The following is a 72,089-nucleotide window of genomic DNA, read 5'->3' as shown; positions in this document are numbered from 1 at the left end:
AGGTGGGCAGGGGTGGGGTGGGGTGAGTGGTAGCGTGGGGGTAGGGTGGGGTGGAAGGTGGAGGGTGGGGTATAATGGGGAAATGAAATACGTAACCACGGAAAAACCACCAAATCCATGGTTACAAAAATTGGGACTTTTCATAGTTATATAACCATGGGATGAACCACGGATTTACAACACCATACCATATAATTTTAAGAACAATGAAAACAAACATGATTTCATACAAAACCATACATTAATGAACCACGGGAAACCACCATCCAAACAGGGGGTTAGAGTCTTACAGGGTGAGCACGAGGACGTCTACCGCCTTGGAGATTCTTCCTTTATTTTATGCCTTGCTTGATATTCCAAGACATATTCAGACTATTGATGTGTTATTGATATTTCCAAACTCGTAGATTCTAGTAGTTGCTCTTGTATGACTAGACAGATTTCTGGGGTGGTTGTGATGTATTCCGCATATTCTATCTATTATTATGTCAGACTTACGACTAACGTATTTCTATCGCTTATTACTTATTATGTCATATATTTGGGATCGTTGGGATAAGGGTTCGCCTACCGAGGTGGGAAAGGTAGGTGCTCGCACGACACAGCTAAATTGGGTCATGACAAGTTGGTATCAGAGCCCTAGGTTACTCGGTCTATAATACAAGAGCGTGTCTAGTAGAGTCTTATGGATTGGTACGATGAGCTCCGTACTTATCTACGAGAGGCTATAGGACATTTAAGAAATTTCACTTCTTTCCTTCTTTCATGCTACTTTATTCTAATTGATATCTGGAACAATCAAATTGGTATCTGACTCTTATCTTTTCTCTCACAGATGGTGAGGACTCGAGCTACGATAGCCCGAGACCAGGGGCCAGAGCCCGAAGTTACAGTTAGGACCAGAGGGCGCGATAGAGCTAGAGGCCACGAGGCTACCCCAGCCAAGGCAGGGCTCCTGCGGTAGGGCAGCGATGTCAAATATCTCCGCCTCCAGAGCCTGAGGATTAGCAGGTTCGAGACCAGGCCGCCGAGGATGATGTGGCCACAGCACGGGTACAGCCTGAGATCACTTCAGAGCAGACTATGCAGGATACTATGGCTCGTGTTCTGCTCCATCTAGGTGCCCAGTAGGCTGCCGCTGGTGTTATTACTCCGGGCAGAGGTTCGCAGACTAGAGTTGGGGCGCAGACCCCTCTACAGAGACCTACTCGAGTAGCATACCCCGCCGTAGCTATGGCTCCCCGAATTGATGCAGTGCCAGCCCCGGGGGATGAATTTAGACCCGTGGTGGGCCCTGTTATGACCTCGACTGATCAGGATCTAGTTGGGAGGTTTAGGAAGTTGGAGCCGCCGAGATTCTCGGGTACTTCTAGAGAGAACGCGTATAAATTCATCTTGGATATGCATGAGTTGTTGCATAGAATGGGGATCATAGAGTCCCATAGAGTTGACTATGTGTCCTACTAGTTTCGCGGGGATGCGAAAACTTGGTGGAGGTATTTTGTTGCTTACAGACCTAAGGATTCTCCTCCCCTGACTTGGACACAATTCTATCGGGCCTTCCTTGAGAAGTATGTGCCTCGGGTTTTGAAAGAGGCGCGCAAGGATAAGTTCGTCTACCTGCACCAGATGGGCTGTCTGTTGATTCCTAGGTGACTCGCTATCTGTATCTGGCCCGTTATTCAGCTCCCTTGATCCCTACTGAGCTTGACAGGATTAGGCGCTTTGTTTGTGGGCTCGTCGGTTCTCTTCAGATTCCTTGCCTTCAGCTTGAGGCTATGGGGGCTTCCTTCTAGTCCAGTATGCTTCTTTAGTCGAGGCCGCTAAGGTCCATGCAGTTGGAGGGGTTAGTAAGAAGAGGCAACGACAGTCTGGGCATTATGGTGGTTCTAGCTTGAAGGGTGCCGGTCAGTATTCTAGGCTGTATCAGCCTTATTTCGGCCGCCCTGTGTATTCAGCTTTGCAGGCTTCCTCCAGTGAGCCACCCAGGCAGAGAGCTCCTGAGAACTCATTTTCTCGACCAATGGAAAGGGTTGTTCCAACCGGGTCCTCAGCTTTAGTCTATTAGTCTCCGCATTCCGGGGGCTGTTTTGTATGTGGAGAGTTTGGTCATATCGCTGGGGGGTGTCCCCAATCTAGGCAGGGTCATCAGCCCCAGAGGACTCTGGCATCGTCAGGTAGTCATGGGGGTGCTTCTCAGAAGAGCGGTGCTCAATCAGGTCGCGGTGATTCTCAAGTTTCTAGAGGTGGATCCTAGGTGGTTAGAGGTGAGTCTCAGATTCGAGAGGGGGATCTCAGTCTGGATGTGGTGGGGCCCAGTGTTACTCATTTTCGGGTAGACCCGAGGCAGAGGCCTCAGATGCTGTTATTTCAGGTACCATTTCTATTTGACATAGAGCAGCATCTGTGTTATGTGATCCTGGATCCACTTATTCTTATGTGTTTTCATATCATGCCGTTGATTGGGATTTGCCTTGTGATTCTAAATTTTCGTAAGGCCCTCCTCCCCTCCGGCGGAAACGTTCCCTTTGTCACTATAGACTGAACTCGCTGTGAACCTTTTCGATTATTAGTAGCTGTGCCTGTTCATATGTCTACTCTGGTTGGAGATTCTGTTATGGTTGATCAAGTTTATCGATCATGTTTGGTTACTTTTATAGGGTATGACACTTGGGTAGATTTGATGATTCTTGATATGGTGGATTTTGATATTATCTTGGGTATGACCTGGCTTTCTCCTTATCATGCGATATTGTACTATCATGCTAAGATAGTCACTTTAGCTATGCCGGGCATTCCTAGACTTGAGTGGAGAGATACTTCGAGCCTCGCTCCGAAGAAGATCATTTCCTTTCTTTAGGCGAAGAAATTAGTCAACGAGGGGTGTTTAGCTTATCTGGCTCATGTGCGTGATACTACTGTTGCCTCTCCACCCCTTAAGTCCACTCCTATTTTGAGCGAATTCGTGGAGGTATCCTCGTCTGATCTGTCGGGTATGCCACCCGATCGCGATATTGACTTCTGTATTGACTTGGATCCCGGCGCTCACCCTATTTCTATTCCGCCATATTGGATAGCACCGGTCGAGTTGAGAGAGCTTAAGAAGCAGTTACAGGATTTATTGAGCAAGGGGTTCATTAGACCGAGTGTCTCCCCTTGGGGTGTTCATGTGTTGTTTGTAAGAAGAAAGATGGATCTATGAGGATGTATATTGACTATCGCCATTTGAACAAGGTTACTACTAGGAACAAGTGCCATATGCTTCGTATTGATAATTTATTTAACCAGCTTCAGGGTGCTTCAGTGTTTTCGAAGATTGGCTTGCGTTCAGGCTATGATTGGCTTGCGTTCAGGCTATCGCCAGTTGAGGATCAAGGTGGAGAATATTCCAAAGATATCCTTTCGGACTAGATATGGACATTATGAGTTTCTGGTGATGTCATTTGGGCATATCAAGGCCCGGCTGCATTCATGACTCTGATGGATGGCATTTTTAGGCCATTCTTTGATTCCTTTGTGATTGTGTTTATTGATGATATCTTGGTGTATTCCAAGAGTAGAGAGGAGCATGAGAGCTATCTTCGCACTGTACTTGGGTTGTTAAAGAAGAATAGCTTGTTTGCTAAGTTTTCCAAGTGTGAGTTTTGGTTGGAGTCTATGGCATTCTTGGGCCATGTTGTGTCTAATGATGGGATCATGGTTTATCCACAGAAGATTGAGGTTGTGAGGGGTTGGGCGAGGCCCACTTTTGTGATCGAGATCCGTAGTTTTGTGGGTTTGGCCAGTTACTACTGTCGATTTGTGAAGGGTTTTGCCTCTATTGCTTCGTCTTTGACCAGATTGACTCAGAATGATGTTCCCTTTCAATGGTTCAATGATTGCGAGGAGAGCTTTCAAAAGCTCAAGACTCTTTTGACTTCAGCCCCAATTCTAGCACTACCCGTGAAGGGTAAGGATTTCACGGTCTATAGTGATGCATCCCGTATGGGTTTGGGTGTCATATTGATGCAGGAGGGTAGAGTCATAGCCTATGCTTCTCGTCAGTTGAAGATCCCTGAGAAGAATTACCCTACCCATGATTTGGATTTTTTGGCCATGGTTTTTGCTTTGAAGATTTGGAGGCATTACTTTACGGTGTCCAATGTGAGGTTTTCACCGATCATCGTAGCCTTCAGCATGTGTTTACCCAAAGAGATCTTAATTCCAGGTAGCGCCGATGGATGAAGATCCTGAAGGACTATGACATCACTATTCTTTATCATCCAGGGAAAGCCAATGTTGTTGCTGATTCCTTGATTCACAAGGCAGTGAGTATGGGGAGTTTATCTAGTTTGATTGTTTTTTACCGTCCGTTGGCCATAGAGGTTCAGACTCTGGCCAACAGTTTCGTTCGTCTTGATATTTCAGCCCCAGGTACAGTTTTGGCTTGTGTAAAGGCGAGATCATCCTTATTAGATCAGACCAGGACTCATCAGTTTGAGGATGCTCAGTTGAGAAGGATTCGAGATAGGGTTCTGAGGGGTGAATCCAAGGAGGCCATGATTGATTCAGAGCGTACTTTGATGATTAAGGGGCGCGTGTGCGTTCCTCGTGTTGGTGATTTGATTTTGTTGATCTTGACTGAGGCCTATAGCTCTCGATATTCAATTCATCTGGGGGCGACTAAGATGTATTGTGTGTGAGGCAACACTATTGGTGTCGTCAGATGAAGAGAGATATAGCCTATTTCGTGGCTAAGTATGATAATTGTCAGCAAGTTAAGTATCAGCACTAGCGACCTGATGGTGTACTTCAGAGGATGCCCATTCCCGAGTGGAAGTACGAGAGGATTGCCATGGATTTCGTTATGGGTCTTCCGAAGGCCCTGGGCAAGTTTGATTCGATTTGCATGATAGTTGATCAGTTGATTAAGTCCGCTCATTTCATTCCAGTTCAGATTTCTTATACCGCAGAGAAGTTAGCCAAGTTGTACATTAGGGATATTATGAGATTGCATGGGGTTCCCATTTCTAGCATATCTGATTGGGGTACAATCTTCACGTCTCATTTCTGGAGAGCTTTCCAAGAGGAGTTGGGTACTCGATTAGATCTTAGTACCGCTTTCCACCCTCGGATCAATGGGCAGTCCGAGCGGGCCATTCAGGTGCTCGATGATATATTGAGAGCTTGCGTTATTGATTTTTGGTGGATATTGGGATCAGCACTTGCTGTTGGCAGAGTTTGCGTACAACAACAGTTATCACTCACGTATCGACATGGCGCCATTTGAGGCTTTGTATGGTAGGAGATGTAGATCTCTGGTTGGCTGGTTTGATGCATTTGAGGTTCGACTTTGGGGTACGGATCTGTTGAGAGAGTCTTTTGAGAGAGTCAGAGTCATTCAGGCCAAGCTTTTGGCAGCTCAGAGCCGACAGAAGATGTATGCGGACCGAAAGGTCCAAAATTTAGAGTTCGTTGTTAGTGACCAGGATCTGTTAAAGATCTCACCCATGAAGGGTGATATGAGGTTTGGGGAGAGATGCAAGCTGAGTCCGAGGTATATTGGGCCATATGAGATTCTTGACCGTGTGGGCGATGTTGCTTATGAGTTGGCCTTGCCAGTAGGCTTGCTAGGGGTTCATCCAGTTTTCCACGTGTTTATGCTGAAGAAGTACCATGTCGACGGTATTTATATTGTTCGTTGGGACTCTATATTGCTTGATGAGAATCTGACCTATGAGGAGGAGCCTATTGCGATTTTGGATAGGCAGGTTCTAAAGTTGAGGTCGAAGGAGATTGCTTTTGTGAAGGTGCAATGAAAGCATCGTCCTATTGAGGAGGACACTTGGGAGACTAAGTTCGATATGCATAGTCGATATCCTCAGTTGTTTGCTGATTCAGGTACTTCTCCGTTCTTTTTACCTTGATCGCTCAAGGACGAGCGATGGTTTAATTGGTATCTGATGTAATGACCCGCTTGGTCGTTATAGTCTTTTCGGCACTTTCTGATCTTTTCCCGAGCTTGTTAGCTCAATTTTGACCCAAAAGGACCATTGACACACTTCCCAAGGTGTTCGGGGTTGATTAGGATGACTTTTTGGAAAATTTTGGCTTTAAGAGAAAAAGAATTGACTCAAAGTTGACTTTTAGGTCAACGGATCTTTTTCAAAAATCCGTCGATTCTGAGAGGTCCGGATGGTCATTTAGAACTTATGTGCGTATTTGGTTCAGTTTCCAATGCACTCGGGTGCATTTTGGGACTTGGGTTGGAAAGTTGGAATTGAGATATCGGGGGTTGACTCGGTCAATGAGACTTCCGTTGGGAATTTCAAGCCACGAGTGCATTTGTAGCGTGTTTTTATGTATGTCTGCATATCCGGTATATGAGCAGATGGCCTCGGAAAATAGTAGGAAATTAGGGTTGAGTTATGAAAACTTGGGGACTTTTCTGGGATCAGGTGCCCGCTTTTGCGGCACCAGCACCGCGTCAGCGGTACCGCTATTTCGGTCGCCCTGCCGTTGAAGTGGCCAATGCCATTTGGGCATGACCGTTGTAGCAGTCATGCGACCGCTGAAGCGGCCTGATGGTCGCGGAAGCAGGTTTCGGGCAGTTAATTCATTAAATGAAGTGTTAAATGCTCTAAGTCCCTCATTTATTACTATTCTGAAATCGGAGCTATTGGGAGAAATTCTAGGATATTCTTGAAGGAAATTCTTGGTGGTAAGTTCTTCTAATCCCTTTACTATTCCATTGTCCTTAATCAGCTTAGAATTTATTTATCTTGATAGTTCATTAAGTGTTTGAACATTAAAAGAGGGTTCCATGAGTTCTTCTTCTAGGCTTCTAAATCATGATTGGTTGGTTGGGTTATTAGCTTCTTTAAGCATTGAATTGATGATTAGAACCCTTTATTTCATAATTTCTTCCTAATTAGAGGCTAATTTATGGAATTGGAAGTTAGGGTTTATACCCAAATTTGGGAATTTTGCCTAGAATTCGAATTTGAGTAAATTGTTGATTCTTCTAGCTTGATATTGATGGGAATTGATCACCTAGAGCTTTAATTTCATCTTGGAACCTTTAGATTCCTAATTTCACCCTTCTAGTTCATAAAATCCATTCCATAGGTTGGGAATTCATGTCTTGAATAGAAGTAGGGTTCGTTTGATGTTCTTCTTGATTCTAATTTCTTGATTCGAATGTGGCTAGACTTTTTTTTATCTCGAGGCTCAAAGGAAAGGGAAGTCTAAGGATTGATTGTTGGTGATATTATTGTTCAGCCTTCCAGGTAGGTTACGGTTTACCCTATGGTGAGGCTTCGTTTAGCGAAGCATATATTTAAACGATATTATCGGAGAAAGCATGTAAACCTTCGAGTATGAAGTTGGGTTGGATATTTTCTTAGGTTGGGCCTTGTTGTGTGATTAGGGTTAGCCACCCCGTTGTGTTGTGACTTATCTTGTTCTATTGTTGTTGGCTTGATGCCACGTGGAGATGGTAGATATTGGAGACTATTAATATATCTTGACCATGATATTGTAGTATCTTACTTGTTGACGTTTGATACGAGGATAATATTCTATTATGGATTATTATGTAGCCTTTTCATGATATTAGTGGTGTGCCCATGCGTGGTACTTGTGATATTGATTTGATTATTGACATTGAACTCATACATTGCACACATTCTCATCTTTCATGATATACTATTGATACATTGATGATACTTGAGGAAATAATGTTACGAGCTGGGCTCAGTTGAATGAGAGTGATGTGAGGACCGATGTCCGGTGTTTATCCTGGAATCGAGGTATGAGTGTAGTGATTGCTGAGTTTGTTGCCGGAATCATGAGGTAGTGATTGCCGAGGTTGTTGCCGGAACCGTGAGGTACATGGACTTCGCGGGTCCCCTATGGGTTCTGCTACCGAGATGTGATCTTCCATCATTGGAGTACATATGTACACTGCATATGCATTGCATACACATTTCATAAATTATTGCATTGCATTGTTCTATGGCTTCTATTGTGATATACGGATTCTGACGGAGTATTTTGAGACTGTACACATTTGGGTTTAGATGCTAAACATAAGTGATGACGTGTACTTGGATTCTGGCTTGTGTTTGACTTATACCTTGTTGGTTTACCTGTTAATCTTACTTTATTTACTTGATATGTGTTAGCTAAACTTATTCGGCCTATGATACCTACTAGTACTTGTTGTTTGTACTGACCTGCACTTTCTGCATTTCTTTATGAATGCAGAGTTTCAGGTAGGATTGACCTGTGCTTCTCATGGCTGATAGTGGTGCGAGAGTTGCTGCTTAGTATCATGGGGGATGGAATTAAAAGGGACTTTTGAGTTATTTATTTAAGGATTTGGGACACAAGTTTTAAAAAATTGGGTAAAAGGGACTCTATTATAATTAGGTATTAATGTGTTATGCTCATTTAAAAAAATATTTTTATACACCCCAAAGTTTTTCTATTTCTAAAAAAAGCCCAACATATAAAAGGGTTTTTTGGCCAAAGGCCAACAAAAAATTCTGTTTATTCATGTCATACTAGCGTAGACAATTAATGAACCAGGCCCACATTCATCTTCATCTTCATCTTCATCTTCTTCCACATCTTCTTCTTCTTTTTCAATCTAAGCACATTTCGGTCTTTCAAACGCCTTGCTCTCTTCAAACTAGGGTTAGATTTATGTTTTCATTGAACAAAAATTAAATCTGCATTTGTCTTCTTCTTCATCACTAAACTAGAGATTTTTGAATTTGTGTTGCTTCTCTGTTCTTGATAGTAATTTTTTAATACATTGTTTGGACATTTGCTTCAAAGGGGATAAATAGTTCATCTCAGTGATTTAAGGTAATAATTTAACGTTCTTCATCGTTTTCTAAATTAAACATTCTGTTGTTCTTCTGGATTGTTAATAAACAACTGCATGGTGTTTACACAAAGACCGGCATTGCACATGGTGTTTACATAAACATCATATATTTTTAAAAATATCCATGTAGTGTTTACACTAAAAAACTGCACATCCTAATGTATTTAAATATTCATATGTAGTTTAAACAACCGCATGGTATTTATACTAAGAGTTGTCACTACACATGCAGGCTCCATGTAAACAACCACACTTTGTTTAAACAACCATATGTTGTTTACACTACGAACCTGCATATAAATTCTATATGTATAAATACCGTACTGACTATAATATTGTCACAAATTCTAATATGTATCTTCGTAATATCCGTAGGTGTTGTGACAATTAATGGGGGACAAAATACTATTAGCAGTTGATCTACATGGTGAATGGATAGAGACCGATGAGCGTTATAGCTGGAAGTCAAAGGGTGGTCTTACAGTATCGATACTAGTGAGGAGGGATGTTACGTATGTTGAGTTTGTTGATATTGTCATTACTAGGTGTAAGTTATGTTGTGCGCCGAAGGATCCCTCAATCACTTACATTCTTAGCATTGTTGCAACGGAAAAAGCACATTTTTCTTAAATAAAGGATGATGATGATTTCTTCACTTATTAGCTGGTAAATATGGTTGAAATTAGGCCGATAGAAGTTCCAGAATCTGGAGAAGCAGTTGCAGTGTTCCCTGGACTTGCTAGCGATGTGGTAGGGCAAGAAGAAGCTAGAAATTTTTCTGGATTTGATTACAATACAGCCGGGGTAGAAGCTACTTCAGAGTTTCTAGAATTTGATTACAATACCGCAAGGGTAGAAGGGGCAGAAGAAGATATAGATTCTCTTATTAATCCGAGCAATACACAGGGGGTTGAGGGCTCAACGCAATGTAGCCACAATCGTGAAGACGGCACAAGATTTTTCTCGGGTCTAACTTTCAAGAAGAAGCAAGAATTGAAAATCCCGTTGAAGCTTGCTACCGTAAAGAATAATTTTAGTTTTGAGCATGTAAAGAACACACACGCACACACAAAAAAAAATCTACAATGTCAAATGTGTAGATAAGAAGTGCCAGTGGCGACTGCGAGCTATAAAGTTTGAGGGTACCGATAGGTTTCGTATTACCACATACCATAATATGCACACATGTGGAGTGCAACATCTTACAAGCCATCATCGACACACAACCGCTGAAGTCGTTGCTAAATAGATTGAGAATAAGTTTATCGAGGGGACCAGTCTATCTACAAGAGAAACTAAGGAAACAATTCGTGTAGAATTGGGATGCAAGATTAGTTAGTGGAAGTGTCTGGTAGGTAGTTATATTGCAAAATCTTTGACAAGAGGAACACCAGGACACGGATATGAAGTTATAGATAAGTACTGTCATATGATTCATGTTACAAATGAAGGAAGCAAGACAGATTTGAAGGTTGATTCTCGTGACAGGTTCTTGTATTTTTTTGTATGCTATGGAGCATGGATAAACGGATTAATTTGCTTAAACAAGAAAAGTCCTAGATGTTGATGGAACACATTTGTTTTGAAAGTATGGCGGAGTGTTGTTGTCTGTTGTGGCGCTGGATACAGAAAATCACATATTCCCCGTGGCATTTTGAGTAGTAAATTCGGAGTATGATGCCTCGTATCAGTACTTTTTGAACAATTGCTCGAGATCGTCCCCAACACTAATGAGTTGTGTATAATTTCTGATAGACGTCCATCTATAAAGAAAGCAATTTCAAAGATTTATATTGAAGCTCATTATGGAGCTTACATGAGGCACCTTGGTGAAAGCATCCATAAAACTTTTCACTGTGGAGATTGGATGCACCATTTTTATGATGCAGCGAAAGCATATCGGAGGGACGAGTTTAATGATCATTTTCAACAAATCAAAGATTTGGATATGAGCGTCGCCAAATATCTTGAGGATAATGGTTTTCATAGATGGAGTAGAGCACACTACCCTGGCAACAGATACGTTATAAACCCCTGTGGTTACTTAAACAAATTATATTTGCTTACACTAAACAACAGTATGTTGTTCAAGCGCTTCCTGATTGTTTACAGTGCAGATTCTTAGTTAATATGTATATATTCTTGATGTTCTAGGTATGATGTAATGACCACTAACATTGTTAAGTCAATTAACTCAATGTTCTTGGAGGAAAGAGAATTCCCGATTACTACTCTATTCAATTCTATAAATAGAAGGTTTTCTCAAAAGTTTCATGAGAGGCGTATGGTGTTGGCCAACACATCAACCATATGTGTCCCTTCTATTGAAATAAAAATAAGAGAAAGTGTAACGATCGGCAATACACTATTGGCCCATCAAATAAGCTTCCACACTCTTAGCATCATTGCTAACAGTGCAGTGGCTAAGGTTGATCTAAACAATAGAACATGTTCTTATAGAGAGTTTGACTTGGACAAAATATCTTGTCCACATGCTATTGCAGCGATAAGAACCCAGTTCGGGGATGATTATGGATTAAGAGTTTATGATTTTGTTTCTCCATATTATTCAATATGGTCATACAAACATGCATATAAAAAATCAATTCATCTAGTGCTATCTGAAGAATTTGGGAGCTTCCTCCAGAGCCTTTAGAGAGTAAAATACCTTGTTTGTATGTGGTGCGCAAGCCGGGAAGAAAGAAAAGAAAGCGGGCACCTTCAGTCTTGGAGCGGGGTTCAAAGAAGAAGAAAAATAAATGCTCCGTATGCAAAAGAGTTGGTCACAAAAGAACTACGTGCAATCTCACAGAGAGAAAAATGAAGGAACAAGCAGTAGTGTAGCTTCAATTCATACTTGTAACTGAATCAATCTGTTTTATACTTGCAACTGAATCAATTTATTATATTAGTTATTTTTGCTATTGGTCTTTACATGTGGATATTGTTGTTTACAGTATAAAGTTCTTTCCTTAAAAAGTAGGTTAACAATTCGTGGTTGCTTAAACAAACACTGGTTGCTTATAATAAACAACAAGAAGTTGTTCAAGCAATTCATGATTGCTTATACAATAACCTCATATCTCGTAAAAAGTAGGTAAACAACTAGTGGTTGCTTAAACAAACACTGGTTGCTTATAATAAACAACAAGAAGTTGTTCAAGCAACTCCTGATTGCTTATACAATAACATCATATCCCGTAAAAAGTAGGTAAACAACTAGTGGTTGCTTAAACAAACACTGGTTGCTTATAATAAACAACAAGAAGTTGTTCAAGCAACTCTTGATTACTTATACAATAACATCATATCTCGTAAAAAGTAGGTAAACAACTAGTGGTTGCTTAAACAAACACTGGTTGCTTATAATAAACAACAAGAAGATGTTCAAGCAACTCCTGATTACTTATAATAAACAACAAGAAGTTGTTTAAACAACTCCTTCTCCATTTTAGAAATTTCAGTTTCAATTGTCTTTGTTTCTCCACATAGGTAAGATATTCGTAAGAGCACTTCACATTTGAAAGAAAATCACCGAAAGATCCTCTACCAACACCTCCGTCACTATACTGACCACCAAAATACTACCAGCAATTCTGTCACCATAATTTATTAAAGGGCTCCACTGGTTCCTTTCGTCACCCGCACCTCTTGGAGAGCTTCTTTCCGCACCCCCGCCCCTTGGTGATCTCCTTTCTCAGCCTCGCTCCTTATTGGGATCCTGTCCTCACCACCAACCTCTCTAGCTCCAACTTCACCTGTTGTGATAGTTGTCACCCCAACCAATTCTACTTTTAACATATCAATTTTTCTGTCGGCTTTCTCACTGGAAAATGGCTCAAGGTCCTTCATGTATTTTTCACTCTTTTCTGCATTTGTAGGAATCAGGAAAGGGTGCACTACCTGCATAGAAAGAACAAAAAAAAAAGTCAATATTATGATATTCTTTTATAAACAGCCTCATGTTTATTAAACAACTGAATGTTGTTTAGTTCAAACAATCTCAAGTTGTTTAAGCAAGTCTCAGGTTGTTTAACGTGTTTTTGAGCCTTACCTTTTCATCAGTTGTACTGAATGGATCTGTAGATTTTTTTAGGGCTCCATACGACATCCACCTGATCATACGCGGCAATGTCCTCTCAGAGGGGGGGGGGGGGGGGGGGGGGGGGGAATTCTTAGCATTTCATTGAAGTTTCGAAATAGCTTCAAAGGCCCAAGCCTGAATTGAGTAATAATCAATTACAATCAATATAAATATTAAAAGTAAAATAATATAAAAAAAATATTTATTTAGTTACTAAGAACGCCCACGGGAAGCCGTAGAGGTTGTATTCAAATTCTATTGGCTTCGCAAGATACTCAACAGTCAAAAGATAGCTTTTCAGACCCCATGGATATTCGTTGAAGATAGAGGGATTGCAAGCTAGCTTGATCATGTCGGCATCAACACCACTTGATACATCTTTTGCACATAAGATGCAGTGATAGAACCAAACCAATGCAAGTGAAAACTTATAGTTTTTTGGTGTTTTAGGTGATTTGATCTTTTCAAGGAGGAAGTTAGCATTAACGTTTTTTCCTTTCTTGGAAACAAATTTTCACAGTGGTTCACCATTCTTTAGCAGATTAGCCAATGCTTCTCCAGAAGGAAAAGGGTGGCACCGTAGTCCGGTCATCAAGGAATATTCCCTCAAGCCAAAATAAACAGGCATATTTTCATGTTCAAACCACAATTTCATCTTTTTCTCACAAATGACACGTCAAAGTAAAACACCATGAAATATCAGCGACCCGAAATTCACTCGCTGCATTGGAATATCAAGGAAATGCCCAAAACAACTTTTTTTGAACCTATCTGAAATACCATGTTCTACCAGAACTCCTCTGAATTCAACAAAAAAATTTCCTCCTAGAAGTGACTTTACAAAAATCTTTCCCGAAAAATCATTGTGCACGGAATAATGTGTCTTGAAGCGAACTTTGTAAGATCAATGGACTTGATGCATTTGGGTACCTCAGTATTAGAATCATCAGCAAACTGTACATGATTATAAAATTGATTAATTAAAACAAAGTATAAAAAATCCACAAACATCTGTTATTTGTTACCATAAACAAGTAGTCGTTGCTTAAATAACAACTGTTTGTTTGCAATAAACAATTAGTAGGTGTTTAATCATCCATTTGTTGTTTGAACTTGTGGTAGTTTCATAAAAAATACTAAACGGATGCTAAAACACCTACTCTTTGTTTTCAGTAATGATAATTTAAAAAAACACTCACATTTGATCTTGAAGGGGCAATACTCTCATCATGTAATACTTTTTTTCTTTGTTTGAAAAGTACATCATGATTTTTTTCTTCTTTACTTTCTTCTCCACTTTCATTTTCTTCTTGCTAATCCGTTGATTCCTCATCTTCTGCATTTTCTTTTCCACTTTCATTTTCTTCTTCCTGATCCGTTGATTTCTCATATTCTGCATTTTCTTTTCCACTTTCATTGTCTTCTTCCTGATCTATCGATTCCTCATCTTCTGCGCTTTCTTCTTCTCTAACTGAACCACGAGCTGATGAGGTCATTTATTCTGTTACTTAAGCTTGTGGAAACATATCTGTTTCTCTAGCCAGAGAAGACTCCTCTTCCGTTGGCCTAACCTTTTTTCTAGGTCTTCTTTTATAAACTCTTTGATTTTTATTTTCCATTTTATCTACATACATAAAGCATCGTAAGATTGTCAACAATAGAACAAATGAATAAACTTCTCGAAGTTATAAAATAAACCCAAGTTATTTAAACAATATGTGATTGTTTACACATAGAACCTGTGTAGGTTCAGATTTCATATATAAATAACCATAGATGCTATTGAACTAACATACAATTGAAATATGTTCAACATATCTACAATATGCTTCTACATCTATGTTCATCAGATAAGAATTATCTTTTCAAACCCTTTTTTTTTTAACTAAAGTCAATCTTTATCCACTCTTTATTAAAGACAGATGTACTAGTTTATGGCTAATTGATGTGTTACATCACAGGAGGAATATAATCCCTAGGTAAAGTATATAAAGCAGCCAAACTTAGCTAGATAAGAAGTTTTCCCCCCAAATTGCCAAGGATAGTATAGTATTTTATGAACTTTATTCTACGGGTGTGATACTGGAGCATGTGCAAACAAATGAAAATTACAACTGTCAAGTAATCCTCGACAGTTTGGTAAATGACGTTATCAAGACCTACTTTTGAAATGTTGAACTGCATGAGTGTAGCAATAAGCAAAAGCTTGTACTAGAATACTGGTCAATCTGGATTCAGGAATTCGGCCTCATTAAAGTGACAGAATATCAGGTACATATGGAGCAAGTATACACCAAGTTTTCTTATCCTAGTAGTTGGGCTCACTGAGTACGAAGGCTCGCTGAGAAGGTGGATTTACTGAGATTAAACTTCCACAAGGTTGCGACATTTAATTTCTTGTTCAACATGAAATCATATAATATTAAACATAGGAGAAATTCTGAAACAATAGTAGCCACAAAATAAAATATTTCTTGCAAGCAGAGAGAAATATATAACACCAATTTGAAAAAGAAAAGAATTTGATCACATAACTGCATTGTAACAATTGTGCCATTCAAAGTACATCCTAAAAGATGGTTTCATATAAGCTTCTTCAAAATTGAAAAAGAAAAGAATTTGATCACATAACTGCATTGTAACAATTGTGCCATTCAAAATACATCCTAAAAGACTGTTTCATCTGACCCAAAAATTATCTTCAAAGGTGAACCCAATCTTTTTTTTTCCCTTCTATTTGGCTCAGATTAAGAGTATAGAAATATAAGTATTAGATTACTAGATACAACAATTCATTATTTCATAGCAATAATTCAAGAATCTCACTATTCCACAAAACCAACAGAATCTCAATAAATCACTTTGTGAGTCAACCCAAGAATCAGTCCTTGTCCTTGTTAATAACAATAAAATCCACAGGCAAAAATACCTTTTTTTTAGCAACACCCCCAACAATGGTTCCATAAAAGGAAACACTACAATATAAAATGAAATAGAAATTTTACCACATTTTGCTATTACTCCCACTACACTACACAAAAAAATTTATATCTTTGAAATTTCAATAACAAATAAGTGAATGATCTCACAACTTTTTGGTTATTCCTAGTAGCACGATACTTTCAAATTCTCACTATGCTCACAACTGATATCTAGACTCAACCACGATTGTCAACTTCAAATATTTTTATCAGGCAAACATAGGAAAAAAAACCCCATGTCCCAAATGAGCATAAGAACAACAGAAATAAGAATAAAAAAATGGGTACCTGAAAAAGCTCGAATTTGCAGAGAAAGAGCGTTCTTGAAGGAGAAATTAGTAGAAAAAAGTGGGTTAAAGAGGAAAAAGGGGAGATAATATAGAGAGAAGAGAAGTGAGAGGAGACGTTTGAAAAATGGGAAAACGGGGAGGGATTTGGTTGGGTTTATTACAAGTTTTTGATGTTTTAATTTTTTACCCTAAGTTGTTAAATATTCTAATTAAGCCCCATTTAAACTTAATCAAACTTATGAAATAAAAGAAATGAGAAAATAAAAATGAAATCCGGTATCCTTCATCCCACTCTCAGATGTCTCTTTTAGCTCATTTTCCCTAGAGTCTTACAAGGTGAGCACAGGGACGTCCGCTGCCTTGGAGATTCTTCCTTTCTTTTATGTCTTACTTGATATTCCGAGACATATTCAGACTATTGATGTATTAGTGATATTTCCAGACTCGTAGATTCTAGTAGTTGCTCTTGTATGAATACACAGATTTCTGGGGTGGTTGTGACGTATTCCGTATATCCTATCTATTATTATGTCAGACTTACGTATTTCTATCTGTTCCGCTTATTTACTTATTATTTCATGTATTTGAGATCGTTGGGATAAGAGTTCGCCTACCGAGGTGAAAAAGGTAGGTGCCCGCACGACACAGCTAAATTGGGTCGTGACACTGGCCCCATCCAAATGACACAAGACAGAATAAGTACTCTTAAGTTACACTATAGCCAGGAGGAAATATCAGAAATATTCTTACAGTTCACAACAATTTCAGTATGTACCTGTGATGAGAAAAGCACCATCGACAGAGAATACAAAGTTCCATAGCCAGTGTTCATGTCCTGGATAATACACATTGCATGTGATGAAGAATTTGAAAGAAGCTGATCGGAAAAGGGGGAAAGAGAAGTAAAAAAGATAAATGGCAATTAGTGTTTGCTACCTATAAGAGTTTTCTCCGAGGTAAAGCTATCCATATTCTGTATCTTGACAGTATGGTCACAAGATGAAGCGGCCAAATACTACTTAAAAGGTACAATTTTGAATGGTACTAAGAATTGTTAAAGCTAGTTAAAAATTGAAAGGATCCCAAGCACAATAGGAAGCAAAATAGTACTAACTGGAACCATTCAGCAACTGATAGATAAGAAACTACAAACTTAGAAGCAAAAGACGAGGAATTCATGAAAATCTCACCTGTGAGGTTCGCATAATTCAAGCGAAAGAAGACATCTTTATGTAACTTATGAGAAGCTCAAAGTTGGTCATTTTCTGTATTTTACGTGAAGTCAGTTTGAGTAATGTTCAGTCACAGCTGTACCAAACACTTGAAGCAACAATAAAATTCAAGACACTTTCCGTAACATTCAGTCACATCTGTAGCAAAACACGTTGAGCAACAATCCAAAGCTCATGGCACGTGAGAATGTATGAAAGATGTTTGACTATGTGTTCAATCGGACTCCACATCCTATTCCAGAGGAGGAAAGACAGTTACAGACGGGACAAATAAATAAGACTGCGTAGTGAAAGTTTCTACATCTATTATATTTAATAGAATAGAAAACTACAAACATGAAATTCTCTTATGTTGACTTCTTTTTCTTTCTTCCCTTAAAGATAAGAATTGTAGAATAGTTCACTGATTACCTCGGTGCCGCATAATAAACGCTAAAATACATGTTCCACAATTGTTTGCAGCAATAATTAAGCTTCCATCCCACACTTTAGTCAAGTGCTTTGTTATGCAAATTGTGTAGCTTTGAGAATTCTCCTCAATCATCAATTCAATTCCTTATATTCCATAATCCAGACACTGACAAGATATAATGAAATAGTAAAAGCTATACTACCTACCAACTCACAGCTACATGAATTTGCTCACAAGTCCCGCACACGGATATTGCTATGTGTGTGCGAGAAAATAAATTTGCTAGTCATGACTATCATGATGGTAGGGGGACCCACTTTCGTATGTTTGATGGGTACGGAGACGCGTGAAACTTCATACTATGCTTTATACTTTCTCAGTCACAAGGGGATTAAGCGATCACTTGGAAAAATTTACCATGTTACTCACAACCGGAAGCTTGAGAGTTGTGACCCTTATCAGGCACCAATTTTTCGTGTTATTTTCATCTCACCAAAAATAGAAGTTAGAAGTAAGTGTCAAATATCACTAATAAATAGAAAAGAAAAACAAAACTCAGCTCACGCTTACAATTTCACAAAAAGCAGCCGCAAATGCCTTTTGATGTCATAAGATTGTTAGAAATCTTAGATCTTTTTTTCTTTGTTTATCTCACATTGTTAATTGTTTCTATATAGAGGAAATAAAACATTATTAAAGCAAATAAAATCTAGATAAGTATAGTATTTTTTACGTGAATCTAAATTACCTTATGTTTGGGGTTACTCCACGTACCACAAAGTCTATTCCAACTATCTGAAGTCAATTCTCGCACCTCAGTTTTATGTGCTTCTTCCTCAAACTATAGACACTCGCGAAAAGTTTTTAACATTTAATGCCATTCTCTACTTATGTTCTTTAATATATCTTTATAGCTATCCTTCACATAATCCTCATGTAGCTATTCTAAATATCTTGTAAAGTTAAAAAAAAAAAAAGTTACGGAAGAAAATATTCAAATTAACTAAAATCATTTTAAATATTAAACTTGTTACACCTCGGCAATTTCATGTCGTTGCGTCGTGAATAGATTAACGTAAGCTTAAGGTGAACATGGAGCCCTCGCGATTACAAAAGTGTATTTGGCAACCTTAGAGGATGCACAACAAGATTTCTAAGTTATGTGACTTGATGGAACTAGGTTCGTCAAGGGAAGCGAAGTATAAGTTGTGTTTGGGGAAGATTTCATGGTTATCGAACTAACGAATATTTAGTAAGGTCTTGAGGACGAGTTACAATGTTCGTTAGATTATTAAGGAAGTGTTAAACAAGTACCAAAAAGGTTCCATAAGGATTCGAGATCAAACGAAACGACGAGGACAAAATCTGGAAAAATTGTGGATTATACCGTCATATATACGGACCGTATACCTGACCGTAGAACCCTTCCAGTGAAGGGTAAGTTTCTGGAAGAAACATACGGTCCAATATACGGACCGTATAAATTATACTGTCCGTATAGTGGACCGTATATTTCGGGTCGGGTCCGAATTTTATTTTCATATATGTATGATGCCTCTTTTGTTTTCTCATTTCTCATCTCTCCAACACCCCTTAAACCTCTAGAACTTTCTCCATATCACACTAACACATAGTCAAGAGAGAAATCAAGGATCAAACATCAAAAGTTGGTAGAATCAAGGGTGTGAATGCATCCTAAGGGTTGATAGAAGTTGAGAATTTCCTTGGTATTGAAGTAGAGTTCTTCTCAACTGGAGTATTCTCATCCAAAGATCATCTCTACATAACCAAAGGTGAGTTTTACGATTATTTCATGTTAAGGATGTTGAGGAAGTATTATGTGAATGATAAGCATGATGTTGTATTATAGTTGTGGTTATGGAGGATCTTAGGGGTGAATTTGGAAATTGAATAACATCTAGCCAAGGGAATCTATATGTTATGATATTATGGACGTTGCTATGATGTTTGGGAGCTGTTTTATTGTTTGAGGAAAGGTTGTTGAAACAAACAAAATGCTGCCCAATTTTCGTTAGCCCTATTCGCTTTAGTTCAAGCTTAAGTATACCTTCAACAATCTAACCTTCGTGCGAACCCCTTTGAATGTAGAATTCTAAGCCGGAAGGAGAGCTCTTAGTCGACATCGTTAAGAAGATACAAGGTATGTAAGGCTATCCCCTTTTCTTCAAAGGCATGACTCTTGTTTCATAATTTCTTCCCTATACTTCCATGACCTTCTTACATCCCTAAAGATGAAGTTTGAAGAACTTTGAGAACTTCTTACGAGATATGTTCCATAACGATAAAGATGACTTCATGATGCAGATATCTATGCTTGTGGGTTCATTGTTACCATTTTTCCTTGTTGCCTCACCTCAACATACTAGTTCCTTCAAGGTGAGACATAACGGTGAGGATGACGCCATAATGTAATCGGAGGTTCACGACCCTACGTCACTCCGATAAAGTGCACTTTTGTTTGGTCTCTAATGCATGCTACGTATATTATATATGTATATGATATGTATATGTATATAGGGGACATGAGGAAAAGGTGAGGCGTTATAGACGCATAGCCACCTGATCAGCTAGTATCTTATGATATCATCCCGGACGCGGGATATATGGGAAATGGATCAGGCCGTTCGTTCTGCGACAATATATTGATATATGATGATATATGGATCGGGCTGCACGTTCCGCAGCAATATATGATAGGATGATATTTTTACGAGCATGCATGCATGACTCCGCCTTAAGAGGCAAGCAGTCACCGGTTATTTTCTCATCTTTATTTTATCTTCCTGTTCCCTTGTTATTTTATGATGCATGCCTTACATACTCAGTGCATTGTTCGTACTGACGCCTTTTTCCTTTGGACGCTGTGTTCATGCCCACAGGTAGACAGGGAGATGACCCAGCTTCCTAGGAGCCATACCAGCTTGCACAGGAGCACTTCCATATTCCAGAGGTGCAGTTCTAATATATTATTTTGTGTACATACTTGGATATAGCGGGGTCCTGTCCCGTCCTCATGACTTCAGTGTCTTAGCTAGAGGCTCGTAGATACTCATGTGTGGGTAGTAGCTATTATGTGACCCTCATTGTATATTTTGTATATCATTCTTTTATTGCCATGAGGGCTTATCTATATATATGGACGTGTTTTGATGAACATTTTATGATCAGATAATGATAAGCATCATCATGGGGACTATATGTGTTCCGAGTGGGTAGGATAATGGTATGAAGAATGGTGCTCGGTGGTCAGCTCCGGGTACCCGTCATGGCCTCCTAGACGGGTCGTGACAAAACTTTAAAAACTACAAGCTACAAAATACGGAAATAAAAGTTAATAACATCATCACATTATATCTAAGTTGTGTTGCATCTTTTCTCCTCTATTGTTAGTTCTTTTCACTCATTTGGAAGAGAAAATAAAAAATCTACCAATAATTCTAAGCTCATTTGACATTATTTCTAAAGGAACGGGCTCACTAGACTCCATTTACCAACTAGAATATCAATAACTATCTTTCCCGTTGTTCTCTTTATGCTTTCAAGGCTTTTTTGTCTGGTTTTTCATTGGGTAAAAATAAATAAATCTATACACACTTATATAAAGTTATTCTGGATTGCTATCTAATATAGATATATATACACATAAATACACATTTATGTACATATTTGATAATCCTGAACTAGAGGACAGAGGTGGGGATAAGAAGTTGTTCGGGCTTGCCAAGGAGAGAGAGAGGAAGGCACGCGATCTAGATCAAGTGAAGTGCATCACGGACGAGGATGGAAAAGTGTTGGTAGAGAAAGCTCACATTAGACGGAGATGGAAGTCATACTTTCATAAACTCTTGAACGAAGAAGGGGACAGAGATATTGTGTTGGGAGATTTGGAGTACTCTGATAGGCATCGTGACTTTGGATATTGTAGGAGTATAAAGGTTGAGGAGGTTAAGGAAGCTGTTCGTAGAATGCGCAGGGGAAGAGCGACCGGAACTGATGAGATTCCTAGGGAATTTTAGAAGAGTGCAGGCAGGGTAGGCTTGGAGTGGCTGACTGAGTTGTGTAATGTCATTTTCAAGACGGCGAAGATGCCTGAAGAATGGAGGTGGAGTACAATGATTCCCTTGTACAAGAACAAGGGAGATATTCAAAGCTGCAACAACTATCGAGGTATCAAGCTGCTAAGTCACACTATGAAAGTGTGGGAGAGGGTGGTGGAGATAAGGGTAAGGAAAGGTGTGTCTATTTCAGAGAATCAGTTCGGATTCATGCTGGGGCGCTCGACTATAGAAGCCATCTATATTGTGAGGATATTGGTGGAGCAGTATAGGGAGCGGGAGAGGGACTTGCACATGGTATTCATCAACCTAGAAAAGGCTTACGACAAAGTGCCAAGAGAGATTCTATGGAGATGCTTAGAGGCTAAAGGTGTACCAGTGGTGTACATTACAGCGATAAAACACATGTATGACGGAGCCAATACCAAGGTAAGGACAGAGGAGACTCGGAGCACTTCCCTGTTCTGATGGGGTTACATCAGGGATCAGCTCTTAGCCTGTTTTTATTTGCCTTGGTGATGGATGGACTGACGCGACAAATAAAAGGTGAGGTGCCTTGGTGTATGTTGTTCAAGGATGACGTAGTCTTGATTGATGAGACTCGCAGCGGAGTTAACGCTAAGCTGGAGGGTTGGTGACAGACGTTGGAGTCTAAAGGATTTAAGTTGAGTAGGACCAAGACAGAGTACTTGGAGTGCAGGTTCAGTGGCGTATCACATGAGGCTGACGAGAAAGTGAGGCTTGGTACCCAGTCCATCCAAAAGAAAGGAAGTTTCAAGTACCTTAGGTCTATTTTACAGGGAGATGGGGATATCGACGATGATGTTGCACATTGTATTTGGTGCAGGGTGGATGAAATGGAGGATCACTTCCGGAGTGCTGTGTGACAAGAAAGTTCCACCAAAACTTAAAGGCAAGTTCTACAAAGTGGTGATTAGACAGGCTTTATTGTACGGGACGGAGTGTTGGTCAGTCAAGAACTCTCACGTTCAGAAGATGAAAGTCGTGAAAATGCGAATACTACGGTGGATGTGTGGGCACACTAGGAGGGATAGGATTAGGAATGAAGATATCCGGGACAAGGTGGGAGTGGCATCGGTGGAGGATAAGATGCGGAAAGCGAGGCTGAGATGGTTTGGGCATGTGAAGAGGAGAGACATAGATGCCCCAGTGCGGAGGTGTGAGAGGTTGGCTATGGACGGTTTCAGAAGAGGTAGAGGTAGGTCAAAGAAGTATTAGGGAGAGGTGCTTAGACAGGATATGGAGCAGTTTCAGCTTATTGAGGACATGATCTTAGACAGAAGGTTGTGGAGGACCCAGATTAGGATAGAAGGCTAGGAGGTAGTCTCGCTTTTTCTCTCGTCCTAGTAGTTGTAGTTATGCTTATTCATGTATTGTCATTTTATCTCTGCTTATATTTGTTGGGTCTTGCACTTCGATTATCTTATTTATCTATGGTAGCTACTGCTTCTTTCTTTCCAGACTGCTTTATCATGACTTTCTCGCTTTAATTCTCGTTTTCATATTGTTTTGATATGTTTTTCCCTATCTGACCTTTTGTCTTGTTTTCTCTTGAGCTGAGGGCCTTCGGAAACAACCTCCTTACCTTTTAAGGTGGGGGTAAGGTCTGCGTACACTCTACCCTCCCCAGACCCCACATTGTGGGATTCTACTGGGTATGTTGTTGTTGTATTTGATAATCCAAAAATCCTCAACGGCCTGTAGGCGCACCGTTAAAACCTGGTGGATAATGGGCCTATGTCTCTATATTCTCCACTTAATATTAAGATTTTGTCTACGATAGAGCTTGAACAGTGCTTGAACTCGTGATGTGTGCCTAAGCTACCCTTAACACTAGACTAGAGCCCTAGGTGCAACAGTGGCTTTTATATGTAACCTAAAAATAATTTTTAATTTATTTATACTTAAAAAGTCTTTATGAAAAGTTCAATATAAATGTGAATTAAATTTAAGATACTTAGAAAATATTACATTTATAACTTTTTAAAGAATGAGATGTCAATTTGGTGTTGGTGCAGGAATAACTTATTAACTTGAATAATTGATCTGTATGGATAGTGTGTCTAAAGTCACGTCCTTCCAATGCAAGAGTTTATAGAAATCTAAAGGAACCCAAAGGAGACCATCTTAATTTTTTTCATCAAACTTGAGACCCAAATGAGTAGTAAAAGTACTTAAACTAAAAAGAAACGGGACCTCATGTCTTCCCTAGCTTGAGCTTTTTTTTTGGTTGCAAATAACCCTATCAATTAAGACCAAATCAAAATTAAAGATAAAAGTTAACCAAATCTATTCATATTTGGACAATAAAAATTTAGAGAGACAAGTGTTCTATGTTGTGGTACTTCGAGGTGGAAAATCGATAATGGAAAGGATTAAAAGATTTCTCATGATGTATTGCGGTCTATTAACTTAAAGTCGAGACTTCAAACGGTATTTATGTTTAGAGAAGCAAGTGTGGGCATGAGGTGACATAAAGAAAAGCATCTTGCTGAGGTAAATGTGTTAAAACATCCTATTAATTTTGAAGATCGGAAAGAATTTGACAAGAATCGTCAGTAATTTGCACAAGAACCTCGCAAAATTAGATTGAGGCGTAGCAATTAGGGGTGGGCGTTCGGTTCTTCGGTTCGGTTTTTTCAAAGTTCGATTCGGATCTTCGGTTTTCGATTATTCAATAGTGTGTACCGAATACCGACCCGAATTAGTTCGGTTCGGTTTTTAAATTCGGTTTTCGATGTGGGCTGATTAATGGCTATTTTTCTGCTTCTAAAATGAGCTTCCTTTTTTTTAATTCAAAATGTGCTATTTTATGTTTTTTCTTTAAAAATTGGGCCACAAGTTTAAAATTGCAGCTGCGTCAGTGCAAACCAATTATTTGCCAAAAGTTATATCATCATTCATCACAGCCTCAATTTTTCACAAAGTTAAAAACACAGCTTTGTTTAAAACCATTTTTCACAACTGGCAGTAGAAAAGAGTTCAAAACAAGAGAACCAGAATAGTTGATTTATGTGCACAAGTTAAACCTACTCGTTGTGCAGCCCTGCATTTCGTAACACACAAGTTGATGATTGCAACCAACCAGTAGCACACTAGCAGTAAGAAATCAACAATGAGCAGCAGAAGGGGTGGCTTGGATTGGAAAGTTTTGAAAATAGCAAAAAAAGGGAAACTACAGGGATTAGGATCTAGGGATGGGCTTGGATCGGAAATTGTTGGGCCTGAGTATAATGTGGTATCTTTTTGTAAAAGTTCGGTTAAACCGAAGAACCGAAAAACCGGGACCCCGTAACCGAAAACCGAACCGAATACCGAAGTTCTAGAAAAAATAAAATTGAAACCGAAGCGAAAAACTGAAACCGAAGAACCGAATTAGTTTGGTTCGGTTCGGTTTTCGGTTCTTCAGCATTTATGCCCAGCCCTACTAGCAACGGATGGTTTTAATCCATTTGGAAACACAAGTACATCTTATAGTATGTCCCCTGTCATTTTAGCTTCCTTGTATCTTCTTCCTTAGAAATGTTCTAAGGGCCCATTTTGATGATATCATTGCTTTTTCTAGTCCTCAAGTACCTGGAGATAAGGATATTTATTTGCATTTTTGGTCGATGAACTGAATGAGTTACGGAGTGATGACGTAGAGACATTTGATGCATTAACTAGAAAGCACTTCAAGATGCATGTTTTATGGACCACAGATGACTTTCCAGCCTATGATAGGTGCTTAAATCCTTTACAATACAGTTACAGGTAGTAAGGAATTAGTGGAATAAGTAAAAAAAATTGAAACCAAAAGAGCTTCCAGAAAATGATATATTACAACGATTAGATTTTCTCAAAACTAATAGATCCGAAGAACACCCACATAAATAAACACCATTCTAAAGAATCGAATTAAGTGAAGAAAATATCTTATTTAAGTAACATACTGGAAGAGTTTGAAGTTGGCGGCATAATTTAGATGTCATGCACATAGAAAAAAAATATTTATAAGAATGCTTTGGGGATAATTTTGAATATTAATGAGAAACTAAGGACACATATAAAGCAGGAAAAGATCTTTAAGGATATGGACATAAGAAATGAACTACAGCTGCAACAAATCGTTTTAGATATACGATGTCACTTGCTTGTTACAATGTGTTATAAAGAAAATTGTGCATTTTAAAATCTGTTAAATTTCCTAATGTTTATACTTCAAAATCTCATGAATGATGATGATAAGGCAACTTGACTAAAATGTAATGACTATCATTTCTTCTTACAAATTTCTAACTATCAATAGACAACATTGGTTGTAACAGGACATGACAGCCATGACTTTTTAGTCCAGTTATGTACAATCAATTACACTTATACATGGCAAGATTTTGAAGCATAACCATTAGGAAATTTGAAAAACTGTAAAAATACATAATTTGTTTCCTTTTTTAACATATCATAACAAACAAATGACATCATATAACTGGAACCATTTGTTGCAACCGTAGTTTTTTTCTTATGCTTATATCTTTAAGATCTTTTAATAATTTATCTGTGTCCTTAGTTTTCCGTCAATATTTAATAATGTCCCCAAAACATCCTCATAACATTCTTTTTATGTATATGACATCTAAATTATGCTGCAACTTCAAACTCTTCCAATATGGTAATTCATATAAAATACATTCCTCACTTAATTCAACTCTTTAGAACAACATATATTTTATTTGAGTGTTTTCCTCATCTATTACTGAAAGAGATTAATTCCGTGATTATTCTCATTGATTGAGTTGGTTAATATACAACATTTACAACGTAATATTAGGCTACAAATTAGGAACTAATTTGACTAATTGATGCTAACGTATACTAACCTAAAATAGGAGATTTACAAAATATTCTTTGACTAAATATTTACATAATCTATCACACCCCCGCAGTTGAAACGGGAGGTTTACGAACGCTTAGAATGTTCCGAAAATCTTCAAACAAGACCTGTGGCAGTCCTTTAGTGAAAATGTCGGCGATCTGATATCGGGACGGAACATGAAGGACACGAACGTGTCCGCGCACCACCTTCTCACGAACAAAATGGATATCCATTTCAATGTGCTTGGTGCGCTGATGTTGAACTGGATTTCCTGAAAGATAAATGGCACTTACATTATCACAATAGACCAAATTAGCCTTACGGACCGGACAATGTAGTTCCAAGAGAAGGTTACGTATCCAGCATGATTCAGAAACAACATTAGCAACCCCCCTATATTCTTCTTCCGCACTTGAGCGGGATAGAGTACGTTGGCGCTTGGATGACCAAGATATCAAATTATCTCCCAAAAACACGCAATAACCTGACGTTGAACTTCGTGTGTCAGGACATCCCCCCAATCAGCATCAGTATAGGAAACCAAATCAGTAACTGAAGATGGGTAGAGATGCAAACCATGATCAAGAGTACCCTGAATATACCGAATAATCCGTTTAAGAGCAAGCATATGCGTATCTCGTGGAGCATGCATATGGAGACAAATCTGCTGTACGGCATAAGAAATATCCGGTCGAGTGAAAGTAAGATACTGAAGAGCACCTGTAAGACTCCAGAAATGAGTTGTATCCTCACAAGGATTGCCAGAAGAAGCACTGACCTTCGGTTTAGTGTCAACCGGAGTAGAAGAAGGCTTACAAGATGGCATTCCTGCACGTTCAATAATTTCCTCAGCATAATTTCGTTGTGAAAGAAACATGCCACCCTTGTGACGAGTCACATCAATGCCAAGAAAATAATTCAAAGGACCTAAGTCCTTCATAGCAAATTCCGAGCCAAGAAGAGCCATAATTAACGGTGGAGAGCATCTGAAGAAGCAGTAAGAATAATATCATCCACATATAGTAAAATGTAAGCCATGTCGTGCCCCTTGCGGTAGATGAACAAAGAGTGGTCAGACCTGCTATTAGCAAAACCAATGGAAGAAACAAAATCAGCAAATCTTTTATACCAAGCTCTCGGTGCTTGCTTAAGCCCATATAAGGACTTGCGCAACAAACACACATAATCAGGATGAGATGGGTCTCTAAAACCCATTGGCTGATGCATATACACTGTCTCCTTGAGCTCGCCATAAAGAAATGCATTTTTGACATCCAACTGATGAATGGGCCAATGCTTAGATAGAGATAGACTTAAGACAGTGCGGATAGTTGCTGGCATCACTACCGGACTGAAAGTCTCACCACAATCAATGCCAACCTGCTATGTTTTGCCATCACCTACAAGACGGGCTTTATGCCTCTCAAAATCACCATTAAACTTTTCTTTATGAGTAAAAATCCACATAGAACGAATAACATTCACATTAGGTGAACAGGGTACCAAATCCCACGTCTTATTTTTAATAAAAGCATCATATTCATCATCCATGGACAATTTCCAATTCGGGTCACGTAGCGCATCCAACGGTTTACGAGGTATGGGGGACTTCGTAACCGTTGTATGTAGATTAAATGGGCGCTTGGGCTTAAAAACCCCGCACTGACTACGAGTAACCATGACTGGTTGGGTATTGGGTTGCTGGACGGGAGGAGGAATGGGTGAGTTGTGTGGGCTGGGGGCAGGCTGTTGGGCCAGATTCGCGGGTTGGGCCAGAGGAAGATGCATGCTGCTGCCTAGGTGAGCAAGAGTCTGCGTGGGCCTGATTAGCAGGCGGCCCATCAGAGAGTGGCGTGGGTTGTTGGCCCAGACCAGGCGAAATAACACTGGGCAGCGTTGGTTGAGAACAAGGCTGTGGTGTTGGGCCGTTTGTGAGATGATGGACCAAGTAAGGGGAGAGGCCATCATCAAGGAAGTCATAAGTGGTGGCAGTTTGAGTGTGGATTTTAGAGAACGGAAATTGAGTCTCATCAAATAAAACGTGACGTCAAATAATGATTTTATTTGAGGATAAATCAAAACATTTGTAGCCACGATGGTTTGGTGGATATCCCAAAAATACACAAGGTGTTGACCGAGGTTGCAACTTGTGAATAGTAGTAGACAGAAAGAGGGGATAACATAAACACCCAAAGACCCGGAGATGAGAATAAGACGGTTTCCGTTGGTAAAGGACTTCTAAAGGTGATTTTTGACCCAATAACTTGCTTAGTAAGATATTAAGGAGATAAGTCGCCATTTGCAATGCATGATGCCAAAAAGATGGAGGAATGGAGGCATGAGCAAGAAGAGTCCGGATGACATTATTTATTGAACGAATTTTTCTTTCGGCTTTCCCATTTTGAGAGGATGTATAAGGAAACGAAAGACGAAAAGACATCCCATTGGACTCACAAAATTTTCCGAATTGACCATTATCATATTCCCTCCCTTTATCACATTGGACATTCTTGATAGGTCGTTCAAATTGAGTATGAACGTGGGTCTTAAAAGCTAAGAATTTTGAGTAAACATCAGATTTTCTAGCCAAAGGGAAGGTCCACAAATATTTGGTAAAATCATCCAAAAAAAGAACGTAATAACGATGCCCCATAGAACTCAAAATGGGAGAAGTCCACAAATCACTATGAATAATGTCAAAAGGAAATAAAGTTTCGGAAATAGAACTAGCAAAAGGCAACTTAACATGTTTACCAAGCACGCAACAATGACAAATACTAGATGAACTAGAACTATTACATTCAATGTTTTTATTGTGCTTAAGAAAATCCAAAATAGAAGCTCCCGGGTGACCCAAACGATCATGCCATAGTGTAGAAGACAAGGTAGCAAAAGTTGATGGTGAATTTGTGGTATTTTTTATGGTGGATAATGGATAAAGATTACCCCTACTATCACATCTCATGAGAGCCGTCCCTGTCTGGAAATCCTTCAGAGAAAACCCATAAGGATCAAATTCAACACTTACAGAGTTATCAGTAGTAAATTTACGAACCGATATTAAATTCTTTATGAGTTTTGGAGCATGAAGGACATTTTTTAAAAATAATGGAGGGTTCGGGGGAGACAATTTAGCATGACCGCAACCACAAATTAGAATTGAATTACCATTACCAATAACAATACCAGTATTATGATTGCTCAAATTAAAATAAGACGAGAGAGTACCGTTCGTGGACGTCATATGGGATGTGGCGCCGGTATCCATATACTAATTGGGGCCGGGTTGGCTCAAAATCATTGTGTGCAAAGCGGATTTAATGTCAGTTGGAGCCCACTGTGTTGTTGGACCTGCTGCTGCATACGCCTGCTGCTGTGGTCTTGATCCCAAGATCCCTGGTTGGGCCATCATCCTTGTTGGGCCAGAAGGTGGATGAGCCCATTGTGTTGTTGGATATGGGCAAGGGGGAGCCCAGTGAGGCATCCATCCCCATGGCCAAGGTGAAGGAGGATTCTGCCACTGCTGCTGCACCGGTACCTGCTGCGTCTAACCAGAGCTACGACCACCACCGCGATGGTTGCCACCACCGCCGCCAGAACCACGGCCACCGCCGTTCTTTTTCCCGCCGCCAGAACCACGATTTTTGTGGTTATTTTTGCCCCGAATATGGTGAGAATGACTCGAATTGTCAAGAGAAGCAGAGTCATCAAACTCACGGTGGGAAGCGGCCACCATAGCCGCCGGCGAGTCATCATTCCTTTCAGCTAACGCCTTTTCCTCAAGGCACAGACTCGAGCGAGCTTCGGAGAATGGTGGAAGGGGCTTACTTTGACGGATATGAGTGCCCACGTTCTTGTACGCCTCGGTGAGGCCAGCCACCAGTTGAAGAACGAGGCGGTTGTCGGTTACCGGAGTCCCCACGCTCTTGAGTTGATGGGCCAGGGTCTTGAGTCGTTGACAATACGCCGAAGCGTTTGGAAAATCCCGCATCTTGACATGAGAGAAGTCGTGTTCCAAGGCAACGACACGGGAGTTCTTGTTGTCTTGAAAGAGATTACGGAGGCGATCCCAGGCCTCCTTTGCCGAGATATCTTCTTCGATGATTGTATGCAATAAGTTAGTGGAGATGGTTGCATACACCCATTGAAGTACCGTGGCATCCAAGGTGGACCACAACTCCTTTTCTTCGTCGGTGGAAGGAGCCTTCTCCTTTCCGGTTGGCAGAATGTGGGAAAGGACACGGTGAGACCGGGCATGAAGCTTGAATAATTCAGCCCAAGCCGAATAATGATCCGTTTCCATCTCAAGAGTGATCGGAATGTGATTCTTGATGTTGGAGACAGCCAAAGCAGGGTGGAACTTGGTGTCTGCCATTGATGGAAGGCAAGGAAAATGGACGGAAAAACAGAGGAGGGAGAAGGAGACTAGGGCAGCGGAAGATGAAGGTGGAGAGAAGGAAGAGAAACCCAAGTATCTGATACCATGAAAGAGATTAATTCCGTATTCTCATTGATTGAGTTGGTTAATATACAACATTTACAACGTAATATTAGGCTACAAATTAGGAACTAATTTGACTAATTGATGCTAACGTATACAAACCTAAAATAGGAGATTTACAAAATATTCTTTGACTAAATATTTACATAATCTACCAATTACTACTGAAAAATCCAATTGTTGTATCATTCCAAAAAGCTCTTTTTGCGTCGACGTTTTTCCTACTTTCCCATCAAATTTCTTACTTCTCCCCGACGGTGACCCATGTAACATTTTTTACTTCTTAACTTGTGTGAAGATGTGTTTTTATTGCATATAGGACATGTCATGTACTCCTCAGTGCTCCATCATATAAGTTACCTGATTCATATGAAATATTATATGTTCAAAAATAGTTTATATAGCTGAACATTATAAAATTTACAAGTATTATACAAGTTAAATTATATAAAATTTTCTAATGTACTACTCCTTCCATTCCAGCTTATGCGACCCTAAGGATCTCTTTCTAAATTTGGAAACAATCTAGCTTAAACTTTTTTTCTTCACTTTTTACTACTACCCGTTGCTTCACTTGCTTTTTCATATTGCTATTTTACTGTCGTTATTTTCTTTCCAATCTTGCTTTGATTACACTTCTTTTGAGCCGATGGTCTACCGTAAACAACCTGTCTGCCCAACAAAGGTAGAGGTAAAGTCTGCGTACATCCTACATTCCTTAGATCCAACTTGTGGGATTACACTGGGGCTGTTGTTGTTGTTGTAACTTAAACTTTTTATTGCGCCCTTAATGACAAATTTTATGGTCACAAATGTTATGGTATGTCTAAGACCACAAGTTTTAAAAATCTTATAGCCACATAAATGTTATATTTTGTTTAAACTACAAGTTCCAAAAGTATTCATTTCTTTCTTAATTTCATGCCCAGCAACACAGGGTCACATAAAATGATACGGAGGAAGTATTTTTTATTTTATTTTATTTTTTGAAACTGGTAAAGCTGAAACGGAGGAAGTATTATTTAGGCATCTTTGATGGGCTCTCAGAGGACTAGGAGTAAGTAGTGAAAGATTATACAGAACTAAACTGACAGGCGACGTACTACAAGATGGGCTCATTTTCCATGAATTAAAACCATCAGTTGCAAGGCCAATTCAATTTTTTACATGTTCTCATGCATATCACCGATGATTCTTGTCAAACTCTTGCCGAGCTTAAGAATCATAACCCATTTGCCTTTCCAAATGTTTATCTTTACGCCACCTCATGTCCATACTTGATTTTTTAGACATAAATTACCTTTATTGTCTTGACTTCAAGGAAAATACCACAAGACTTGATGAGGAATCATTTTATCCTTTCCCTTATAAATTTCCCACATTCTTGTCTCCCTAAATTTTTATTGTAAAGGATTGAAGAATTTTGGCTTATGTTTTTCATTAATTTTGAGATGTTATTTTTTATTTTTTATCTTAATTGTTATGGTTATTTGCAGCCAAAATAAAGCTTAATGCAGTAAATATTCATTGTATAACTTGGAAAAAGAAGAGTATTTACATTTGCATCTTAATTTTGATAGGATAATTTAAGGCAGTTTCCCTTGGAACTCTTGGGCTCAAAAAGATCAGTTCTCGTTTCTTTTTATTTCATGTACTTTTACTATGTATTTCTACCTTACATTTGATAGGAAAAGTTAAGACTATCTCCCTTATACCTTGGTAGATTTCTATAAACTCATGACACTAGGAGGACGTGGCTTTCGACAAACTAGTCATTCAGAGACAATTATTCAAGTAACTTCCCACCAAATGGGTCGAATGGACATATTCCTATAATACATGTGATATTTTCTAATTATACTTTTTTTTAATGTACATCGTTTGAAACTTTTCACAAAAAGATCTTTAAATATAAATTAAAAGTTAGTTTAGGTAATATATATGGTCGACCGTTAACTTTAGACAATAATGAAAAATAACTTTATATGTGAGTTTATCTATATTTAAATTTTTGTCCGGTTGAACTGTGTGACCATCTCATCCAAAAACTTAAGCTATTAGAGAGTAAACACCTTTAATACTCTATTATATTATCAACATGCCCCCTCACGTGAGGGCCTGATTTTTTTTTCATGGACCAAACACGTGGAAATACTTTTTGATAATGAGTGGCGGTGAGATTCGATCCCAGCCTGCTCTGATACCATAAGAAATTAGAAGGAAAATAGAAGAGAATTTGGGAATTGGTTGCTTGATTAATCCCTCAAGCTAATGGGACTAAATAGTTGTTACAGAGAATGTAAACAAGGAAAGAATATTACACAATCTCCTAATTGCCTAATTGTAGGGATTTGGGGATGTTCCCATATCTCATATCTATATTATCTAATTATAAACTAGTTGATAGACTTCGTCAGTCCCTTTATGGTCTCAAGCAGTCTCCTAATGCATGGTTTGGCCAGTTTCAATTAAGCTGTTGTCCAACATTTTGGAATGATCTAAATAGAAGTTGATCACTCAAATATTCTATAGGCATTCATCACATAGCAAACTACCTTTTTAATTGTTTATGCTGATGATATTGTTATCACAGGTGATGATCATGAAGGCATTGCTCAACTCAAACAACACCTTTCAAGTCATTTTCAGACTGAGGATTTGGGCAGGCTAAAATACTTTCTAGGCATTGAAGTGGCACAGTCTGGCAATGGCATTGCTATTACACAAAGGAAATATGCCTTAAGACATTTTGGAAGACGTTGGTATGTTGAATTGCAAACATGTGGACACTCCAATGGATCTAAATTCTAAGTTTATTCCAGGACAGTGGGAGCCTCTAAAAGATCCTAGCAGATATTGCAGACTTATTGGCAAACTCAATTATCGTATGATTACACGACCAGACATGTCATTTGTTGTTAGTGGAATTAGCCAGTTTCTGCAATCACCTTGTGATAGTCACTGGAATACAGTTAGCATTCTGCGATATATCAAAAGCTCTCTAGGACAAGGCTTATTGTATGAAGACAAGAGACACACCCACATTGTTGGGTATTCTGATGCAGATTGGGCAGGATCTCCTTCTGATAGGCAGTCCACTTCAGATTATTGTGTTCTAATTTGAGGCAATCTAATATCCTGGAAAAGTAAAAAGCAAGATGTTGTGGCTAGATCAAACGCAAAGGCGGAGTGTCGAGCTATGGCATTGGCTACGTGTGAGCTTATATGGTTCAGACAAGTTCTCCAAGAATTGAAGATGAGGGAAGTTGAACCGATGAAATTGATTTGTGATGATCAAGTTGCACTACATAGCGCTTCTAATGTTGTGTTTTATGAAAGAATGAATCACATTAAGATAGATTGTCACTTTATTTGAGAGAAGATTGAGTCTAGATAAATCGCGACGAGTTTTGTCAACTCAAAAGATCAACTGGCAAATATAGTCACAAAAAAATCACTCCGAGGATCTAGAATTGACTATATTTGTGGCAAGCTAGGAACATATGACTTATATGCTCCAGCTTGAGGGGGAGTGTAGATATGAGAATATCCTATATCCCCGTAATGATAGTGTAGATATGGGAATATCCCCAAATCCCTACAATTAGGAAATTGAGAGATTGTGTAATATTATTTCCTTATTTACATTCTCTGTAACAACTATTTAATCCCATTAGCTTGAGGGAATAATCACGCAACGTGGAAAACTAGAGGAAAAAGCATTGAAGGTGGTTATTGAGTTGGTACAAGGAGACCGATGAAGGTCATTCCTCCAAAAAAATGTTAACAGGTTGTTCACCGAAAAATTGTCGAATGAGTTTGGAATTACCGGTAACAATTTTCTTTCACTTCCAAATAAATGGAAAGAAATCACAAGAGAGGAGAAGATGCATCACTTCTAAGATGTTATGTAAAAACGTCATAATTTCTATTTTTTTGTATTTGTAGGTTGTTGGCTTTGTTTTTTTTTTTAATTGTAGTTTGTTGGTTTTTAAATTTTAAATTAATTTGAATATTTTCTTCAATAATTTTATTTTTACTTTAAGAGAGATTCGAAGAAAAGTTGCTTGAGAATTTTGTAAAAGGATATATATATATATATATATAGATACTCACACACAAAAATTAAATTTTAAATTAATTTGAATATTTTCTTCAATAATTTTATTTTTACTTTAAGAGAGATTCGAAGCAAAGTTGCTTGAGAATTTTGTAAAAGGATATATATAGACACACACACACACATATATACATATATAATTGTGATGTCCTGGCTAGCTTGCGCACACCTCGACTAATTCCATGGGATACCTACTACCTCTCACCAGCAATAGGTACCAAATAACTCTGTGCACTAAGGCTAAGACAGATGAGAAGAAATCACCTAGTATTTTCGTCTCCACTGGAATTTGTTTTTTCGTTTCCTTTTACTAATGATATTTCAAAATAGCTTCTACTCTTTATTTTGGAGGTCAAAATAACATGAAAAAATGGAGCCTAATAGGGCTCGCGACTTGGGTCGTGATAAACTTGAAATCTTTTTGTCATGACAACTAAAGGTCGTGACCAAACCTAACGATCTAACCACCAATAAGCGAGTCCTCATCGCCTAGTGATATAAAAAATATAAAGCGCAAAATGGAGCTTCGGATGACTCCACACCATCAAATACATGCAAGTGGGCACCGAAAATATCACATGGAAGAGTATTATCTCTATGGACCTACAATCTCTAGGGACATATGTGGATATAGATAACAATAGGGCAAAATGGAAGAGAGATTTATATTGGTGATACAAATTAGTTAGGATCAAATTTTTCATGTTGGTGCATTTACTTTATGTCCAGTGTCGCTAAGAGTCTTCGAGTCTGCCAGTTATATATATGCATGTTAAAAAATTATAGAACTTCTAATATTACAAAACTAAACTTGTATAATATTGGCTAACAGAGCTTAAATAGAGCAACATAAACGGTGAAGATTCATATAACTGACTTCGACTTGTTTTAGCTTGAGGCATGGTTGTGTTGTTATTTTAATTGGCGATTGAAAATTAACCAAACGTACAAAACTATGGAGAAACAATCAAACGATAACGATTTTAGGGCTAATAGAATTAAGACAAAATATGTGCACTACAAGGTTGCACCCATTAAAAGGATAAAGGTGAAAGTTGATAGACGAGATTGTAGTGCATAAATGCAAATAATCCATATATATTGGATTAATTTCCAAGAGATTATACGATAGCCGAAGAAGTAACACTTAAACTATAACATGGTGACGATAATAAAGGAGTAATATTGGAGTGCTGCAGGATAAAAAGCTACCTAACAAAAACAGAACAATTATATAAGAAACATAAGTTCTATAGAACAATTTTGAGACCACCGATACTATGCAGAACTAAATGTTCGACATTTACGGCCCAACTCAGAAGAAGAATGTCGCAGAAAATGTGAATGTTAAGAAGGCCATGCACTCGTACATAATTGAGCAAGGTGCAAATAGCACATAAAGGATAAAATGTGAGGACGCAAATGTTTTACCATGTTCTATGCAAAATCTATATGCATCGATCTTTTGGTGAGGGAATGTGAAAATTGACGGTAAAGGGATGAGGCAAACCTATCATTACTTGAAGGTAATTGTTTCCATAAAGAATGGACTGATCAAGAAAAAAAAACTTTCTCAACTAAGAATGTAACATAATGGAAGCAAAAGAATCATATAGGAAAGAATAATTTGTCGGGTTCGAATGATTGCTATTAAACTTACATTAGGCTAGATGTTTGTCCAGAATCTTTTTATTTTGTATAGCGACTGGTATTTCCTGTAGTAATAAGAGTGAAATTTAGATCTAATTCTAGAGGACCACTGATGCGCTCAAATTATACCTAAATTATGGTGTAAGGCGGTCGGTGTCAAATATAATAACCCAATTAGGTTGGGGTCGAATCCCACAGGGAATAAAGCGTGAAATAAATACCAGTCATATATTTTACTAATCTCTAAAGACTTTAGTTCTATTCCGACTAGTGTAGAAAAAGGATTTTGGTTTGTATTCGCTATTTTGAAGTATTTGGAGTTTGTTTGGATTAAAAGAACCAAAGTTGTGTTTCCCCGCTGTGATTAGATGTTATGCTATGGGTATCAATATGATATATTTCTAATGGGTAGTGGTTTTGTATGCACTTAATCTCTAATGCACTTCCTAATATTTTCCAATAGTTAGAAAGTATTTCTTTTCATGATTTTCCCAAATATAGAAAAGTTGCAAGTACAACCGATTAAATATCCCAAGTAGAACTCATCTTATCCCTAAGTGAGTTCATCAAACGAGAGTTAGCGCCCCGAGTCCTTATTATATTATTTCAACTCAAACCCTAGTTCATCTTTCCAAATAAAACTAGGGTTTGTGCATAAGTGTTTGCAACCACTAACTAACAATGAATATGAGAAATAATAAAACACATCACAACCCATTATATATATATATATATATATATATATATATATATATATATATATATATATATATATATATATATATATATATATATATATATGCAATATTAGACACCCATTACATAACACCCATCATTTGGGTCAACAACTTTGATTAAAGAAACTACTCACACATATTGGTCACAAAAGTAGTAAGCAATAATAGAGACATAAAGCTTACAAAGTATAATAAAGATGGTGGAAATGAAATCTTTTTGTCTTCACTAAGCTCCAAAAGTGGTATATTCAATGCTCACCCACCAATGGAACTAATACAAAAATGTGGAAAATGTCTAGTTGTCCATAAAAACCTAAAATGTTCTTTAAATAGGCTCCAAAAACGCACATCATCAATTGGCAAAACTGCCCCTGTAGCAAGATCGACGGACCGTCGATCAGTTCGACAGTCCATTGATGCCTTCATCTTTTGTTTCTTCAATTTTATGGTCCATTCGACGGTGCCGTCGACCAGTTCGACACTCCGTTGATTCTTCCGTCTTTCTCTCTTCTGGTAGACAAATCTGTTTGACGATACAAACGATGAAACGTCGATCAGGTCGACGCTTCATCGATGGCTTCGTCCTTTGTCCTCTTCAACTTAGGCCATCACTGGAAAATTGAACTTATCGACGCTTCAAAAGACGGCCCGTCGATTGATCAACGGACTGTCGAATCTTCATTTTCGGGCAATTTTTCCTTTGTTCTTTGTTTTTGCTTTGGGCCATCGTCTTCCTAAAACACAACAAAAACACATTTAAATGAACCAGACTTACTTGAAAACAACCAAAATTCATAGTAAAAAGGCGTCGAGTGTGCCACAAATTCGCGGCACATCAACACCCCCAACTTAGGATCTTTGCTTGTCCTTAAGCAAGTCAGACAAAACAACTACAAAATAAAAACTACAACTATACTAAAAATAAAGTACAAGTAACTACAATGGTATTTGTTCGTCACTACCGGCATGTGCATTTTCACATCAACTCCCTCTTTTCTCATTTCAAAACAAAGTTCTTTCATAATAACTTATTAGAATTGACTATGACGCTTCAATCAATGACATCACATTATCATAAGCATTTATGCGTGCGAGTATTCACCATTATGCCCTCATTTAGATCAGAGAATGTCCCACACACAATTTTAAGATAAGAACCGGGACAAGGATAAATGAGAATAGAAAGCACTCACGCTCACAAAGAAGTTCATGATATACAAGTGCAGATACCATATGCTTGCCCTTAATTTCAATGCCTAACACTTTCGAATGGTTCAGCTGTGATCACTATAGGACTTGTTCTTGGGTTGTAATGTAGGCTCGGGGATGGGTAGGATACTTATTTGGGAATCAGTGACTCATCCTCCTCGACACTACACATTCTCACTTTTTGCACGCCCATTCTATTCATGATTAATTCTTCAACTTATGACTATGATGTAATTTGATTCCTACTAGAATTTACAATCTTTCTATGAGACAATTATTAGATTTTTTTTTTTTTTTGCTATCACATCTAGTTCTCGACTATGTAACTCACACACCCCCAGCTTTAGGCTCTTAGTCTCTACTTCACAAATATGCCACCCCCAACTTAGGCGATTTGCCTCTTTTCTCTCGTAGCATCAAGGAGGGAACGGGTGCAAAAATGGAATTAATTCATGAAGAGGGGCAAAGGTTTGTTACAGCTAATCGAGAAAAATGGGTCAAAGGCTCAAAAGGGGGAACTATTGATATTCATATAGAACGGGGTTTGGGCTTTTTAAGGCTAAAGTAACTATTTACAAAGAAAGCCTATGATCACTTCACAACCAACTATCCTAACCAATATAGCACAACTTACCAGGCAAGTTCTAGATCCACATATGCCAACAATGAACACAAGAAGTTCTCACATGCACAATGGCATAAGGATTTGAACACTCAACCCATACACACTCTAATATCTATGATGTCACAAAAAAACCATACATGTCAATTCATTACAACTAATGATAGACAATAAAATTTCGGAGGGGTCAATTTCAAATCAATTCATTTCCCAGTTCAAAAATATCCTTTTCATTCCAATTTGTTCTCAAAATTCATGCCATAAGTTCAAAATGCAACAACCACTAAAGTCACAATTACTATAAGTAAGATTTAACACATATATACACTACAAGATACATCAAGTTACCCCACCCCCAGCAAAAAGAGGATGCATTGTCCCTAATGCATCAAAATCATACCATCATCCCATGGTGAAGGGGCCGACCTGAGATGCTCTAATCCCGCTGTTGTTGCTGAGGTGTCTCCTCCGCATCATTACGAATGGAAACTCTCTCTACTGCTGGCTCAGTGGACCCAAGAGGTGGAGCTGACTGGCCCTATGGCCGCAGGTCCTGAGGAGCTATCGTAATCGGCCTGACTGGTGCTCGAATAGCACTGGTCTGGAAGATGCTCCGGTGAACCTCGTGTCTAGGCGCGACCGACGAATACTCATCTGAAACTCGGGTTTCCTCATCCCCATTATCCTCATCATCATCATCATCATCATCACCATCACCATCATCATCATCATCATCATCCAATGTCTCAGTCCTCTTTCTCTTGAGACTTTCCATAGTCTCGACCTCAGTCACCAAGTCAACTACTTTGATCAAATCTGAAATGTTGGCGACTAGCGCAGGTGGTATCGGATCATCCACAATAACCTCCTCTCGCGCACGAAGGGCCTTGACCTCAGCTCTGAGTTGTGCAAGCTCGGTCTGCCCATCTCCAGAAGTACCACTCTCACCCTTCTTCTCAATAGTGAGTATCCGCCTCTCTAAACCGTCAAGTCTAGCATTCACCCTAGAGTGATGCCTCTCCATAGCCTCCTGAAGAGGCTCCAACTCTGGTGCAATCTCTTTACGAACAAGCCTACCCAACTGCTGTAATATCTGGGTCACCTGCTCATCAGCTCGCACTGCCTTGATAGCAAACTCTCTGAAGTTCGCCCTGTTGAGGACAAAGATATCCTCAGAGGCTGATGCTGCGGCTGAAGGAGGAATAGGAGCTGAAGATGGGATAGCAGGCCGAGGTAGTTCCTCTGAAGAAGTGGTAGCATCAGCTACAGATGGTGTGGAGGCAGCTGCTGTGGAAGGGCCCTCAGTGCCTAGATCAACTGTGCCCTGTGACACTGAATCTATAACATGCTCAGTCTGCTCATCCGAAAAGTCTAGCAGTGAAGTACTGGTGGTATGAGATGTACGGAGTGTCTCATCCCTACTCCGTGTGATGTCACACACCTTCGTTGCTGGGAGAGTGGCTGCGAATGGATCAATGTGTCTCACCTGGGCCATCCTGCATAACTGTGTGATAAAGCACGGGAATATCAAAGTTGTCACCCCTTGTGGTACCCGTGCCCGAATGGCTCTACTGGTCAACTCACCCAAGTTCATCGGGTACCTGGATAGCATTGCAGCCATAACCACTGCTCTATCCGGCGTGTCCGTAGGCACAATGAGATATATGACGAAATTCCACCAGAATTTAGCTTTCAAGTTGATATCAGCTTTATGTATCTTGGCAGACAAGTTACTCACCCATGGTGCCTTGTCCGCCGGACCTCGAGCCATCATTGTCGCAAACATTCTCTGTCACACCCCAGCCCTAATAGGGCATGATGGGCATCCGACCCTTTACTTAGAGCCGAGCGAACCAGCTGGTTCTCGTTATATTCATAATCTCACTGGACTCTTAAACCACGAAATGAAATGCATAATGAAAGCTTTTTAAAAACATTCGTTTCGTCTTTCTCAAATGAAGTAAAATCTGTAATCATATGAAATTTGTAACATAATACATAATGATACATTGGCTTGCAGAGCCGCTTGCAAGACTGACATGCTATATACGTGACTCTGTCTGCAAAGTCTCTAACATAAATCAATATACCATAACATAGATACTCTGACTCGGCAACACTCCGGAAGGAAATGGAGCTCGCCAATCCAGCTGGAACATCTTCTAGCAATACCCTCTACTCATCTGTATACACCTGCGTGGCATGAACGCAGCGTCCACAAGAAGGGACTTCAGTACGAGTAATGTACTGAGTATGCAAGGCATGAGTAATACCATAAGATCATGGTAAGAGACGTAAAGCATAGCATAGAGTAAGGAAATAACCTGTGCCTCTGTTTGCCTCTTAAGGCGGATATCATGCATGCTAACTTTACCTTTTAAAGCAACATATAAATATTTACAAGTAAACTGCCCGACCATATAGGTACGGTGTAATGCTACTCGGCCATTTAGGCACGGTGTGATCATCATTAGCCCGCGTCCAGGCCTCACGCGTCCGGGGTAATCATAAACTGCCCACTGCAGTGGTGTGTCTGCCCGGCCGCCTATTGGACGGCGCGGTGTTATACTGCCCGACCATGTAGGCACGGTGTTATTAAAATACATACATAATTATATAGCATGCATGAGAGCCCAAGTGAAAGCTACAACTCTATCGGAGTGACGTAAGGTCGGTAACCTCCGATTTATATTATGGAATAATCATCATCGATATATCTCACCTCGAAGGAACAATTCATGAGGTGAGACCAACAACAATGAGCAATTCAAGGAAATCATGAAATAAATTCGATAATCTCATAATAGCATTAAAATCATAAGCTTTGGAACTTCTAGAATCAAAATCATCGTCATCATGCGCATCATAGAAAACATCTCATCTTCTTTATCCTTATAAAGCATACTCATCTTTAGCGTTATAAGAAACTCTTGGAATCATGAAACTTTAACTTTTGAGGATAAAGACATTATGGAAAACATCTCATCTTTAGTATCATAGGAAGTTTTTAAGAATTATGAGTTTCTAACTCTTGGAAATAAGAAGGTTATGGAAACGTATGTGGAATCACAACATAAGAATCATGCCTTTGAAAGAAGGGGACTAGCCTTAACATACCTTTTTGGTCGCCTTAACTCTAACTATTCAACGCTTAGCCTCCTAGGCTCGTAAATCAGTATTCAATAAATTTTATACTATTATTAGACTCATCTTCATAGGCCTGTCTTAAGCCCTCAAACTAACTCTTTCTGGAATCTGCTGAAATTTCGGCAGCATCTCCCCTGTTTATATACCTAGCCCGAAATTATAATTCAGCAACCAACAACAACAACAACAACGACAATCACATCATTTCCAACACCAATATGTACCATAAAACATCCCACACGATGTTTTCCCAATTTTCACAACCAACCAACTCGCTATACAATTATTTAACGACTTTATCTCCGTTAATAAACCAAAATTAACATTAATAATAGGAGATTCATACCTTATTATTGTTAAAATAGAGATATCTTCAATATCTACCTTGAATCCACCGCAAAACCATACTAGAATCACATCCATGCGTTTATCCGAGCTTCGATTAATACTCCTCGCTTGAAAATTGCTCCCTTTGTGATCCCCCTCTCTCTGTACTGTAGCAGTACTGTAGCACGCGTTTCTGCTCTCTGTCAGCTGAAGTTGTAACGTCTATAATTCTCTACTCCGAAGTCCAATTGACGAGCGGTTTGTTGTGTTGGAAACTAGACTCGACGAACTTCATTTTAGGCTTTTGTTTTACCTTAAAACACTTCATATTCTAATGGATATGTGTCCCCCAAGTTGGACCAAAATTTTCACACAAAACATTACCCAGCCTTTCTCCGAAGTCGTACTACTTCATTTCTTCCACTCATTTCCTTATAAAACACTCCGGTATACCTTATATACATCCTTCACTCATTAACTATACTTAATAATGCTTGCTCCTTATATTCCAAAGTGGTTTTACTTAATCCTAACTCAACGTACTTATGTTTCAAATTTGATAAGTGCTCTTCGAAGATACGGGGTGTAACATCCTTTCCCCCTTAAAAACATTCGTCCTCGAATGTTGTAGTTTACAACCCACAACACCATGTTTGATTCGTTAGAAAAATTATTTTTCCTTTAGGGTCCGCTTACCATTTGCTTAAACTATAACTTGGGTCAATCTTTTCTCATTCTTTCTTAACTCTTCTATTGCCTTCAGTCGTCTTCTTTCACTTCTCTGTCCTCATGTACATGATCAGAAATTAACTAGCATCTCGCTCTTGTTCTTACTCCATTATGGTAGTCTTGACTTGCCGTGCCATAACTATCCATCGTCCTGTAAGTACTCTTTTTTTTTCTCGCTCCTTGTTTCCTTGTTAGTGGGCAGCTACATTTCCCCCTTTACGGTGCCCTCTTTGCGTTTACTCCTTGGGTGCCATCTCGGTCTATCCTTTTTGTACCCGTTGATCTTAGATATACACTGTACCGATTTTTTGTAGTCCATTAGTAAGGCTTTCTAATCCTTACCTCCTTGTCGCCATCTCTTTTACCCTTACATTCCAAATGTTTACCCCGCATAACTGTGTCGCTAGTGAACCTAATGGTTATGTTCCTTTCTAAGGCCAGTTATATCATTATCCGAAATACATATATACATAATGCTTCTTTGCCATTTGTTATCCTTCGCAGTCCAGTTACACTTATGGCCAACTTATAATCCGAGTTCAACTAATTCATAGCTCGCAATATTTTTGAGCTCCTGCTACAACTTTTTCCTTACTTTCTTCCCTCACATCTATCAATACAATCCCAGAAGCATAGGACTACGACAATTCTTCTATTATGACTTTCTTGCAATACAAGTATACTTATCTTCGATTTCCTTGTATCAGCGACCGTTTTGTCAGTCGTTATTCCTTGTTTGTTTTCCGGTGTGGCCTTCTTACAATTGTAGTTGCGCATAGCTTCACGTTGACGGTTCATATAATTGCATAGCATATGCTTTTATGTTCAGTATAATTAGTGGCCCACGAACTATTTTTTCTAATATCCGGTGAACTCTTTTATTTCCATTCATAGGAGCAGCGTTCTTTCTTTCCTTCAATAATTTCCAAACTACCAATCGTTGTTCCTTTTATTACAATTGTCATTGTCACCCCAAGTGTCTTTGGGGTTGGTCATCCTCTCTAACACCCTTTGTGAATTTAGCTTAGAGACCTTTCTTGTTCTTTTCATTACCCTTTAGGGCATGTCACTGCACGCTTAGGTACGGCGCAATTTTTTCCCGATACGAGGGATTCAAATCATGGTCTAAAAATATCGTAGTTCATCTTGGCATAGAGTGCTCTCTTGAGTTATCTTCCATACTTTCTCCCTATGTCTGCCTCATGGTACACTTATTGTCAATTTATTTCTACTTCTTTCCGTTACCTTCCCGATATGCCAATACGCCTCGAACTCTGGCCCTGAGCTAATAAATTTCCTTTTCTGGAGCTTGAAACGTCACCGTTCCTTTCAAGTCTAGTATGCTCTTCCCCCTTTATTAAGGAGGTCCTTATACACCCATAGCCTTTGAGTAGCCGTCGTCTTCGATAATTATCTGCCGCCTTTCACGATCTTCTTAGGGCTGGGGTTCCGTCATCGTATGGTCTGACTTGTCTATCCTCTTGCTAGTTACAGTCTCGTATCCAATCGGAATACTTATAAGGGTTAGATCCAATTTCGATGCCTTTTTTTTCCCGTCTTTTCGCACCTCTATTTTTTTTAAAACATTTCCATACCCTTCCATCCACTACTAGTCCTTTCACCCGCTTAGCTTACTTACTCATAATCCTTCTTAACTACACGTTTGTGTTGCAGCTGTGCATCCAAGTTTTTCGAGTGTCCTGCTACTTTTGCTCTCAGCACAGAATTCTCACAGTTTACACCCTCTCTATCCTCGTTCATCGAACCTTTATCTCTATCCTCGTTCATTGAACCTTTATCTCTATCCTCGTTCATCGAACCTTTATCTATCATTTTGATGCTACGGCCGGGTGGTCTTCCATGAACGTTCCTTACATTTCATTCATTTCCTCTACGATCGAATCTCTCGGTCTTCACATGAATTCTTAATCAATGTCATTAATTTTCTAATCAATTGTGTTGACTCATCATCCTCGTTCTTTCCTTGATGAGTAATCGGTTTCCTACCGCCAACTCATTAAAGTATCCTTCTTACTCCCATGGTTAAAGATTTCCAGTTACTTTACTCCTAAATGCTCTCCTCTTCCTTCGACCAACCCATTGGTATACCTTTCAAGGGCTGGAAATCTCTTAACATCGTCGCAAGGCCTAAGCATTCTTTCTCTTACTTCGCATTCCTCGTTGTGGTCACTATCCTTTTAGCCCCACTTATCGAAGCCTATTCTCTAACCCCACACATTCCTCTTTTGTTCCGTACTATCACACTTTATCCCTTTCACAAGCCTACCTTCGAATTATGTTTTTCCAAATAGTCTCGTGCTTTGCCCGTCGTCTCTCTTGGAGGCTCCACTCACTCGTATTTCTCACTTTTGACATTTTGATGTCCTTACCTTCCATACATTCACTTTCTTTCTTTTCCAAATGTCATTGCATTAGAACTCTCCAAACCTATCTGGTAATGAAGGTAAATCAGCTTACCTGGTAACGTTCTTTTGTCACTTGAACTTTATTACCTTGTTCGATTAATGCCTTCCATATACCGCAACGTTGGTTTCCGGGATACACATACCCACTGATATAGCCACGTATGGGATATCATATGCATACGTATATATAATTACTACCATCTCGCTTACAAAATATTTCCAAACGCTATTCAAACTCACCCTCATTCTAGAGCTGTGATGCACATTCTTTCTCTTCACCGGTCTAGTCTGCCTCGTCCTACGATACCTATTAAGGACTCCAACCACTCCGCATACTCTAATTTCCCTTAGGCTACTCTAGCTTCTCATTCATGTCTTATATCTGAATTTATAGGACTTTTGTACACTTCCCAGGGGGTCACCCATCCTAGTATTTCTCTCACCCCAGCACGCTTAACCTTAAAACTCTGATGAAATCCGGTGCGTTAATGCTGGTATAATCGTATCCACCTCACCGCATGACCTTCACCACATAATCTAAAGCAAGTTGAAGTCTTGACAAATTCCAAAACGTTCTCGTAACGCATCTCCCTCCGAATTAGAAAGGGTCTCTTACTCTTCCGACTACACAATTACTATTTTGGTCTTTTTAATTCTCAATATTCACCTTTCATCTGTATGTATGACTACTTTCCGTCCTAGATTTCCAGATTCCCGATGGTAGCGAACACACCTTCGTCGCCGTTACTTATAAATACTCGGTTATCAGCCTCTTTGGGTTTCCGCTCACCACTCTTATATAATAATCTACAACAGAACTCATTTGTCGACTTTCCCTGAATCCCCCAATAGACCTTGCTCTTACTAAACCTCGAATGTAACCCATTTTAATCCTTCGGACTACTAATCGTCCTCCTCATAATCATTCTTCATGCCATGCCAAGTCCTTCACTCATTAACTATACTTAATAATGCTTGCTCCTTATATTCCAAAGTGGTTTTACCTAATCCTAACTCAACGTACTTATGTTTCAAATTTAATAAGTGCTCTTCGACGATACGGGGTGTAACATTCTCTCACAGATTGCTCCGCTCTTCTTTCAAACTTATCATCACATTCCACTGTGGCTGGCTCAATGAAGTCATCCCTAAAATAAAACCTGTTGATTGTGCGGGCTGAGATATTAACATGTACACCCCGAACATACACTGTATCTAACGGAGGGGCAACTTTCAAAGCTCTCTTGTTCTTGTGCCGCTGCTGTAGCAGCACTCTGTAGGTAGCATAGAATTTTCTAACCATGGTCAGGCAATAATCCCCTGGAGGCTGTGTGAATGCCTCTAGATGATAGTGCTGGATGAGATCAATAATCCGAGGGTAACTCTCTAATCCGCTCATACTGATTTGTTCCTCTTGTTGAATATTTCTCCTCGGGTTACCCCCGGCGACTGTAGTTTCCCCCATTATTTAGTACTTTCTGCACCCATCATAAGGAAATCGGATTGCAACTATCTCCCTTTTCTATAGGCGCATCCGCTCTTGTTCCTCATCTGACTTCAGTTCAGGAGCGTCTTGTTGCTCTGTTGCTGCTTCGCTAGCACTAGCGGATGTGGAGGATGACTCCCCCTCTTCAGACTGGGAGGAGTTTGGGGCAGGTGATGCTGCACGAGGAGTGGTGGTCCGTGCTATCTTTGTAGTCATTGGTACCACCTCTTGACGTTCAGAATTGAAGGGTTCATCTCTATGAGTAAGGGTCGATTATCCCTGACCTCGTCCTTTTTTAGGACCACCACCCTACTTGACTAGATTCTTTGGAGGCATATCTGCAAAAAGAACACCCTTCATCGTTGTGACAACCATAAAAATATATCAAAACTAGAAAAAGATGAAAAACATGTTGTTATATCCCATATTTTGTACGTTCGGATATTTCAAAGTAGTCGTGGTAAGTTAAGGGAATGACCATCTTCCAAAATTATTTTAATGTACAAGTTGGTTATGAATATTATTTATGAACATTAGTAGTATGGAAATATTGAGGAAGGTCAGGGGTAAAGAGGAAAATTCACAAAATGGCTCATGGTAATATTGCGGAAGGCTAGGGGCAAAATGGGAATTTCACAAGAAGTCTTGGAAATTCTTGAAGGACCACTTGTGGCCGTGTGGTGGGGGAGTGGGTCCCACCCAAGGTTTGGTCAATAATTATAGACCAAAGCTTATAAGGCAAGACATTAGTCATCTTTATTTTAATTTAAAGAAACTTCAAGAAAAATGGAGAAGAGGCCATGTGTCCATATTCTTATTTGAGGGACTTAATTATAAATATAGATGAGTGGTGGATAAAATAATAAGACACAATATCCCCTCACAAGTTCATGAAACTTCATGAAGAAAGAAAATGGATAAGCATTCGGCCACCATGGCCAAATTTGAAGCCATGGAAGTGGATCAAGAAAAATATTTTTCTTCTAGTATTCCAAGCAAGTTGAAGGCCCTAATTAACATGGAGTGGTTATTGGAACAAGAAAACCATTCATTCTTGCAAGGCACAACTCTAGCCAAGTTGAAGAACTAAGTGGAAAAGGTAAGGTTTGATCCTCTTTTATATGTTGTGGATGGTTTGTATATGTTGTAGAGTGAAGGAATGGATGAAATTCATGAAAATATGGAAGTTGTGTTGTGGCCGTGTATGTGTTGGTGTTGGCCGTGTATGTATTGTGTTGTGTAGAAGTGATGAATTGATTTTATTTAGTAGTTTGATTGTTGTGTTGTGGATTCCATGATGTAAAATGAAGGTTTGGTGGCTTGAAATGAATTTGAAATTGTTTGTGCATGATTGAAGAAGTTAATGTGACGTTAGTGTGGTTTCTTATAGTTGTAAGAATAAATTTGATAATGTATGGGTTATAAATATAGTTCATGAATTTGGAAATGAGACATGTGTTGGAAGATTGTAAGTTGGGTTGTTGTGATTGAATTTGAAAGAAGGAAATAGGTTGTTATTGTTCTTGTTGGAATTGGAAGGTTTCGGGTGAAGTAGTATGTTGATTGAGTCGTTTTGAATGTTATGTGAATTGAATTGAATATAAATGAAATGTCGTTAAATTGTATGACAAAGGTTGTTAATGTTAGAATGCGTCTTGAATTGATTGTTGATGTTGTTTGTATGATTGATGGTATTGTTGTTGATAGTTTGGCCGAGTTGAATTCTCGGATTGTTGATTGATGATTTGGGCCGAGTTAGATTCTCGAGGATGGTGTATTTACAGGGGAGATGCTGCCGAAATTTTGGCAGATTATAAATGAATTCATTTGAAGGATTAAGACAAGTATATGGTGATGAATCTAATGATTGCGTCAATCTTCTTGAATGTAGACTAGCAATAACGAGCTTGGACAATTAAGCGTAGCTAATAGGACGTGGAACAGGTATGTTAAGGCTCGTCCTTTTCTTTCAAAGGCATGATCCCGATGTTATGATTTCATAATTGTTTCCATATTCTCCTTGTTTTCAAAAGATAGATGTTTATGATTTCAAGGCATGATTCTTTTCCGACAACCCGTCAATGTTTTCCAAAAATGTTCGTATGTTTCCAAAAACAAAGGTCTATGGTATTGTAAGCTTTTATGACAAAAACGACGGATATGTTTTACAACGATATTGATGATGTCGAGGATGAGAATATTTCTATGATAACTATGATAAGAATGATTTCATGTTTAAAGGTACTTGGTACGATCACTGCTTGATTTTTCCAAAAATAGCTTCTGAAACGTTCGTAAAAGGTTCTGTACTTCAAACGCTCATAACTTTCTTATACTAAGTCAGATTGACCCGAAACTTGTTTCTGAGCCTTCAGGTATCGGTTTATGCACGTTGTTATTCATTGCTAGTCTCATCTTATAATAATTGTTCCTTCAAGGTGAGACAAAGTCATGATGATTATCCCATAATGTAATCGGAGGTTACCGACCTTACGTCACTCCGATGGATACATGACTTTCTTTGGGCTCTCCTGCATGTTGCTTATATGATATATGTATATGTATATGCATATGGGGAAGATGGGGAAAAGGGAGATATGTTGCGCTATAGACGCATTGCCACCTGGTCAGTGGCCGTAACTTTCATCTCGGACGCGGGATGCCCAGACGCAGGATATATGTGGGGGAGCCGACATTGTTCGGCGCTATGACATGTTCTATTTTCTATGTATATGAAAAAGAAATGTTTTCAAAGGAAAGCTAAGCATGCATGGCATCCGCCCTAAGAGGCACTCAGATGTACAAGTTACCCTTTTATCTCATGATATGCTCTATATCTCTATTCTGTTATTGTTCATAATTACATCTCTTACTATGTTACTATTCATGCCTTACATACTCGGTACATTGTTCGTACTGACCCCCTTTCTTCGGGGGGCTGCGTTTCATGCCGCGCAGGTACACCTAGATGAGCTGAAGCTATTATAGAAGATGTTCCAGCGAAGTTGGCAAGCTCCACTTGGCCCTGGAGTGTTGTCGAGTCAGAGTACTATGTTATGATGTCTTGTCCGAAGTTAGAGACTTTGCAGACAGAGTCGTGGGTATAGAGTGTCGGTATTGTAAACGGCTCCACTAGCCGATGTGTCATCTTATGTTATGTTATAAAGTTCATGTGATTACAGATTCCATTTGATTTGAGTACGAGGGAAAAGAAAGATTCTGAAAGCTTACTATGTATTTCATTCTTATTCGATTTAAGAGTCCAAAGATATTATGCACGTAATAAGAGTCAGCAGGTTCGCTCGGCTCTGAATGTGGGGTCGGGTGCCCATCACACCCTAGTAAAGTCGGGGTGTGACACATGTGATAATGTTAAAGATGCCAGTGGTCCCATCGAACGGCTCGAAGAAAGGTCGAACATATCGACGAGTCATCGATCTCATCGTCGATCCCTTTTTGGTCACTGGAAATTTCAACTTAAAGACGGTGAAAAGGACTCCCCGTCGATTGATTCGATGGGCCGTCGAGTCCACCGTCGAGTTTTCTTTGCTTCAACCTTGTGTGAGGAATCATTCAACGTTAAGAAGGACAGTTCATCGAATGAATCGACGGATCGTCGAACTTAGCGTCGAATGATCTGCAGGTCTTTTTCTTACATATTCAATATGATTCTTGGGTCGTGGTGCAAACCCTCTCGTAATTGGGGTTACTCAGACTTCACCCCCACGTTGGCTCGGGTTAGAATATGGAAAACAATTAGCTGTCAAAACAACTCCTTGGTCGTAATGGCCTCCAAGCCAAAGTTTCAACCAATACCACACTTGGGCATTTCATCAAACAAGTGGTGGGAAAAACAACAACAATCTCATGAAAGAGGTAACGATTGTTGTAATGCCCTCCGACTCAGTGAAATACGATGCACTCGCTCCACGAGTCTCAATTTTCAGCAATCAGTTATACCCAATGAATCGCACATCCAAACAAACCATTAGCAAAAATAAACTAACAACAACAACACAGGGAAGACGAGCAAACAACTAGTATGAACGTGTGAACAAGCAATACATGATCTAACATACCTTAAAATTGAAAGAAGACTTGATTTTAGCACTTAAGGAATGATGAACTGTCACAACCCAACCCCGTGGGCCATGACTAGTGCCCGAGCTGGACACTCGTATACGTACCTGTTAAATATAGACAAACTGATTCTTAAGAACAATATGGAAACTTTGCAAAAGAACCACAAAGGTTCATAACGTCATCATACATAGGCATGCAAATAACTTATCTCCTGAGGAGTCGCAACTAATCAAAATATAATATGATACGCAAGCCGGCAAGGCTGCCACTACATGTCAATATGATACGCAAGCCGACAAGGCTGCCACAACATATCAATACCACACGCAAGCCGACAAGGCTGCCACAACATATCAATACCATACGTTAGCCGACAAGGCTATCACAATATGTCAATACCATACGTAAGCCATATAGACACAGCTGAACAATACTTATACACAACCCACACATATGTCTACAGACCTCTAAGAGTATCGATAGTGAAATATGACGGGACAGGGCCCCACCGTACCCCTGGGTAAACATATATATACATCAAAAAGGATCTGTACCAAAAGTCTAGGCTCCGAAACAATGGAGCTCTCCAAGATAGCTGAGTAGATGTCCTAAGCTGGAGGGTCGCCAAATCGAGTATCTGCACCTGCGGGCATGAAACGCAGTCCCCCGAAGAAAGGGGGTCAGTACGAGATATGTACTGAGTATATAAAGCATGAAATACAACAAAGAGAATCACGACTGGAATAGAGATCATAGGAGACAAGTATGACATTTAAGGTACCAATACACTGGCCTTATGAAACGTAAAACGTGCATGTCATTATCATATATCGTACCCGACCCATTACGGGACTCGGTGAATAAAGTCATCACATACCATCCTTGGCGCAATAATCACATCATCATATCATTATATCATCATATATATACATATACCGTACCCGGCCCTCTAGTGAGGGACTCGGTGAACAATGCAGTGAACTGTGCACGAGAACATACCCGGCCCGGGACTTGGTGAAAGATATAATAACAGCATGCACGAGCAGAGTAGTGAGTAACCATATGCAAATCAAATCATCATCTGAGACTCGATAGAATAGATAAAATGAACTAACACTTGAATATCAACGGAGGCAGTCATGTCAAGTATCTCTCGAACATCATTATGAATTTTGTCAAATGGAACTTCAAGAGTCATAGACGCGTACCGAGACAATATGAAATAACTTATGGAGATCAAGAATATTAACCACCCTAGTGTCTCTAAGAATAGGAACTTATACATTTGTCGTTTGTTCATTTCATGTAAATCATGCCAAAATGAAAGAAAGGTTAGCTTTACATACCTCAAGTTGCTAATATGAACCAACCATGAACTCGTTAATGCTTACGCCAATCCTATAACAAGGGAATGCGTATATGAACTTAGATGACGCTAGTATATGATGTATATCAAATGATAATTCAATTCTAAAATGAAACGGGCAGCGTTTCCCCTATTCTTTAATCACTATAATGTAATCAGTAGCCCGTAACCACAACCACCTCATTTAAGTCCCTTTGAACTAAAATCATCCATATACAAGGATATACATCAACCAGCCCAATATACACTTCGTATACGATACGTTACACACTTGTTTCCTTCCAAATTTATGAACCACGTCAATAACAACACGACAACAACATCGACCACCATTCATGTACAATGAAACTACTTCGATATCATTTTAATACAAGCTCGAAACAGCCCACCAAAAATACGATATCAAAATACGATTCCTGATCTTTACTTCGCAAAATTACAACCACACGGAAAAGAGTATAGCATTACCATGAACAACAACCCATCAATTATAACAACACGATACAAATCTTACTACACTTAGTTTTCCAATTCCACAAGAACAACAACACAACCAGAACTCAATCCTTCTTGATACAATACAACCATAACTTTAAATATTAAATCCCTTCACTTTCATCATACAATCAATGACAACAATAGCAACAACACTAATTAAAATTAATTCACCATTTCAAGATTAAGACAGCCCCCCATACGACCCAAATAAAATCTCCACATCAATCATACACAATTCTTTGCATCCAATTCCATATAATACAAATTAATCTCTCCATTACAACATCTTTAACTCCAATTACATTTCAAGATGAAGAAATCTTACCTTGAATTGATTAGGACAGATCCTATAATAACTTGCTCAATTCGCACCACTTCATCTTCCTCACTTCAACACCCTTAGGTTGCTGCCTTCTTGACGTGTAAAACGCCTTAGGGGATTATAATTTTTTTTACATTGAAGCTGGCCATGAGCTGCTCCAAATCTGCCATGGCCGTGAGTTGCCATGGCATGGAAGCTCCTCTCTCTTCAACAACTTGGTGAATGGAAAAATATGATTCATTAGTCATCATAATACAATATATATGCATCCCCTCTAGTTGACACATGTCCAACCAAAATGACATGTGTCCCACTTGGGCATGTCATCCTCCATATCCAATTATATTTATCCATGTATTTTAGTGGGGCCCACTTAATAATCTGATTTGGTTTATTGATTTCCCACTTCACTAATATCTCCACTAATTGTAATTAATTAACAAACCGTGCAATATAAAAATCGGAATTTAAAAATCCTTGTCTCGTGTCTCAAAATAATATCGTCCTTAAACTTACATCGATTAGCTTACGAATAATCCAATGTACAAAAATACGGGATATAACATGAACACACAAAGAGCCACTACTAGGGTTGCAACACTACAGAATGAGAGAGCAAACTAGGGAGAGAATAATGGTTAATGAGAGGAATGGTGGTTAATGGGTGAATTTAAGATAGGGGAAAGTAGGTAACGGTTATGGGAGCGGAAGAGGAGGAGAAGGAGTGAAAATTTGAAAAGAATGAATGGGGGGAGAGAGAGAGAGAGAGAGAGAGAGAGAGACATTGGGTTATATTAATTTGGATAACCCTAACCGACGCGTTAAAAGGACGGAACGTCGAATGGTTCGACGTTCCGTCGAGTGCAATGTCGTTCCCCTTTCATTTTTTTATCAAGGGAGAAAAACGCCTGTTGAATATACCATCGTTCAATTTGATGGAGCGTCAAACCTATCTTCAAAAGGCCACCATTTCCAGTGATGAATCTTTCAAGTGGTCCATTTCGACGGCGCATTCTACGGCTCATCGAACTGATCGATGGTCCGTCGAATGCGTATCGTTCAACGGCTTGCTTGGCAATTTCTGCATTCAATACTTAGGTTCCTAGACACATCAACAAACATCAAACAACACAAAAACAAAAACTAACGAAATGAAAAACATAATGCGAAAATGAACATGGGTTGCCTCCCAAGAAGCGCACAATTTAACGTCGCGGCACGACGTAATACCACATTTAGTGTCAAGGTCTGGTGCCATGTTTCAACCGGTGAGCATCGGCAATCTTATCCCCATCAACCATCCAATGGTAGTGCTTTACCCGGTGGCCATTCACCCTGAAAGTACGAGTCCAATCTTCAAACATCAATTCCATCGAACCATTGGGTGAAACACTCACCAAAGTAAAAGGACCGGACCACTTGGATTTCAATTTGCCCGGAAAGAGCTTCAGCCTTGAATTGAATAGCAACACCGAATCACCCAGTTGAAAATCTCTCTTCAAAAGTTTAACATCATGATAATGCTTCATCTTTTCTTTATACAAAGCCGCACTCTCATAGGCATGATACCGAAACTTATCTATTTCATTCATTTGAAACAACAGCAACTTGGCTGCTTCGTCCCAATTCATGTTCAATTTTTTTAATGCCCACAAAGCTTTGTGTTCAAGTTCAACCGGTAGATGGCAAGCTTTGCCAAACACCAACCGATAAGGAGAAGTACCAATGGGCATCTTGAATGCCGTTCTATATGCCCAAAGAGCATCATCAAGCTTTAATGACCAGTCGGTTCTATTTGCATTAACCGTCTTGGCTAAGATACTCTTTATCTCCCGATTGAAGACATCGACTTGCCCACTAGTTTAGGGATGGTAAGGAGTTGCCACCCTATGCTTCACACCATACTTCTCCATGAGATTAGTGAATTGCTTGTTGCAAAAGTGAGTGCCACCATCACTAATGATTGCCCTAGGAGTGTCAAACCTTGTGAATTTGTTCGTTTTGAGAAAATTTGTGACACTCTTGCCGTCATTGTTGGGCAATGCTATCGCTTCGAACCACTTGGACACATAGTCAACCGCAACAAGGATGTATCGCATACCATGAGAACTCACAAATGGGCCCATACAGTCGATGCCCCACACATCAAAAGTTCAACCTCCATGACAAAATTCATTGGCATTTCGTGCTTCCTCCCAATTGACCTTTGGCATTGACATTGGTCAAAAGATTTCACCATCAAATTTGTATCATGATAAAGGGTGGGCCAATAATAGCCACATTCAAGCACTTTTCCCTTAGTACGGTTCCCACTATGATGACCCCCCACGGGAGAGTCATGGCAAACTTTCAAGATTTCCATGGCCTCGGATTCGGACACACATCGGCGACTGATGTTGTCGGCACAAGTGCGGAACAAATAGGGCTCATTCCAATAGTATTGATGACTATCTCTCAAAAATTTCTTCTTTTGATAAGTTATGATGTCGTCGGTAATAAGATGCGTCACCAAGAAGTTGGCGATATCCGCATACCAAGGAGCAACTTCACAAGATACGACCAAAAGTCTTTCATCGGGAAAAGCATCATTTAATTCAAGATCTCCACTCGATCTCCCGGCTTCCTCAAGCCTGGATGGATGATCCGCAACTTGGTTTTCACAACCTTTTCTATCCTTGACTTCAAAGTCAAACTCTTGCAACAATAAAACCCAACGAATCAACCATGGCTTTGCATCTTTCTTTGTCATCAAATATCTCAATGCCGCATGATCCGTGTGAATAACCACTTTGGATCCCAAAAGATAGGCCCAGATCTTATAAACAATGGCTAGAAGTTCTTATTCGGTGACAGTATAACTCATTTGAGCACCATTGAGGGTTTTGCTAGTATAATAAATTGGGTGCATGATTTTGTTGTGCCTTTGCCCAAGCACCGCACCAATAGCAAATCCGCTCGCGTCACACATGAGCTCAAATAGCAATGACCAATTCGGAGAGACAATAATTGGAATAGAAGTTAGAATTTCCTTCAATTCATTAAATGCCTTAAGGCACTTTTCATCAAACGCAAACTTATCCTTCTTTTCAAGAAGCTTACACATCGGATTGATGATTTTTGAGAAATCTTTGATAAATTGCCGAAAGAAGCCGGCATGTCCCAAGAAGCTACGAACTCCTTTGATGGAGATAGGTGGAGGAAGCTTGGCAATAACATCAATCTTTGCTTGGTCTACGTCAATACCCTTCTCGGAAATCTTATGGCTAAAGACAATCCCTTCCTTCACCATGAAATGACATTTCTCCCAGTTAAGTACAAGGTTGGTTTCTTCACACCACTTCAATACCTTGCTGAGATTGGCAAGGCATTCATCAAAGGAGTCACCAACAACTGAAAATTCATACATAAAGACTTCCAAGAAATCTTCCACCATATCCGAGAAAATAGACATCATACACCGTTGGAATGTAGCCGGGGAATTTCATAAGCTAAAAGGCATCCGGCTAAAAGAAAAAGTGCCATAAGGACAAGTGAAAGTGGTTTTCTCTTAGTCATCTAAGGCAATGTTAATTTGGTTGTACCCCGAATAGCCATCCAAAAAGCAATAATAAGATCTTCTGGCTAGCCGATCAAGCATTTGATCAATATAAGGCATAGGGAAGTGGTATTTACAAGTAGCGGTGTTAAGCTTTCGATAGTCTATACACACTCGTCATCCGGTGACTGTCCTTGTATGAATCAACTCATTCTTGGTATTAGGGACAACGGTGGTGCCCCCCTTCTTTGGCACACATTGCATCGGGCTAACCTATGGACTATTTGCAATTAGGTATACAGCACCCGCGTCTAACCATTTGATTATTTCCTTCTTGACCACTTCTTGCATAGGAGGGTTTAGCCTTCTTTGATGCTCTACACTTGGTGAACTATCTTCCTCAAGCTCGATTCTATGTTCACAAATACCGGAGGAAATCCCCCTAATATCCGCAATAGTCCACCCAATAGATCTTTGATAAGCCCGTAAAACTTCAAGCACCCTTTGAGTTTGTTCCTCATTTAATAAAGATGAGAGAATAACCGGTAGAGTATTATCCGGAAGAAAGGCAGACTTCAAATGAGATGGAAGTAGCTTGAGCTCAAGTTCTGGTGGCTCAATAATCGAAGGCTTAGCCAGATGAGTGGTTCTTTTGTCAAGGTCAAGAGATAATTTCTTTGGCTCATAAGAATACGAACCCCGGCCAATAAGAAAATTTACCGTTTCAACATACCCCCTCCATTTCATCCGCCTCAAAATTCACTAAAATAGCCGAAAGTGCTTGGTCAAAGTGCTCCTCCTCTAATTTATGCTCCACCGCTTCGTCTACCACATCGAAAGAATCAATGACCTAAATGCTCTCATAAGCACTTGGCAATTTTAACCCCTTGCTAGCTTGGAAGGTTACCTCTTGATCATTTACCCGAAATTTTATTTCATTCTTTTCCGAGTCCATTAAAGCTCTCCCGGTGGCAAGAAATGGCTTTCCCAAGATAATTGAGACTTCTTTGTTAACCGCACAATCAAGGATGATAAAATTCGCTGGTAATAAGAATTCCCCCACTCGAACACTGACATCATCAATAACCCCCGACCGGTCTCTTGATGGTTCTATCGGCCATTTGGAGACGCATGCTCGTTGGTCTAGGTGTCCCCAAACCGGATTGTTTATAGATGGCTAGTGGCATCAAATTAATACTAGCCCCATTATCACACAAGGCACGAGCAAAATCATGGTGATCGATGGTGCAAGGAATAGTGAAAGCCCCGGGATCTCCGTTCTTCTCAACCTTTGAGGACGAAATAATAGAGCTCACACCGTGGGTGACTCCCACCGTATCATGCTTGATTGGTCTTTTTTTCGTCAATAAGTCCTTCAAGTATTTAGCAAATGTCGGCATTTCTTGGAATGCATCAAGAAATGGGATATTCATTGACAACCCCTTCAATTAGTCATAGAAGCGTTGGCACTTGGCATCCTCCGTTCTTTTCATCAATATTTGTGGGAAAAGGGGAGGAGATTTATATGTTTGAGTCAAGGGTCTAATTGCCCCCGTGACCTTGCTCTTTTAAGTGCTACCCTCGGTAGCTTTTTCAAAACTTGGCACCTCATCACCCTCAATAACAATAGGGTTTTCCACCTTCTCCTTCTCAATAATAATAGGCACTTCAATTGGTGTCTCAATTTCTTCTTCATAACCTCATCAACAACCGGTTCGACAATAATAGGTTCAACCACCCTCTCATCCACCGCATAAGGATCTTCCCACTTCTAGTAGAAATAGCTTTGCATGAGGCAATGTGATCACCTCCACTACCCCTTGGGTTCGGAATTGTGTCGCTAGAAAGTCCTTCTCTTTGTGGAGGATGTTGCTCACGAGAAAGATCTCGCATTTGTGACTCAAGTTTTTGAATCGAAGCAGTGTGAGAGCCTACCAGTTTGGTCAAATATTACATCTTCTTGTCACTCTTGTTTTGGTTTTTCAAGATCTTCTCAAGCACATATATATATAGATTCGAGAGGTCCCTTGATCATTGGAAGGACCATCTCGCCAATTTTGAGAGTTGGAAGAACGACCTTTCGGTGGAATATAGGCATTAGAATTCCGATTACCATAATTGTTGTTGTTGTGTTCCTTCCTATCTGAACCACCATATTCATTTCGGCCATATTGATTGCTTTGTTATTGGGGTCTCCATTGCTTTTGATAACCCCCTTGAGAGTTATCGATATTATTAGCATCCTCACGTTGTTGTTGCCTCTCTAGATAGGTCTCCTCCCAGCCTTGATACATTCCGAGTGCATGAGATGGAATTTCTTCAACAACATTTACACCTTTGGCTTCTTTCCTCGCAAGCCTTTTTTATAGCAAATCCACAGTGGTTTGCAATTGAGAAAAAGCATGATCTCGCTCATGATTCTCTTTGGCCACCGTAGCAACAGAAGGACTACCATAGGATAAATATTCACTATCATTGGAGTGCCAAGCTTGGTGATGAGTGGTGAGCCGATTCAGCAAAGTAGTACTATTCGCAAAAGTCCGATCCATGAAACAACCACCTGCGGCCGTATTAACCGCAATTTGATTCATAGTGTCTAACCCCTTGTAAAACTTCTCCATGAGCACATTATCCGTGAAACCGTGATTCGAAGATTGGGTTAGATAGTACCTGAACCGATCCCAAGCACTGTGTAGTTGTGCCCTTGGTAATTGCTTGAACTCAAAGATTTTGTCTCGGAGTTCTGCCTTTTTGCTCGACGGAAACCACTTCTTCAAGAAAATATCGGATAATTCGGCCCATGTGTGGATTGAGTTTCTTGGAAGCTTTTCATACCATTCACGAGCTTCTCCGATAAGAGAATATTTGAAAATCCTCAACCGAAGAGCATCAGAATGAACATCGCCATTTGTTTGTTGAGTACACACATGCAAGAAATTCTTAAGATGGCGAAGTGGGCAATTCTCCGAAGAATTTTTGAAGTACCCCTCAAGTTTCCATAAATGGTAGAGATGACTCTCCACTTTAAAGTTTGCATTTCCAACTCGAGAAGGAACTACCGCAACCGCATACTCCGCATCATTCATAAAATCCGCAAATACATTCTCATCCTCTCCCGCTACTGGTACAGGTGCAAGAGGGTTTATCTGGAGCCCCTCTTGATTTTGATTTCTTCGATTGTTTCGGTTGGCTCTGCCAGCCATTTGTTGCCTAATAACGAAGAGACAACAAATAGAGTGATGGAATAGAAAATGGTTTAAAGAAAAGAATATAACAATTAGTAAATTTCAAAACCGTATTCCCCGGCAACGGCGCCAAAATTTGATACGCTCAAATTATACCTAAATTACGGGTAAGGCGGTCGGTGTCAAATATAGTAACCCAACTAGGTTGGGGTCGGATCCCATAGGGAATAAAGTGTGAAATAAATACTAATCATATATTTTACTAATCTCTAAAGACTTTAGTTCTATTCCGACTAGTATAGAAAAGGGTTTTGGTTTGTATTCGCTATTTTTAAGTATTTGGAATTTGCTTGGATTAAAAGAACCAAAGTTGTGTCCCCGCTGTGATTAGATGTTATGCTATGGGTATCAATATGATATATTTCTAATGGGTAGTGGTTTTGTATGCACTTAATTTCTAATGCACTTCCTAATATTTTCCAATAGTTAGAAAGTATTTATTTTCATGATTTTCCCAAATATAGAAAAGTTGCAAGTACAACCGATTAATTATGCCAAGTATAACTCATCTTATCCCTAAGTGAGTTCATTAAACGAGGGTTAGCGCTCCGAGTCCTTGTTATATTATTTCAACTCAAACCCTAGTTCATCTTTCCAAATAAAAATAGGTTTTGTGCATAAGTAAGTGTTTGCAACCACTAACTAACAATGAATATGAGAAATAATAAAACACATCACAACCCATTATATATATATGCAATGTTAGCCACCCATTACATAACACCCATCATTTGGGTCCACAACTTTGATTAAAGAAACTACTCACACATATTGGTCACAAAAGTAGTAAGCAATAATAGACATAAAGCTTACAAAGTATAATAAAAATGGTGGAAATGAAATCTTTTTGTCTTCACTAAGATCCAAAAGTGGTGTATTCAATGCTCACCCACCAATGTAACTAATACAAAAACGTGAAAAATGTCTTGCTGTCCACAAAAACCAAAAATGTTCTTTAAATAGGCTCCAAAAACGCACATCAACAATTGGCAAAACTGCCCCTAGTAGCAATATCGACGGATTGTCGATTAGTTCAACGGTCCGTCGATGCCTTCGTCTTTTGTTTCTTCAGTTTTATGGTCCATTCGACGGTGCCGTCGACCAGTTCGACACTCCGTTGATTCTCCCGTTTTTCTCTCTTCTGGTAGACAAACCTGTTTGACGATACAAATGACGAAATGTCGATCAGGTCGACGCTTCGTCGATGGCTCCGTCCTTTGTCCTCTTCAACCTAGGCCATCACTGGAAAATTGAACTTATCGACGCTTCAAAGGACGGCCCGTCGATTGATCAACGGACCGTCGAATCTTCATTTCTGGGCAATTTTTCCTTTTTTCTTTGTTTTTGCTTTTGGGCCATCGTCTTCCTTAAACACAACAAAAACACATTAAAATGAACTAGACTTACTTGAAAACAACCAAAATTCATAGTAAAAAGGCGTCGAATGTGCCACAAATTCGCGGCACATCAACCACTCAAAAGACAAATTATTTACTTTTAGAATGTAATGGACCTTAATAAAGGTGAATGGATATTGAAGATTAATATAACCAAAATCAACTAATTTAAATTGAGGCGTAGTAGATTGAATGATTAGTATTTGAAGAACTACTTACTACGGATTTGCAAAAGCATTTATTCTACCTATTCATCAAAAATATCTGCAAAGCATTCCTAATACATTAACCTGTGCTCAAAACATACTAAAAGGTAATCAACAAAAGCATAGCTAAAAGACTATCAGAATATGTGGCATGCAAAGACGAAATACTAGTAAATTTTCCACATCACATCTGTTTGATGCCAATGATTTGTCTATTTCTTTAGCACAGCCTCCATCTTTTCTGATGCAACCAAGATTCAAATAGCTTCATTCAAACAATTCCCTAGTTCAACCCAATACTCATAGAACTGATATGAAGATTTTGATATATGAAGAAAGTGAATGAAGCTATAAAATTTTTCCCTCAAAGATGGACAGGATAAAACAACAATAACATTTAACACCATTCTTTCATGTGATTTTATGTCTATCTCATCCCCTTTTTATTAACCTTAATTCACCATAGCTTCACACCTAGGGACCATCTGTAGGTCGAAGTAGGACATGACCAAACCATCTCAAGTGACCATCTATCTCTTTACTCTTAATATGCACTACTTGCACCTTCTGATGAAGGTGTGGTCATTTTTAATCTTATCTAATCTTGTATAACTGCACATCCATTTTAGCATCCGCGCATCTCTGGAACACTCATCTTGTGAATATGTTGGGCGTTAGAGGCCCAACATTCACTATCATACAACAATGCCGGTCTTATAATTGTTTTGTAGAACTTAGCTTTCACTTTGGTAGGCATTAATCTATCACATAACACCTGGGTAACACTTATCCATTTCAACCATCCGGTTCTAACTCTATGAGTAACATCTTCACCTATCTTTCATTCTCTTGAAACAACGAGCCTAGATATCTAAATTGTCTGCATCCTGGCACCGAAATCCTATCTAGTCTCACCTAAGGGTGGGCATAAGTACTGAAGAACCGAAAACCGGACCGAACCGAACTATTCCGGTTCTTTGGTTCGGTTTTGGTTCTTTTGCTTTTTTCCTAAGATTTCGGTGTTCGGTTCGGTTCGCGGTTTTAGGGTACCAGTTCTTCGGTACCCTAAAGAACCGAAATTTTACAACATAAAGTACAAAAATAGGCACTCAGCTACTCTGGTCTCGGCCCAATCCAATACATTTCTAAATTCTCTTTACAGATCTATTGCAACCCAAGCCCATTCCCAAATTCCCTTTAGACTTTAGTTCTCTCCAAATTCTTATTTCCTATTGACTAAAATAAACCCTAGCCGCTGCCCGCTACTGAACGATTCTTTCCTCGGATCACATCTGAAGAGTGAGTGAAATTTGAAGAACCGAAGACTGAACCGGCAACTGAGCGACCGGCGAGTCACGGCGATTGCAACTCGTTGTTGCTTTCTTACTACTAGTGTGCTGGTTGTTCTCATGAGGACTCTTATTTAATCTTTCTTGATGTCAAGATGTGATAACAAGTTTAATATGTTGGCTCTTAATTTTCAATTTCAAGGGCTGCATAGGGTGAATGTAAAGGTATTTTGCTTAAAAGTTGATGAATGCAATATTTGAAGGTAGAGGAGAAATTAAATTCTGCTAATCTTGAACTGCTATTTGTGTGGACTTTTGTAATTTCAGAACACAATTGCTATTATATTTTATTTGTAATTTTGTACTTTAGTTGTTCCATCCAAATAAATACCGAAGAACCAAATTTAAAAAGCCGAACCAAACTTGAACCGAACCGAACCAAACCGAATTAGTTCGGTTCGGTGTTCTCTACACACTATTGAAAAACTGAGAACTGAAGAACTAAACGCAAAAACTGAGAACTGAAGAACTGAACGCCTACCCCTAGTCTCACCTCAATTTTGCTTTTCTAATATTGATTAAACATGCAATATATGTATTTAATCATGCTTCAACTTATTCTAAAACCCTTACTCTATAAAGTGCTTATCCATAGTCCAAGTTGTTGGTCAACATCTTCGTTAGTTTTGTTGATTGACAAAATATCGCCAACATAGAGCATATACCATGAGACCTCATCTTGTATTGTGTTGGTCACTCATATTGTTAAACAAGAGGGCACTCAATGCCAAAAACACTGCTATTTTTATGGTTCTCAGAGAGTTCAAAAATTCAGTCAAGAAGTTAAGTATATGGTGTGCTTCATGGATTCAGAGATCACAGTACAAAACTTGATTAGGGTGTAAAACTACGGTGTTCACAGCTGCTCGACTTTCATATTCCCTGTGACAACCTAGTGCCCTATATATCCAAAAGATTCAAACATATGCTGACTCAAAAGAGACATTGGAAGCTGAAAAGATTGCAAGCCATCTGTCTTATATCTACGATAACTCAAATCCCAAATTTTCATAGTGCTATCCTCAGATTCTGAGTGTATCCAATTTCCACCACATTGAATGCCTAACCCATCACATTGTTAGTGTGTGCATCAAACTTAGCAGCCAATAAGTATGAACAAATCTTTTCAGACTTGGGGAGCTCAAATGAACACAAATTAGATATCTCAGAGCCAGAACAGAGCAAAGCACTGAGTAATAAAGAAAGAGAAATACAAAAAGAAACGCTAAATAAAGAAGGAAAATCTGGAAACGTACTAGCTGTGGACTGTTAGAGATGATGCCAAATAATCGAAAGTGAGGATCGCCAGCAGCGGTCAGGAAGGAATAATCTTGAGACGATTAACTTGCTGTATACATTTCAATCGAAAGTGAGAAAGAAAGTAAAGGAGGATGTATCACATAACTTTTCCAATAAAATTAAGCTGATTACAATGCAAACATTTTCCTATACATCTTGACTGTCTATCCCATCTTCCCCACAAATCTACTTCGATGCATAGACGAACAGCATCTCAACTAACTTGGAAAGAAAAGTTCAAATGCTTAGGACAATAATGCCACTCAAAGATGAAGCTTGAGTCCACTTTCAAATATGCATCAAATTTATCCCCTAGTGACATAAGCCACATATGTGTGAAATTGCAATTTGGCAGAAACATTTTAAATAGCTCATTCATTTTAATTTCATTTTTCCTCGAAAAGACGGAAGTTCTAGTCTCAGCATCATGCATGTCATATGCTTTAACAAAAGGGAGCATACTAATGATAAAGCATCCACCTCCAATAATGATAGAATGTTGCTAACGCAGGCATGCAGCCATAGGTATCTACATATAGAACAGTCCTAATGCTACTATTTGAACAAAAGCTCCTAATATCTCAGATGTTACAAGGCAGAAGTTGTGTGCATTATGCATGTCGTAGCAGAGAGGACTGCATATAGAGGGGCACTCAGAAGAAGAGCGCAAGTACGTCCGAAAGAAAACAAAAGCATAACATATAAAAAAGATTCCATCTTGTTTGGATGGGTGTTACCGATTGTATTTGTATAGTGTTGTTAGTTTAAATACGATGTTTATTTTGATTGTTACTTAAATTTTATTATATCGTATCATTAAATCCTTCGTCATGTAACGACAAAAAATCTCATTTTATGTTACGACCGATTTGGTGTGATCGCGTTGTTAACTTATATTTTTTTCTCATTTTTTAAAGCTTATTATCTAATAATTTGTTTTATCCTTTACCCTACTCTACTTTCGTGGCATTACAGAACGACAGGAAAGATACAATCTATCCAACTATTGTATTCATCAAAACAATATAGTACAATACAATACAAAACAACACAATACAATATAGTATGATACATAATGAAACATATGTAACAACCATCCAAACAATACAAATAAAAGTGGCAACAAGAATTGAAGTTAAGGAGACTTACTGATTCTGGGCAATGGATAGTTCAATAGCAGCACCCATTGTTGACTTGTCTTTATTCCTTCTTCTAATTCAACCAGATATACAAGGTCTTTTTTTTTTTCATTAATTGGTGGATTAGTAGGGTTTTACAGGGGTTTTGCGAGAGAGATACACGGTGAATAAGGGTGAGTTGGGTTTTTAACCATTCGTAGAGGTTTTACACGGTGGATTAGTAGGGTTTTACAGGGGTTTTGCGAGAGAGATACACGGTGAATAAGGGTGAGTTGGGTTTTTAACCATTCGTAGAGTTGAGAAAAGCTAAATAAATAAAGCCTTTTGGTCCCTTTAATAGGATAAGTTGTATTTTAGTACCTCACGTGCAATTTAGTTACACTTAAGTTCAAATTAAAAAAAAAAAAAAAAACTCTTTAAGTTGGCTTTGAGTTAATTTGCTTGGAGAAAAGTCCAAAATAGTCCTTAAGGATACATTAAACATATTTTTATATATGTATTTATGACAGTGTTGTTCGGATCAACTTGTAAACATATTTTTTAAAATTATGAAGCATTAACAACCCTTTAGTTTATACAAGAGAGCTTTTGATTTTTTTAATTGAAATTGTTTATTTTTAATTCGAATTAGCCCTATAGTTTTTCATATACTGAGAGAGTGAAAGTAAATACTTAAGTTACTTATTTGACGTACACCTAAAATTAATTGATCATTCATATATAGACGGAATATAATAGACTTTTAAATTTGCAAAAATGGAGAACATTGGATACTCCCTTATTTGAATCACATATGCCTTGATCTTAAAGTCGATTATATGAAATCTTTATATTAGTTCCACTTTATTGATACCCATTTTTACTAAATTAGTTGAATTTGGTTGTATTTATTTTTTGTTGCTTCATTTGATGTCACGTAATTTTGAAAACATATAACGTGTTTTGTTATTTTCATTGGGACAAGTGGCAATTTAATCCTTTGATAATCTTTAGTTATACTTCAGTCCCTAAACTGCGCATAGGTTATATTTGTTGCTTGTGATAATTCAATAGTTAACAGAATCTCAAAAGATAATCCTTTGATAATTTCTCTTATATAAAAGATCTGATGAGGTGATTCTATTGTTGATAAATAAAAAAGGAACATAGAGGGAGACAAAAGCCTTACCTCTTTTATCGAAATCAGGGATGAGCTAAGTTCATTCAATACAATTTTGACCTATTTGCTAAAAATGAATGCAAGAAAATAAAGAAGCAAAGATGAGAATGACTCCACCTTTAGAAGTTGTACTTCCAAAAGAATATGACTAAGGTATAAGAAATTCTTTGATAATTTGGCCCATCAAATCATTTAGCGCTCTTTAATATTATATTTTTTTTTACTCGGAACCTTTTTGCATCACTTGCAAAATCTTCTTTCTCCTAATTTTGCTATTCCTTCCTCTAATTTCTCACATATCATTTGGAGAGAACTTTTGCTAGGAATGATCAAGAAAAGTCCGCAGACTAAATCAGATTATTTTTTAAACCGAATAGCACTAAGCAATGCTTAGTGGGTGCTTGTCATAGATTTTCTTGAAACTAAAACAAACAAACCAAAGGTCTAAAAGTCTTAGCTGGAAGGCAAAAACTAAAACGCCTAAGGAAACAAAAGGAAAAGAACAAATAGAGATAGTCCTTGACAGTGACATAGACGAAGCTCCCAATTTGTGATCTTCTTCGTGTGCCCTATTTTCGTGATCTCTGAGGTAAGTCAATGATTGCTCTATCTTGATTCATCTTTTGTGCGCATTGTTGGTATCTTTGTAAAATGAAGTTTGTGAAACAAAAAACTTCTGGGTCTGCTAGAATTCTTCTGCTCATGGTGGGTCGAATTGGATTTCTGCCGCTTTCATTTGCCTAATTCTGAAAGAGGCTATTCCCATCCTATCCAGCTGCAATAACCCTCTCGCGACTCGTGGTAATTGCTCAAAGCTGGTATACACAATGCTTCTCTTGTGCGTGTGACTGATTGAAGCAAGTTTATCCGCGACCCGATTGGCCTCCCTATAGCAGTGATTGATGGTGATCTTTCTCCTTCTTACCTCTTTCCTTAGTGCTTCCACCTCAGCGAGTATATTCCATGGTGGTTGTGTTTGCCCTTTAATGCTTGTAACAAGTAAGTTGGAATCGACCTCTGCTATTACCTCATTGAACCCATATGCTTCACAAAGATCGATTCCAAATTATAGTGCTTTGCCCTCTGCCTAGTTGTTTGTTCCTGCTCCTATGTATATTGAAAATGCAATTATCATTTTTCCTTCACTGTCCCTTATGATTCCCCCTGTTTCACAGTATCCCTCTTTACAACTGCCATCAGTATTTATTTTTTGCCAATGTGTTGGTGGTCTGCCCCATTTCACTATTTTGACTGATTTGTGGGTCATTGGCTTATCAATGAGATGTTGCATGAACTCCCATGTTGGTTGCAATCTAATTTTTCCAAATTTTTGTTCAGTAATTCCAATTAATGCCTGTAAAATTAGAAATTCTGATCTTTGTCCCGATGGCCTTTCTGAGCCATATCTTGATGCACATCTCGACCTCCATAATTCCCACATAATCAATGTTGGGAGAGCCTTCACCATACTAGTTGCTATCATATTCCATGTTTTATGAGACCACCATTGTAGGAGTAGTTGTCTAAGCTGCATTCCTCTAGTTTGTACTCTGAACAGTCCCCCAAATTTGCTCCATATGTTTTGTGCAAATGTTCCTGAGCAAAATAGATGTTCTACTGACTCCAATTCCAATACTGGGGGAAAACAACAGTGGCATTTAACTTCCAGTTCATGTCCAAATATGGTTATGTTTGCATCTAGGGGTAACCTATTGATTAGTGCCCTCCATGTGATAAATGCTTGCTTGAAAGGAATTATTTTGTGCCACACTTTTGCATTAATATCACTTACCTCCTTCTTCTGTCTCAATAGGTCCCATACTGATGCTACTGTAAAGAAACAATTTTTGTTTAGTTTCCAAATAGCTCTGTCTTGTACCTCTTGTTTCAAGATAAGCTGCTGCTGCACCAGAATCTCTTGGATATCTTCCGGGAGCTCAAGCTCAAAAACCTCTTGTTGCCATATTCCATTCACTAAGACATATTGTAGCAGAATATCCCTAGGTTGATAATCCTCCTCTAGATAGTGATAAAGAGCACCATGATTAGTCCGGTTATCATACCAAAAGGAATTATTACCTTCACTTGGGATCCACAACATGCTCTCCTCCACCTCTGATCTCAAGTTGCACAATTCCTTCCAACAAATTGAATGACCTTTCCTCCACTTTGCTATTATGGGATGCTTATTTCTGAAATATTTGGCCATCATGAACTCTTTCCACAAAGAGTTTCCTGTCCTCAAGTTCCACCAAGATTTTACTGAAAAAGCTGCACTGACATCTTTCAATTGCCTAAATTGAGCCCCACCTTCTTTATAAGGATAGCATAAGGATTGTCAAGCAATCCAGTGATGTCTTTTACTACCATCAGATGCCCTCCAAAAGAATGCTGCTAGGATCTTTTCTATCTGTTCAAAAACTCCTTTTGGGGGGGTGGGTAGCTGAGAGTAGGTGAATCGGTATTGCTTGTAGAACATGTCTTATAAGAATGGCCTTTCCTCCTGGAGATAAGAACCTATTCTGCCAGCCCCTTGTCCTACTTGTAACCTTACTAATGATATCTGAGTAATAAGCGATTTTCTGTCTTCCTACTATTAATGGACACCCCAAATACTTTACTAGAAATTCTTTGTGTTGCATCCCACTGTATCTAGCTATTTTGTTCTTTAGCCTAGGTGGTGCATTTGTTGCTAGCATGAAACAACTCTTATCCTTATTCACCTTCTGCCCTGAGGTTATCTCATACCTTGCTAGTGTTCTCATGACCATTTTGATGCTTCTTTTGTGCCCACTAACGAAGAGTATCATGTCATCTGCAAAGGCCAAATGAGTGACCTGTGGCCCGAATCTATTCATATAAAAACCTGTATACCTCTTCTTTTCCAGTAAGTTATTTAGCATGACTGAGAGTAACTCTGCACTTAGGACAAGCAAGGATGGAGATATTGGGTCCCCTTGTCTTAATCCATTCTCTGCCCTGAAGAAACCATGTCTTTGCCCATTTACAATCAGTGAATACAAATTGTTGGATATGTGTCTGTAGATGAGATCCACCCATGTCTCTGAGAAACCCATCTTCTTCATTAGACCACATAAGTATGGCCAGACTACTCTATCGTACACCATTGCCATATCCAACTTTATTACTACATTACCTTCTTCTTGTGGTTTGTTAATGTCTCTGATGATCTCCTGTTCTCTGATATGGAGAACTAACAAATAAATTTACTATGAAAGGTGATTTTTAGCTACATCACTCAAAAATTTTTCTACATCAATGCTCAAATTTCTTTCGTTATTTCACAAGTTTCAAGGATCAATCCCTAACACATTTAGGACTTTAGGTTATGAGTTTTGGTCATCACAATTCTTAGTTCAGTTTACATAAAAACATTTTGTGTTCTTAACGGAAATCATCTATTTCTAACTGGATTTAACAGTATATAACATGAAGTATAATGGTCTTTTAAAATTTAGACAAATATATAGACAATTCTTAAAGTCGTCACGTTTTATTATTTTATTTCCCCTTTTATAAATGGTACTTAACAACGGTTGCCCTATAGGTCATGGGCCTAGCTAGGTTCGGGTAAGGTGTTCGGTTGAATTACTTTATCGGAAAAATATACAGTGTTAATAGTTTAAACGGACAAGGGCCTAAAATACCCTTAAACTATTAGGATTGGTGTAAAAATACCCTCCATTCACCTTTGAGCCCCTAAATACCCCTGTCATCCACCTTTGAGCCCCCAAATACTCATACCATCCACCTATGGGGTCTAATGTATCCTTATTTTCTAACAGCCCCATGTTGACACCCAATTTTGTCCATCCTTTCGTCCAATTTACATCGTTAAGCTTCTATTTTATTAGATTATTAATTATATTTTTTTTATCACAACTTGTAGTCAAATTTCTTGATGATCTTTGTTACTATTATTACTTTTATTATTATTATTATTATTATTATTATTATTATTATTATTATTATTATTAATAATAATAATAATAATAATCTTGAACTTGGACGGATTTTTCGAATAGATGCGGGTCCAAACTTCTGTCATTTTGTTCTTGGCATATTAGATGAAAAGAGGAAAGTTTCGATTTCGCAATTAAGGAGGATATTAAGCTATGATTTTTATGATTACTAGTAAGAAATTAAGGTGAATGAATTAAGGAAAGAAAGTGAAATTGAAAAGAGAAGAGAAGAGAAAATCAAACTAGAATAAATGAAAGAATATAAAAGGCACAAAGAAAGGGATTTTGTAGCCGGGGAATTTCGACAAGAATCGGGGAATGTTTGATTTTAAGGAAATTTAGAGATGACGGGGTCTTAGGAATTTTGAGTAAATAATAATGAGTTATGGATATTTGGTTTTGGGGGTAACCTGATGCCTTTGGGGATTTTTAGTTGGAAAGGGATTATGGGCTGGGTAGAAACTTTAGGAAATGGGTGAAAAAAATTTATTTGGTTTATTTGGGGAATATAGTAATTTCAAATAGATTTTCTCGATTTTCATAATGATAATAAAAGTAGAGGGAAGTAATAGTAATAGTAATAATAATAATAATAATAATAATAATAATAATACTACTAATAATAATAATAATAATACTACTACTAATAATAATAATAATAATAATAATAATAATATTAGTAATAGAGATCATCAAGAAATTTAACTATAGGTTGTGATAAAAAAATA

At 38.8% G+C, this 72,089-nt stretch overlaps 4 protein-coding genes and 2 long non-coding RNA genes across 6 annotated transcripts; 1 reads left to right on the top strand and 5 right to left on the bottom strand.

Moving 5' to 3' along the window:
• Positions 1–12,197: 12,197 nt before the first annotated feature.
• On the bottom strand, positions 12,198–13,019 carry LOC132634323 (uncharacterized). The gene is made up of 2 exons (XM_060350592.1): positions 12,930–13,019; positions 12,198–12,778 (listed from the first exon to the last, which is right to left on the bottom strand). Exons 1-2 carry the CDS (start codon positions 12,996–12,998, stop codon positions 12,488–12,490), a joined length of 360 nt encoding a protein of 119 aa, XP_060206575.1. The 5' UTR covers positions 12,999–13,019; the 3' UTR covers positions 12,198–12,487.
• A 23-nt stretch (positions 13,020–13,042) lies between these two features.
• On the bottom strand, positions 13,043–18,152 carry LOC132634316 (uncharacterized). Its single transcript, XR_009580111.1, has 5 exons — positions 17,874–18,152; positions 17,421–17,694; positions 17,006–17,065; positions 14,159–14,583; positions 13,043–13,913 (listed from the first exon to the last, which is right to left on the bottom strand). It is a non-coding gene; the product is annotated as an uncharacterized LOC132634316 (long non-coding RNA).
• Positions 18,153–30,373: 12,221 nt separating this feature from the next.
• On the bottom strand, positions 30,374–30,817 carry LOC132611132 (glycine-rich cell wall structural protein-like). The gene has a single exon (XM_060325539.1). The coding sequence runs from the start codon at positions 30,815–30,817 to the stop codon at positions 30,374–30,376; it is 444 nt and encodes a 147-aa protein (XP_060181522.1).
• Positions 30,818–31,203: 386 nt separating this feature from the next.
• On the top strand, positions 31,204–34,451 carry LOC132611123 (uncharacterized mitochondrial protein AtMg00810-like). Its single transcript, XM_060325533.1, has 3 exons — positions 31,204–31,297; positions 33,921–34,085; positions 34,150–34,451. Exons 1-3 carry the CDS (start codon positions 31,204–31,206, stop codon positions 34,449–34,451), a joined length of 561 nt encoding a protein of 186 aa, XP_060181516.1.
• A 27,040-nt stretch (positions 34,452–61,491) lies between these two features.
• LOC132634309 (uncharacterized) lies at positions 61,492–66,518 on the bottom strand. Its single transcript, XR_009580109.1, has 3 exons — positions 66,230–66,518; positions 65,038–65,129; positions 61,492–62,195 (listed from the first exon to the last, which is right to left on the bottom strand). It is a non-coding gene; the product is annotated as an uncharacterized LOC132634309 (long non-coding RNA).
• A 1,947-nt stretch (positions 66,519–68,465) lies between these two features.
• Positions 68,466–71,190, bottom strand: LOC132611114 (uncharacterized). Its single transcript, XM_060325527.1, has 3 exons — positions 71,078–71,190; positions 69,921–70,579; positions 68,466–69,688 (listed from the first exon to the last, which is right to left on the bottom strand). The coding sequence occupies exons 1-3, from the start codon at positions 71,188–71,190 to the stop codon at positions 68,466–68,468; spliced, it is 1,995 nt and encodes a 664-aa protein (XP_060181510.1).
• Between the last annotated feature and the right edge of the window lie 899 nt (positions 71,191–72,089).

This window comes from Lycium barbarum, chromosome 1 (genome assembly GCF_019175385.1).
Source record: "Lycium barbarum isolate Lr01 chromosome 1, ASM1917538v2, whole genome shotgun sequence".
In the NCBI taxonomy this organism is placed as follows: Eukaryota; Viridiplantae; Streptophyta; class Magnoliopsida; order Solanales; family Solanaceae; genus Lycium; species Lycium barbarum.
The sequence above is the reverse complement of the archived record's forward strand: the minus strand, read 5'-3'. Positions and strand labels throughout refer to the sequence as shown.

Bases quoted from the DNA above. Each gene is read 5' to 3' on its own strand.
- LOC132634323 (XM_060350592.1), bottom strand. From the start codon at position 12,998: ATGATCAGGTGGATGTCGTATGGAGCCCTAAAAAAATCTACAGATCCA. The intron at 12,779-12,929 runs GTAAGGCTCAAA...CTTTCTATGCAG, and splicing joins TCAGTACAACTGATGAAAAG to GTAGTGCACCCTTTCCTGAT.
- LOC132611132 (XM_060325539.1), bottom strand. From the start codon at position 30,817: ATGCGGGATTTTCCAAACGCTTCGGCGTATTGTCAACGACTCAAGACC.
- LOC132611123 (XM_060325533.1), top strand. From the start codon at position 31,204: ATGGAAGGCAAGGAAAATGGACGGAAAAACAGAGGAGGGAGAAGGAGA. The intron at 31,298-33,920 runs GTATCTGATACC...TTGTTATCACAG, and splicing joins GAGAAGGAAGAGAAACCCAA to GTGATGATCATGAAGGCATT. The intron at 34,086-34,149 runs GTTGGTATGTTG...AGTTTATTCCAG, and splicing joins CTTAAGACATTTTGGAAGAC to GACAGTGGGAGCCTCTAAAA.
- LOC132611114 (XM_060325527.1), bottom strand. From the start codon at position 71,190: ATGGGGCTGTTAGAAAATAAGGATACATTAGACCCCATAGGTGGATGG. The intron at 70,580-71,077 runs GTATTTTTACAC...TCTCCATATCAG, and splicing joins GGCTCAAAGGTGAATGGAGG to AGAACAGGAGATCATCAGAG. The intron at 69,689-69,920 runs GTAGGACAAGGG...CTTATAAAGAAG, and splicing joins TATCATTAGTAAGGTTACAA to GTGGGGCTCAATTTAGGCAA.